Source organism: Glycine soja, chromosome 14 (assembly GCF_004193775.1).
Source record: "Glycine soja cultivar W05 chromosome 14, ASM419377v2, whole genome shotgun sequence".
NCBI classification, from domain to species: Eukaryota; Viridiplantae; Streptophyta; class Magnoliopsida; order Fabales; family Fabaceae; genus Glycine; species Glycine soja.
The window spans coordinates 49,600,421-49,672,509 of record NC_041015.1 but is presented as its reverse complement, the minus strand read 5'-3'; the positions used below and the strand labels follow the sequence as shown (position 1 = coordinate 49,672,509).

Genomic DNA, 72,089 nt, shown 5'->3' with positions numbered 1-72,089 from the left:
ATCCTAGAGCAATCTTCAACCTCATGGAGAAACTAAGAGGTTCTTTTGAATTAGCTGTCATAAAACATTAAGCATATAGTTGAGGCAGACACTATACGTGCATGATACTTTATGATATGATGATAATATAGTACTATTTTACATTGTCAAGTGCATCATAGACTTTTTTTCTCTCATTAAAAATAAATATCCAAGTCTCTTTGTTCTTCGAATTGGAACCAGAAAGAGCAAGAGTAAAACTTATACACGAAAACCAAAATTTGTTGTTTCATGAAACGGTCAATAGAAAAGTGCAATGGACTAATTAGTTAATAGACAAAACAGTAAATTAGAAAATAAGAGCATAAAATATACCAGAAAGGTGATTCCTTAGCGCTCCATTTGGCATATATTCATAAACCAACATCTGCAAACACAGAATCAAAAAAACAAATTTAAAGGAGAAATAGAATAAGGCTAAAATGTGTATGTGATTCTTAATAAATATCTGAATTTTATATTTGTTTTCTAATAATTTTTTTCTTTGTTTGTATTCCATGATAAAACAAATATTTTATTTTTAATCTTTGATAAATTAGTAAATTTTATATTTACTCTCGAATAAAAAAAATTATTGTTATTAATTTCCTTGAAAAAGACTAATCACAAATAAAAAAAATATGATGAAATAAACACAAAATTATCTAATCTTTCATGAACTAAAAAAATGTCAACAACCAAAAACATGATTATTATTTTATTAGAAAATCAATAAAAAAACAATTATCAGGAAATAAATATAAAATTTAAGTATTTATATGAGATTGAAAACATATTTTAACTTAGAATCAAAATATTTTGACACGATAGTAAGCAAAAAAAAATATGAATTTTGATTTACATAACTTCCCTAGTTATATAGTTCAGACAAATTTATTTCTTAACTATATGTCAAAATAACCATTGGCTCAAGATTCATAAAGAACAGACCTAGTTGCATTTACATCCTGTGAATTCCTTCTTTTATTTAAAGTTATTCCCGCCAAGCTGTTTTATGCATTTACATCCTTATTTTAATGAAATATCTTTTACAGAAATGCTAGTAAAATATTTTTTTTTTCAACACAATCTTTATTATTGGCTGAAATTTATCCAATATCACAACTTGTTGGTCCCATTTCTTATTCATATATTCTTAAATTAGTTTTAATCAATATCTACCCTATTTTAGTACAAATCATCTCCTTGTGGAATGAGTCAATCAACACGAGACAGCAAGGTAATGCGACTTGTAGAACATAAATCGTCGAAAAATGAATCACAAATCAAAGATCACTGAAAATTATAACAAAATCTTTTGAGTTTACAGTTTTGAACTTGAAAACAAAAGTTACCTGTTCACCCCCTTGATCACAGTATCCAATCAGAGACAGAAGGTTGCGATGATGTAGCCTTGATAGCAATTCTATTTCTGTAAGGAACTCCCTCTCACCTTGCAGTGAACCCTCCTGTGCACGTTTTATGGCAACAACAGTGCCATCAGGAAGATGACCTTTATAAACCTTCCCATAGCCCCCTTCTCCAATTTGAGCAGACTCGCTAAAATTATTTGAAGCCAAAGCCATTTCGTTGTAATCAAATGATCTCACACCATCAATTTTTACTGAGATCCTAGATGCTGTGAAAAATATAGAAGCCTTACTTAGAGTTCTTCGAGCTCATTCTTGAAACTAGAATTCTATGTCTGTCTTTGAGGATATCTTATCCACACTATAATTTTAATTTCCATCTTTTATTCCTAATAAAGTGTCTTTCTATAAAAAGAAAACAAAGAAGATTCAGCATGCATCATTCAATTCTTTCAGAAATCAATTTGTTATGGCAGCATTCTTGAGAATTTGACAATCCATGCCAACAGGAATAGTCTCAGAAGGTTAATGTGAAAGCATTTTGAATGATGATAAAAGAAAATTAGATTTAGAACACAATTCAGTCAAAATATAAGATTATGTTTAATGACAACTACATTTCGGATTGTGACAGAGCCAGAGCACAGAAGACATGATTTCAACGAGGAAAAAATAATAGGTTAGTTCACTCATTATAAGGTACTCACCATTACGCTGTCTGGAAAGTGCACCATAATCTCTCAAGCGTATTCTCAATATAAGAATGGAAACAATTGCAGATAATGTAATTGCACAGGCAATTGCACCTAAGACTATTCCAACCAGTGCCCCTTTGCTTATCCATGAACTTGGAGAGGGGGAAATCACTGCAACAACAATAGGAAGTATATGAGTACAACTAACCAATCTTAAAATAATATGCAAATATTATATTCCATATATGGATATCTCTAGCAGCTTATTCACTTACTAGTCATAGTGATATTAATCCATTTTTAAATTGGCTTTCTTTAGAGTTGATTTTAACATAAAAGCAACATATAGCATATAATCCAGAACAGACATTGAACCTCAATCTTATAAAAAAAATCAAAATATGCATGAATTTGAAGAGCAATCAGACAGATGTCAACCCATCCTGAATATCCTAAATAGATAAATGTTGACAAAATGGACCTCAACGGAGCTTCAGAGTAGTCACGTATCAAATTGCAATAGAAGCAAAGGAAAAACTTAGTAACAATTTTTATTTGTCAAGCACAAATTATACTTGAGAAAGCTGACTTATTTTAAAGAATCTGGAGACCCACTAGCTCAATGTGCAGAAAACATTATACAAACAATTCACTTAGAGGGTTTCATAATTGCTGGTCCACCACCTGAATGAGATTCAACTTCAGTTTTATTGTTAAGTGTCCAAGTTCCTCTAAACACTCTAGCATATCATAATTTTCAGTAACTTACCATCCCTGTAAGGACCCACAATGAAGTCCAGAAGTTCATAAGGCCCAAACAAGTCACTGCTCAAAATGCCCCAGTCTCTGAACAAGTTTCTGATCCGGATAACCTCACTTGTACTGAAAAAACAATAACTTTTATTGTTGATACATTCAGGAAAAAGCTTTAAGTTCATTCTCAACCGAGGCCCTTCTTCCCATGCAAAACTTTTAATGAATAGCTGATTAATATCTACATTAAGACCATCTGTCAAGAAGCTCTCAAATGTTCTCTCGTATGTACGGAAATCTGAAAATCCGGGACTTTTCAACCGATAATGAACAACCAATGGAGCAACACAGAAACACTCTACAGTGTATTCATAAGGAGAGGGGCATTCTTGACTGGGACAGTTAACACTGTAGTTTCCATTCAAGCCATTGTCAATTTCTGGTCCACAGAACTGAACTAAGGTGTTATTATTTGTGCATACAGGATTTCCCTCAAGCCTGAAAAACATTAATGTGACAAGTTATCTAAGAAAGATGGAATTCGTATGCAACTAGCTTTGACCTTTATCATAAGGGCTTGTATTATTATTTTAAACATGCATGACAAGGAGAAAAAAAATGGAACTCTCTACTGCATTGACTTTACTACATCTGGAAAATAAGTTTAGAAGCATACAAGAGTGTGACGTTTGGAGGAAGATTTGTAGTGCCTGATATGATTGTTAGCTGATTATTTTGCATGTCCCTGCAAGATCACCAACACATGCTGAGCAAATCAAAATAATAAAAATAAGTAGAATCTACGCATAACAAAACACATCTAAGAATAAAGGACGCCTCAGAGAATATACAAACATCTGCATGTTCAGACACACACTGTCAGATAATACAGATGAAAAATAAAGGAAACATATACATTCCCCCAAATGCAAATTAATCTAGTAAGAAAATTTGTGTGACTATCATTTCAAGTCTTACAAGATAAGTCGTTCAGTTCCATTTAAGCTCCTGTCCTGCCAGATGGTAGAAGGAACGTATCCACTCAATGAATTGTTTGCAAATGACCTGTCATAAGAAAAGATGTGTCTTAAAAATATTGTTGATTTTATAGCATATTTTATAAAACTAGAACTTAAAAAATTGAAAATAATATGTATTGATTAAGAAATACAACAAAATATGTTTTGTAAGAAAGGTAAGCTGATACATACATGATGTTATTTGGTTTACACTTATACATTGCAGTTTGATATAGAAGAGGAAATGGTGAAAGCAAAGGCAACTTACAATTTCTGAAGACGTGGAAGACCAGAAAAGCTGGATGGAATTGTTCCAGTAAGCTTGTTGTTTGATAAGTCACTGCACAAATCCCAACAGGTAAAACAATAAGATAACATAGAATCCATGTTATCATATTTTGGAGATTTTCTCCAACCACTTAACCTAAGAGGAAAATATCCACAGTTGAAAACCAAATAGCTGATTGCAAGACCAATAGATTTGTATATTATTTAAGCAATAGAGGTTCTTACATGGTTGTGATATTGTCGGAAAGCTTATTAGTAGGAATTGATTCATTCAACTGATTGAAACTGAGGTCACTGGAATAAAAACAAACAGAAATCAGTAGAGCCTGTTACAGACAGTCTTGACCTATCTTTAAAACATGTAATGGCTAGCTCGTGATTTTTATCAGGTGCAGCAAACTCTGTTAATGTAAAATCGAAAAAAACCAACGCATAAACTGAGTTCAAAGAAAATGAGATAACTGAACTTACAGATAAGCAAGGTGTGGTATCCTGCTGAAATCAGGAATTGGTCCTTGCAAGTTGCAGTTCCTAAGGCTCCTAATAAAACCAGGTAACCAATAACGACATGTAGACTATCAAACTTACAGTCTGATCATTTCTCCTCACAGAACTAAATTGCTTGTTTGAGACAAGAAATTTTATTAAGCAGAATAAAGTGGAAAATATGAGGAGTGACAATGAGGTATCCTTCAAACGATGAAAAAAAAAGAGAGGAAATAATAAAACTTCTCTAAAACAATTTGGACATCAGGCAAATGCATCTGTAACAGTGCATGTTGCCAATGGCTATATGATCATCAAATGTTATGACTTGTGAAATACTCATTTGAACAGAGCAAGCAGAACGTGTTATACTAATTGAATGGAACAAATATGGTGTGTACGGCATTCTTTTATGTTTTACAAAGTGGTGAACTGTTTAAATATCATTTCTGAGAAGCAATATTTATAATTGTACTTAAATGTTTTGACCTTTATTTTTAATCTCCTTGCAATTTTTTTCTCCAATTGAAAGATCTATATACAAGAACGGCATGTAGACTGGTATTTCACACCATACACTAAAATGAAGGCTCAAACACCTAAGCTCCACTACTTGTAATTGGCATCGCACATCCAAACATGGAATCACAAAATGCACTTACAATTTTGACAATTTTGAGATGTTGCCATAAGATTCTGGAATGCTATTTCCACCAAAGTCATTGTTATCAAGTTGACTGCAAGAACAACAAGATCAGAAAAATACTTTAAAAATCTATTTATCAAGAAGGGAATACTTACTGAATACTATTGTAGACACAAAAACATTAAAAAAATAAACAAAGGATCTAAAAGCTTTATGATGATAAAAATAGTAACTTTCCAGTATTATGACACCTCAGGAAAATTAAAGCATCCACTTAGTTTTTAAATTTCAACTTTTTAGAATTTCACTTGCAAAATAATGATTTGGAATGCAAACAATAAATGGCATCAATTCCCGTAGTGGGAAAGGCTTTTGTTTTTGTTCTAGTCTGCCAACCCATAGCTTTACAGATCTCAATTAAATTCCATTTAATTACGTTACTTCAGCTCTATGATTTAGACTTGTATAAATCTATAATTTCCTTTTTCTTCTTGGATCCGAAGGAGATCTAAAACCTGTTGCGGGGAGGCTTTAGGGGGAGAGCAAGCCAAAGTGATGCAAGGTGATCTATGCACAAACTACTCACATATTGAGAGTTTGGAATAGAGTTCAGCAGGGAAATGACCAATGGATTAACGATTTAAAGATGGAAGGGGTGCATCATAACATAAATTTTCCATTTCTAAATAGTACATTTGTTAAAAATTTTCATGGAAAAGCATATCTGAATAACAAATTAAAAAGAAAGTAAATGAATTCTTTTGGTACCTTATAGTTGAAATAAAAATATTTTCAATTTATTATAGAGTCTAACTGGAAAGGTAATTTAGCCACCTAACTAAGAATTAAAAAAAAAACAGAGAGAGAGAAAAGAAAGGAAAAAGAAAAACTAAAAACCAACACATATTTTAATATGTAAAAATAGATGTTCTCATGTCAGTTTTTCACATGATAAGGCAAGTGAACGAAAAACGCTGAATAGGGCTCCATAATTTTTTTATAGGGCCCCAATGGAAGTGGAGTCCTATTAAGGTTCTTTGTGTTTACCACTCTCTTCAAACCCTACCATGTAAAATTCACTTGAGAGGATCATTCTGGTGAAGATCATACGAGTTATAAGAAAGAATGAATTAGCTAATAGAGATTAAAATTTAAAACCGAGGGGAAGAGAAGTGAAATGTCCTGAACCTACATAAAGAATATGTGCTCTATTCATCCAAACTAAATGAGGTTAAAGACATACATACAAGCATATTTAATACAGTTTAATAAACCATACAGTATCCTTAAGCTTGGCATCTCAGAGAACTCAGGGGGGAGATATCCTGTAAAGTTATTGTTGTCAAGAAGACTGCATATCCAAATATACATCTTGTCAACAAGATATAAACATGACAGTGATGGATTAAATAAAACACAGAAGAATATGTCAATGACTGCAATCATATCGTCACTAACTAACTTACAGATGAACAAGGCTTCCTAGTTGAAAAAGCTCAGGTAGGATTTGCCCACTAAGTGAATTGTTGTTCATGTGACTGCTCCATATATTAAAGGAAAGTCAAAGATAGTGAAATAGAAGAATTAAAGTAAAATAGCAAGACTGGCAATTTTTTAAACATTAGTAGTCATCATAGAGAACCTTACATGTGTTCTGTTCTGTTCAGGTTTGCAAATGATAAAGGTATGGATCCTGTAATATTGTTCTCATCAATTTGTATTCTGTTCAGGACTGAAAGTTGGCCAAGCTCTTCTGGCAGATCACCTGTTAGTTTATTTCCATTCAGGAGTCTGCAAAAACTTTACTTGATAAGAAGGAAAGCAGAAAAATGTAGCTCTTGTTAAAATGCCAGCCACTTTTTTATGCATCAATTTTAATTCATTTTTCAATCCTATAGAGACAAGTATTTAACTTCAACTTCCTTAGAAAACATTATTCTGATTGCAATAACGAGTTTGCTGATGTACCAATATGTATAAAATGACTTGGAATATATCAAACCAAGATGAACAAACTACTAAATTATTCAATCATACGGTGCCCAGCATACTGGCCTAGATGGACGATTCAACTTACAAGAGTCTCAAAGTTTTGATATTGCCAATCTCCTTTGGTATACTCCCACTTATGTTATTCCACATAAAGTCCCTTTCAAGAATGCAAATTAAAAGCATAATTAGAGGAAGAAAGTAATAGCAAGCGGCTGCAGGATGGAAATATTCAAATGAATCAAATCTACTATATTCTTGACCAAAAGTAGAATCTAGCAATTGCAAAACTGAAAAGTGTTAATTTGTAACAGGTTTGCATTAGAAATATCAATGCAGCTACAGCCATACAATATTTCCAGATAAGATAAGCGGCCAATCTCTGGTACCAAAGTTCCAGACAAGTTCAATTTCATTAGGTGCCTACAGACGAAAATAAAAGGTTGTCAAACAAGTGTGTCAAAACTCAAAAAAAAGTAGTATAGCAGAGAAGTTTTCCAAAGTGATGTGTAAAAAATAAGCAATACTTGGCATTGGATTATTATGCAATGCATTAAGTAGTATTGATTATAAAAGTAAAAGATAATTGATGAAAAAGGTAGATAGCAAGTTATATAGAGATTACGCTTCAACTTCAAGATATTTGAATTTGTCAATAAATTTGGGCTCACAACAGCCATTGTCAATCTATTTTAACTTTATCAGACCAAAGGGAGAAAAATAAATAAAATTTGGAACAAGAAAATGGAAGCTTATATATGTTAAAATGACTATATATTACAAAAAGAAATGTTAAGTGAAAGATTAAAGTCATACAATTGTCTAACATGTAGATAGTCATCGACTAATGTTGTATTGGAGCACGTAATCCCTTTCCATTCAGATTGAGATGCACATGGGTCTCCATGATCCCAGCTGCTCAAACTCCCATTAATATCAATCAAGCTTCTCTTTATGGCTCTCAATGCATCAACTCCATGTAATTGCAAATGAAATAATCACCATCAACAGAACCAACTAAAACAACATTACACACATTACAAGCATATTATTTTGACAAAAGGGAATCAATTGCTTATACCAATTTCTACTAGTGACAATTGGCAATTGAAGTTAAATATTGATAATTGTTATGGATACGTAATTTGAATTAAATCACATAACAGTTATATAATTTTTTTCTCTTTTAACGCTTCTTTTGAGTTAAAAAGTTATGAATAGTTTCTTCTAAGTTTTTATTCAATGGATGTTAAAGTTAGTAAATCTACGGTGTTTTGATTCTATTTTTTGTAGAAACTCAGAGGTCTAAAAGATGTTAAAAAACTGGAGCAACACACTTAATGCAACAACAACCGCTCAGTCTGAGGATCTAATCTAAAGGTTAGCGGTAACGTGCATGTCCGCTAAGCGAGCATCTGGCAGCTTAGCACGCATTTGGCGGCATAACACGCATCTAACACTTATTTTTAAAATAAATTAAAAAGGATTATATTTAAAAATAAATAGAGTTTTAGGAAAATAATGAGATTTTTGTAATTAAAAAAATAAGGAGAAATAATTTTATTAATTAAAATAATGGTTTTAAGGTAAATAAAATAAACATATGTTCTTAGAAAATAAAAAAGATGTTTTATTTATTCATTTGATGGAGAGTAAAATAAAGTTCTTTTTATAAAATTAAAAAAAATAAAGTAAATAAGTCATTTTTTACATTTACAATATATTTCTACACTCTCTCTTCCTCTCAAATTCATTTTCTCTTCTCCATCTCCCAAAATTCCTTTTTTTCTCATATACACTCAAATTTGTCCCAGTAAAATTATGATCTTGTACTCGTCAACCATTGGATCATCGTTAAATTTGAACACCAGGTTCGAAACTCATTTTCACACATCCCAACCGTTGGAATATGCAAAATAATATATGTGGTGAGAGAAACGTCCCTCGCATGGAGCTTTTTTTTCCAGTATACACCCAAACTTATCTCAATAAAATTATAATCTTGGGATCGTTAACCATAGGATCATCGTGAAATTTAAACACCAGGTTAGAAACTCATTTTTTCACATTCCCACCGTTAGGATTCGGGAAGTAATATCTATAGTGAGGCAAATATCTCTTGGAAACCCTAGCAGAAAATAGAGCTTGCAATCATTCTCCTTCTCTCTAACACGTGAGCCCGCTTAGAGGTAAGTGATGAACATGTGTAGGGATCCTTAGAGAATTAAATTGGGGTTTATTTTGAAATTTTTATTGTATTGTAAGTCTTCCTTTATGATTATAATTATGAAATTATTGTATTTGACGAATCAATTGATGTCCTAATACAAATTGGTTGATAAATTGAGTGTTCTTAGTGTTTTCGTGTTTTTGACCTATGATTTTAACTCATTTGATTTTGATATAATTATGTGAAATTGTTTGAGGGATTTTACTCCCCATGTTATGAGAAACATTTTTGTATAATTTATTTGTATTTTGAACAAGATTTATTATATTAGCGTAATAAATTGTTATATTATGATCATAAAATTGTGATTAAAATTATGTGTAATTAATAAATTGAATATGTGATGAATTGTGAGACGTTAAATTATGGACATGGGATGTGATTGTGAACAAGTATGTGATTAATACGTAATGTGATAATATTTATGTTGTGAGTTGTGAATTATACAATAACCCGACTGGTGTTTACCTTGAGAAAAGTGTTTATGTTAAAAGTGTTAAAAGGAAAGTGTCAGGTTCCAAGTTAGGAACTTGAAGTGTTAAATTGTAGCACAGTGTGTTAAACGTGTTTGAAAGCAAGTGTGAGATTGTGGGTATTGTATAATTCACAAGCACCATCTGCATGCAAAAGTTATTTCAGGGGTTGGACCTAAATTAGGAATGTCAGGTCCTGACGGATTCTTTGGAGTCTAGGCCTTGGAGGTAAAGACACTCAGTTTGAGTGCTCATTTAAGTATATGTTGATCTCATATGGTTGGAGTATTCTCGCAAAATAGAATGACACTGACTAATCACCTTATGATTTTACTTAGTGAGAGTGACTTGATATACCCATTGAGTGGTTCTAATGTGGTTTTTCACTAACATGATACCACATTACATATAGGTCTGAGTCTTAGTATAATTATTGCATAACGTCTGTGAATTGTTTGTTATAAAATTTGTAAGTGTTGTTACGTCTTGTCTTGAGTGTGTGATTCATGTGTAATGTGATTGGTGATTGAAAAATAAACTTTAAATGATAAAGTGGTGAAGTGACGTCGATTGTATTAAGTTGAGTTATGCTATAAATATTTCTATAATTTATTTTACTCATACCTTTGTTTATTTGTATTTTATTTATAAATGTGATAACTCACTTCCTATGTGTTGTTTGTGTTTGGATCCTATGATGATCTCAAACCTTGTGTTCGTGAGAGCAAATGACTAGGTGAATGACTTTAAAGAACCTCATGCTAGGACACAATGCTTTGATAGGATATGACATTGGGTATGGGTTTCTGTTTTAATCGCATAATGTTCCAAACATGTATTTTACTTTATTCTATTTCACTACTTAACTTGAGTTCTTTTTTAAACTTGGATGACCTTGTTTTGAGTCGGAGATATTTTTAATAAGTTTTATTTGGTAACAGTTAAGCGAATGTGACCCTTTTACCCACATGAATTTGTTTAAGTGATTTGAATAAAATTTCATATTTCTATATTTTTTTCTTAATTATATATATGTCAATGTAGAGGGTGTCACAGCACATCTAGCGGCTCGGCACGTATCTAACAATTTAGTGCGGTCACTTAATTCAGTTGAATTTTACATATGCACTCAACATGCACATGCAGACTTAGTGCACAACCATAGTCAAAAAACATGATTGTGCGGCATCTTGAAGATAAAAAAAAGGGAGCCATGCACAAAAAGGGGGGATTCGAACACAAATGAGCTAGGGCACAAGACAAAGAGAGGAAACTCACTCACTTAGGCGCCATTTCCTCCATTTTCATTCATCCCTTTTATTTCTTTTTTGTATCTGTAAGCCTATCATTCATGAGAGGCTAAACCATCCATTGTTGGGAGCTCAACAATCAAATACTCTTAATGTAATGATTCTTACTATCTATTTAGTATTATTTTGATATTATTGTTTCTTTTCTGAGTTTATTGTCATGTTTATGGCCTGATCCTCCATGCACATGTAATGTTATAGGGTTTATGCATTGGGAAGTATTTACATCCTAAGAACTTGAAAATAGCATCTAGGTAATTCATGTCTAGGGATAGAATCATATTATTTAACCTTATTTATGCATCTTTATTCTTAAAGCAAATTATTTGATGTGGCTCTTAAGGGATTAAGAGTGAAATTAGATAATTTGGACTCTTTCACATAAGGGATCATAATTAATTAGAGTAGGTTAATAGGTGAAGGTAATAATTGGAATAATGTTAGATGGTGAAAAATCTTTAATATTGCATCAAGAGTAATTTTGATAAACCAAGCATCCAATGCATCACGAAACTCTACCATCGACACTCAAGTGTTTGTTTTTTCTGTCTCTGTCTCTTGCATGTTCTCTACTCTTTATCTTTATTTATGTTAAACTTTATATCTCCACATCATTACTAGAAAATTATTAAATTTAGTTAATTATTCGCTTAAAATTTGAAATACACAAACTCTGACCTGTGGACCTGAAACTCGAACTATCATTTTAATTACTATTTAAACAAATTATATTGGTCAATTTGCCAAGAAGTTAACAAACATCAATTGCTTAGTACGAACAAACAATATATTATTAGACTAAAACATCCTTATTACAATTGGCGGTTGAAGTTAAACATCTATTAGTGCAGTTATTTCTTGAATGTATTATTGGAAAAAAGTAAATAATATTTCCTTGATATTCTGAAGTGACAAAATTTTCTGTCAAAAAAAGTTACAAATAATTTGAGACAGATAAATATTCCAAAAGTGACAAATAAAAATGAAATGGACGAAGTAATATCTTAATCTTATAAGACATAAATACAATATTTCCATATTTTGCTAATAGCTTTATTGACAATACTTTGCATGATTATATACATAGAAACAAATGAACTGATTGATAAATTCCATTTGGTAATATATGTTATGACTCCTATGAGATCTAACAGAAAGTACTCCCCAATAGAATAGCTACTACTTCCACAATCATAAAAGAAGGGCGTGCAAAGCATGGAATACCAACAAAAAAAGGGGTGGAAAAGAAATAAACCTTCAGTGGGCTCAGTGATCTGACCAGCAGTTAATAGTAAATAGCAGCAGAACCACAAGAACAGAACAACTTCACATCCACAACCCTTTGAAAGATACAACATCCTAGGAACCTGGAATTCACCAAACTTCTTGAATGTCTCTCCTGAACTGAGTAGGGTGGTTGTACTTTTAACCCTGGCAACAACAAAACCAGTTAGAAACATTCATACATTGCTGTACACTCAAAAACCACCCTATATACGATTATAAATCCAAAAACACAGATAGCTATTAAACTGAAGTAGAATACCCTTTTCAGAAACAACTACGTGAATGCATATCCAAGTGCAAAAATTCCCAGAAAGTTATCAAACTATTAGAGAATGGCCTTGTTACTAAAAGTTTTAGGACAAGAAAAAGAACCCCACTTGCCTGAAGAAAACAACTGATCAACCTATCCCAAAATGCATAAAGACCTGCATATATAACTTGCAAGCAAATATTGTAGGAGACAAGTACCACGTGGATTGAAAGATCAGCATTGAAAACTTGGTATGTATAGGAAATGTGATGACAGAGGCTATCACTTTCATCACGGTGGCTAATTCTCAACGTATACGTGAATGAGTAAATATAAACATTAAAAAAATTAAAAAATAACAATAAAAATATTATTATTTTATTAGAAACTTAATAAAAAATATTAAAAAATAAACACAAAATTTATATATATTTTAATCTATAATTCATCACATTTATTTATATGGTTAATCATTGACTTTCCGAAACCAAATAGGAAGGGGCGGGGATAGTAATATGTAATCGATCGTTTGTTTTAAAATAACTTTTTCAAAGGGTATAGTATAAACTACAAAGATATGTAAATTATCCCAGTTTAAATTGTTTTCTTAAGTTTTGAGTTCGGGATACACAGATATCATAAATATATATTTGGATAAAAAGTGTTATTCTCTATAATAACCTATCCAACTTAAATAGAATTATTATGGAAAGGTCAATTTACAATTATCAATAATAACACAATAAGTTATTGAACTGTGAAAGACGAGAGATTAAAATTATAATTTAACAAAAGAAAAATACACTTAATCATCCCATAAGACTACCTTGATGATGATGTCATTGTTACTTGACTTCACAATAGAAACCAAAAGAAATAACGAAAAAAATGGAAAAATTAACATGTCAAAATTTAGATTAAGGATTAAAAGTATAAATCAGAAATATTTTAGAGACAAAAAAAATAATAAAATCAAAATTAAAACAAAAGTGATATTTTTTGTAATTATTTATAATAGAAAATTAAAAATAAATACATTTTCCAAATAAACTTAAACAAACAGTTACATCATTTATGGTAAAAACCAAAACTAGATGTATATTCTGTAACTTGGAGAGTAGTACATTAAAAAACATCCAAAACTCTCATGCAGATCATCATATAGAATCAATCACAAGGATAAAAAGTCGCCGTAAAAATATAAACTGCTAAAAAATTATTGATAAACTGATAAAGACACAACACCTGCCCATTTCAAATTATATTATGTAAATATACTTGCTATATACGATACATTTATACCAGTGCTTTTTTTTTTTTACAGTGGCCTTTATACCAGAGCTTTGCCATTTAATTTAATTCTGGTCTTAAGCAAAAAAATAAATAAAAAATCAGGGCCCGGTTGATAATCGGGATAAAGAAGCTGACATGAAATATTATTTAATTATAGTATATTTTATTTTTAACTTTGTGTAACATATTACATTTTTATTTTATTATTTGATTAGTTTGTTTTTATTTTAACACTCCCATTCATTAGGAGAAAAGGATGGTAACTAATGTAGGGTTAGTTGGAAAGAAATTAAAATCTAATTAATAATTGTGTTAGTGAAGGATCAAATTAGAGTATCACTTAAATAATTCAATCTTAACTTTAACATATTAATCATTTATATTTATTTAGTTAGTTGTTGTTAGGTGAGTTGGCATACCATAAACTTATCCTACTTTTTCATCATATTTATAAATTAAAAATTTATTTTAATATAGTTTGATTAGAAATAAATAGGATAAATAATTATATATCAAAAAACCATGCATTTAAAAAATAAATGATATAATTAATATGTGTTTGGATGAAGAATGATAAAATTAATTTTATTTTAAATTGATTTTAAAGTAATGTAATTTATGTTTAGATATTTTATTATAAAATCAAGTTAAGAAATTCATTAAAAAAATTTAGATTCAATACAAAAATTACTCAATGTTGTTTTAATACTAAATTATTCTCTAGCCTGAAACAAAAAGGAAAAAAAATCAAAATTATAAATTCAAAATCGATTCTTTAACTTAAACCAAACACTCATTAAAATAAATAAATAAATAATCATATAATTACTATTAGCCATCAACACCAGCATGAGGTATATATAATTATTAGATTATTATCATTATTATTACTATCATTATCATTATCACTACATCTTTATAGAATACAAATCATATCTCTGTAAGCCCAAGCATATGCATATCGGCCTTGCCTATTTTATTGGTCATATCTCATTCTCAACTACCCAATTGGCGGTCCAATAAGATGTTATTAAGGAATTTTCAAAACTGGTGACTAATTCTTCCCAAAAGAAAAAATCAAAGGCTAATTATTAAAATTTAATTTGATTATATGTAATTAGAGTGAAACGATGGAAATAGAAAGGTACGGTTTAACAATACAAGCCTAAGTTTCCAAGCTAGTTGGATAAAAGGCCGTGCATCGATTGTCCAACGTACATCATCATTAATCTTTGTCCAACTTAAAGGGCCCATGTTTAGTAGCAAAAGGAAAAATTGTATAATATCACAATCAAGTATTCATTTTATAGTTTAATGGATAATATACGTTAAATTTATGAGAAAGAGTTTGATCCTCACATAAACATGTGAGAAGGAGTAAAGAGATTCAAGTACCAGTAAGTCTTAAATTTAGAATTATTCTTATAATTAATTCAAATTAAAGAATCAAAGTTTATGGAGATATCTCAAGATTCTAATTACAATAATTAAAAAATATATTTTTAACTTATTTTTTTAACATAATTTATTAGTAGTTACAAATTACTAAAAAATATAAAATGATGATTGAGACTCATTAACCAAGGAGTAAGACTCACATGAATTTATGATTTACAAATTTCTATCAACAATTAAGAGATTTTTAGAATGGTGTTATAAAGGGTATATATGTTATTAGTATTTCTCATTCGTGTTTCACACTTTGAAAAGAAATACCTACTCTAGGGTTGGATTAGTGACGAAAAATTCAAGTTATATTTGCATAAGACTTGGGTTTAAACCTCATTATTACTATTAAAATAAACTTAGAAAGAAAAAAGAAACATATCAGCCAAACGCGCGTTGATATATATATAGCAATAGGACAAGAGGAATGACCTAAAGGATAAGTAAATGTGTATGTACAGATGTGCCCATTGTTTAATGACTTAAATTTTTTAACATCACGCCAATAAAATTCCTAAGGTTTGGCAAGTCCTAGGTTTCACATCTGTATTTGTGCTAAAAGAAGGGGAAGCTTGTGTTAGTTATCGGGTAAGTAACTCTATTTAGTACTTGAATAATAATTCAGTTCCTATATTTTTAAAATAAATAATATAATCCAAAATGTGTAAATTTTGCCACAAGTTAACTCAATCATTATGATAATTTGATCGCCAAAGTATTACACTTAATATCAAATTATTATAAAATTATATTATTTATTAACAAATCAGTCCATATACATGACTTATAACAAATTATTTGACTGATTAATCCTAACATTTTTATATTTGTGAATTAAATTCATCTTTTAAAAAATGTATAAACTAAATTATCAACTAATACATAATTCAGGTACTCAATAGACCATTTATCTGGTAGTTATCATTGGCATATAACTTACTACTAAGGAAACCATAATTAAACTAGCCGAAAGAAAGAGTCTTGATTAGTAACTTGTTCCATTTATTTAACCTTTGGGAAATCTAATTGAATTTAGCAAATTGATGAGTAACCCAGAATTCAAGCAAAAGAACTACAAAAATCAAGAATCTCAAATCCTTATAGCCTAAAAACACGTCATTGGTACTTCAAAAGTACTTGGAATGCTCCATCATAAACTACAATATGTCACTGTTACAAAATCGATATATTCAACTAACAAGTCAGTCCTCTATCAATTTATCTTACAAGTAGTACAAAAAGAATAAATGAAAATTATTAAATATGGTTTCACTCTTCAGTTCACAATAATTCTTCAATTTACAGGGTACTACTTAACATTCACAAACATCAATCAACTATATTTTCTAAACCACATATACTTTTCAACTTCTATCTTGGCTTGATGGTTGGTATACTTCCACTAACAAGGTCACTACCTGAAACATCTCCTGAAATAAAAGGAGTTTTTATAACAGAAGATGAAGGTTCTGAACTGAATATTGTACCAGAAGAGTCACTTGTAATGACATAATCATGTCCTTTCGTATCTGACTCAGGTAACATAGAACAGATGTATTCAAGCTCTCTAGCCACTTCTGACATTTTAGGCCTCTCATCTGGGGTATCTTTGCAACACTTTAAGGCTAAAGCCAAAAATTTCTCCGCGCACTCAGTAGGATAAGACTCAATACGTTTATCAACAACCAAAGATATTCCACCAGAATTGTATGCCATATTAACCTGAAAGCAAGAAGAAAAAATGAGAGATTTTTAGGTCCTATTAGGATAATAAAAGAAGATAAGTTAAAATGAATTAAACTTCTATTATAAATTAAAATTAACCTACCCAGAGGTTAAAATCAGATTTTAGAAAAGTTAGATGAGAGAACACTTATAATTATAAAAGAGAGTTATCAAGAAGAAACCAAACCGTACCTGTCTAATAATATTTTCACCATGAAAGATTGGTGGCCTCCCAGTCAGAAGTTCCAGAAGTACAACACCAAGACTATAAACATCACTTTTGTCAGTCAAATTGCGAGTCAAGAAGTACTCTGGATCAAGATAACCCTGCATGTTAAAACAGTGAGCAAACAATGGAGATATTAAATAAATGAAATAATAAAAACAACCTTAACCAATATATAAAAATTAATTTCCACTTAATTGGTTAGATACTTTTTCTATTTTGGTTTTGGGAATCCAAATTTTTTTTTTAAAAAAAATCTCTCTAGAAGTAGAATGCAAATTACAAACAACTGAAAGGTACACGACTGCCAACAGTTATTTTCTACACATAACTGACATAACAGTCCCTGACTATCACTTCCTATCAAGATCACATTCCCAAGTCCCAATGTTTCAAATGTGTTCATAGTAAACTTAAGTGGGGAAACAGGGAAGCATTTGTCAAATATGGATTATGCAGTTAGTATGGGAAATATGAGAGTATCATTTTTTACCTAGTGTGTCACCTCTTTATTACTTGTGATATTGTTAACTGATTGTAAATGAGTTACAACTGTCATATAAATATCAGTTGTAACTAATAGATTAAACTTCAGATTACTATAAATATCAGTTGTAAACTCAAACTCAGTACCTTGAATTCATTTTTCTCACTTTCAATACAGAATGTTTCCCAAATTCTCTCTTTCTCTCTGTTTTGTGTATACTCATTACTCAACAGGAAGTATCCATATTCAGCTAATAAGATTGTTTTCATGTAGTAGACAGCCAAAAATATTTAAAAATCCTTGTCTTTACCCCCCACCCCCCAACCAAAGAAAAGTAACACATAAAAAATGCACAAGTTTGAGTTTGAGAATTTTGTTTAGCAAATGATGGCATCCTAATTTTTTTTTCCTATTTTTTACTATTTAAGGTACAATAGTTTTGTCAGTTCCAGCACTTTCATATATATCAGAGCCCCTTACTTTTCCAAAAGGAACGGGCAAATAATGTCCATGGTTAAGCCATACTTCAATTAAAGTATTGTTCTACATTATCGTTTTTAATGCATTGTTCTAATCTTGTCCCAAAAGCACACATGCTCAATTTTAGTGAAAGTAAATCCAGTTATGAAAACCATACCGGGGTCCCCTTTACCACTGTTGATACATGACCAGGTACATTTCCTTCAGTATCTGGAACTGGGGCAAGTCGTGAAAGTCCAAAATCAGCAACTTTTGCTGTGTACCTAGAGTCCAATAATATATTGCTGGCCTTCACATCTCGGTGGAATATTGGAGGATTAGCTTCTGTGTGTAGATATAAAAGACCTTTGGCTGATCCTAGAGCAATCTTCAACCTCAGAGAAAAACTAAGGGGTTCTTTTGAATAAGCTGTCATCAAACATTAAGAATTGTTAAGACAGACAACATAGAACGGAATTTTCTTATTAAAATAAAAATGTCCAATTAGTATCTTTGTACTTCAAATCCAATTGGAATTGGAAAGAGCAAGGAAAACTTATACAGACAATACAGAAAACAGTATAATGAAATGGAGACTACTTAGTTAATAGACAATACGGAAAATTAGATAATAAGAGCTCAAATATACCAGAAAGGTGATCTCTTAGTGTTCCATTTGGCATATATTCATAAACCAACATCTGCAAGCACAAAGAAACAAACCAGACAGAAAAAATAAACTAGTCACAATAGGAATCAAGATTTAAGCGAGAAATAGAACCAAAATATTTTGAAAGGAGAATAAGCAAAAGAATATGAATTTGGATTTTCCTAACATCCCTAGTTAATTCATAGAAATTTACGTCATAATTATGTATCAAAATAACCATTGCCTCTAGATTCATAAAGAATAGGCCTAGTTGTGCTTTGCTGCTGTGTATTCCTTTATTTATTTAAAGTTATTCAGGAGAAGCTGTTTTATGCGTTTTTAACCTCATTTTAATTAAATATTTTTAGAGAAATGCTGGAAAACACAATTTAGAATACATTGGCTGAAATTTATTGAAAATCACCAAATATTGTGGGATCCATTTGGTATTTAATGTGTTCCATTCATTATTTTGTTGTTTCCAATAAATTTTAACCAATAACAGAGAATGTGTTAGAAGAATGTGCTACTAGCATTCCTTGTAGTTCTAATATCATGAGTTTTAATCAATCCTACTTTAGTACAATCCATAATCTAGTGGAATCAAGTCAATCAACATGAGACAGTATCATAATGGGACTTGTGGAAGATAAAACTTCCAAAAATAAGTCACAAATCAAAGATAACAGAAAATTATACTATAACAAATTCTTGAGTTTACATTTTCGAACTTTAAAAGTTACCTGTTCACCCTCTTCATCACAGTATCCAATCAGAGACACAAGGTTGCGATGGTGTAGCCTAGACAGCAATTCTATTTCTGTAAGGAACTCCCTCTCACCTTGCAGTGAACCGTCCTGTGCACGTTTTATGGCAACAACAGTGCCATCAGGAAGATGACCTTTATAAACCTTCCCATAGCCCCCTTCTCCAATTTGAGCAGACTCGCTAAAATTGTTTGTAGCCAAGGCCATTTCTTTGTAATCAAATGATCTTACACCATCAACTTTTATCATGATCCTAGATTCTGTGAAAAATATAGAAGCCTTTGTTGGAAATTTAATAGAATAGGAAGACAGTAAATTTAATCAAAAGCTAGAAATTTTGAAGTTGTAAAAGAAAAAAGAGGAAAAAGCAAATTTATCAAAAAGTGTAACGTATATCTATGGAGCTTATAAAATATTCGAACTGCAGTGACTTCGTATTATTATTTTTTTAACATTTGAAGACATAAATATAATAACACGACAAATTTTGTCTTTTTTTCTCATCTGTTGGCTATATAACTCATTACAAGGGACTCACCATTACGCCTTCTGGAAAGTGCTCGATAATCTCTCAAGCGTACTCTCAAAATAAGAATGGAAACAATTGCAGATAATGTAACTGCACAAACAATTGCTCCTAAGATTATTCCAACCAGTGCACCTTTGCTTATTCCTGAACTTGAAGAGGGGATAATCACTGCAACATTAATAAGCAGTATAAGTACCAGTGGTCAACCTTGAAACAGTTTGCAAATATCATATTCCATATATATATATATATATGGATGGCTACAGTTTATATTATACAGCAAATTATTCATTTATTAGTCCTAGTGACATTAATCCAGTTTTAACTGGCTTGGTTTAGAGTTCTTGACAGCAACAATAGCATATAATCCGGAACAGACATTGCACCTCAATAGTGCAGTTTTTAATTAATTTTGTCTTGGAATTTCTAAAGAATTAGAATAAACAAATCAAAATATCCTTGAATCTGAGGAGCAATCTGATTGATGTAAACTCATCCAGAATATCATAAATAGATAAATGTTGACAAAATGGACCTGCACCGCAGCTTCATAGCAGTCACATATTAAAATATCAAAGAGTAATGAAAGTAAAGCAAAAATTTAGTAACAGAATTTCAGCAAATTTATTTGACACGTGAAGCATGAATTATACTACAGAAAGCTTATTTATTTTTAGAATATGGAGAACCATTGGCTCAATGTGCAGAAAATGTTACATAAAAACGTTACACAAACAATTCACCTGACAGAGATTCAACTTCAGTTTTATTGTTAATAATGTCCAAGTACTTGTAAACACTACCATATCATAAGAAGTTTCTGTAACTTACCATCCCTGTAAAGATCCAGTAGAATAAAGTCCAGAAGTTCATAAGGCCCGAAAAGTTCATTGTCAGGAATGTCCCATTGTCTGAACAAGTCTCCGATCCGACTAACCTCACTTGTGCTGAACATGTGAAAACTTCCATTGCCAATATATTCAGGAAAAACCTTCAAGTTCATTCTCAACCGCCCTTCTTCCCATGCAAAATGCTCAATGAACAGCTGATTAGTATGTATAGTAAGACCATTTGTGAGGAAGCTCTCAAATTCTCTCACGTATGCATGGAAATCTGAAAATCCTGGACTTTTCAACCGGTAATGAACAACCAATGGGGCAGCACAGAAACAGTCCACATTGTATTCATAAGGCGGGGGGCATCCTTGACTGGGACAGACAACAATGGAGCCTCCATTCTTGTTATTGTCACCTTCAGGTCCACAGAACTGAACTAAGGAGTTATTATTTAAGCATACAGGATTTCCCTCAAGCCTGAAAAACAGTAATTTTCAATACTAATGAAACAAGTTGCAAGTTATCCAAGAAAAATGGAATTCATGTTGCATTTATTGTTCAACAAGATTTGACCTTTACCATAAAGGGTTTGTATTATTATTTTGAACATGCATGACAGAGAAAAAAGATGCAACATACACTGACTTCAGTACATCCGCAAAATAAGTTTAGAAGCTTACAACAGTGTAACATTTGCAGGAAGATTTGTAGTGCCAGATATGCTTGCAAATTGATTATTTTGCATGTCCCTGCAAGATCACCAACACATGTAGAGTAAATTAATACAATAAAATTAAAAAGCGTCTAATCATAACAAAACACAAATACATATACAGGATACCTCAGAGAATATACAGACATCTGCATGTTCTCACACATAATATCACAAAATAAGGAGGAAAAATAAAGGACATATATATGCATGCTCAAAATATACAATCTACGTGAGAAATATTGTGCAATTATCATTTCAAGTCTTACAGGATAATTTGCTCTGTTCCATTTAAAGTCCTGTTCTGCCAAATGGTAGAAGGAACATTGCCACTCAATGAATTTTTTGCAATTGACCTGTCATAGGGAAAGATATGTCTTAAAAAATCGTTGGTTTTATACCATGTTTAATAAAATTAGAACTACAAAAATTATAATATGTGTGTGTGTGTGTGTATACAGACACTTATGTTATTTGTATATGAGGTGATAGACACTTAATGTTTGGTTTACACTTACAGTATACATTACAGTTTAATGTAGAAGAAGAAAGGCTGAAATAAATAACAACTTACAATTTCTGAAGGCGTGGAAGACCAGAAAAGTAGGATGGAATTGTCCCGGTGAGCTTGTTGTTTGATAAGTCACTGCACACATCCCCATAGGTTTTTTTTTTTTTTTTTCCCCATAGGTAAAGCAATAATATCATTTGCAATCCATGTTATCATATTTTGAATATTTTCTTCAACCACTTAATGAAAGAGGAAAATATCCATAATGGGGAATCCAAATAATTGAAAGCAAGACCAATAGATTTGTATATTATTTAAGCATTAGATATTCTTACATGGTTGTGATATTGTCTGACAGCTTATTGGTAGGAATTGATTCATTCAACTGATTGAAACTCAGGTCACTGGAATATACACAAAGAGAAATCAGTAGAAACAGTTACAAACAGTCTTGGACGATCTTTTAAACACGTACATGACATCTAACTCATCATTTTGTCAGGTACAGACACTTCTCTTGATATGGAATCCAAAAAAGTCAATTCATAAACCGAGATAACTAAACTTACAGATAAGTAAGGTGTGATATCCTGCTGAAATCAGGAATTGGTCCTTGCAAGTTGCAGTTCCTAAGGCTCCTGATAAAACCAAGAAACCAATAACAACATATAGACCATCAACCTTGAGTTTGGTATCCTCCAAATAAAGAAAAAGGAAAATGTAAGCAGTGATAGTTTGGTATCCTCCAAAATCCAAATAAAGAAAAAGGAAATAGAGGAAATAATAAAAAATTTCTGAAGCAATTTAGTCATCAGGCAAATGCAACAGTAACAGCTTTTGTTACCAATGACAGTCAGCTCATTGAATGTTATGAAATAGTCATTTGAACAGAGCAAGAAGACCATGTTATACTAATTGAATCAAACAACTATGGGTGTGTATGTCATCGTTTTCATTTATGTTTTACAAAGTGGTGAACTGTCTAAATATCATTTCTGAGAAACAATATTTATAATTTATAATTGTATTTTAAATGTTTTTGTTGGTTTTGTGGAGGAAATTATAAAAAAAAAAAGAGGAGAAAAGATAGATAATAAGTATGCAGAGGAAATAGAATTATTCTATTCTAATTCAAATTGTTCTCAGTAACGATACAATAAATAGCAAAAGATAAACTAATTAGATAAACTTACTCCTAAAATATAAGAAACCAACTTATTTACTAAATCCTATTTTAAAAACTAAAAAAAATAAAATATTATGCAGTTACAAAAATATATCTTGAACAGGTTTGACCTTTACTTTTAAGCTCCTTGCAATACTTTTCTCTAATTGAAAGAACTATATACAAGAAATCACAAAGGTTTTACTATCTTAAATTGGTATTTCACACAATACACTAGAAATAAAGACTCAACCACCTCTATTCCACTCCTTGTAATGGTAATGTACTTGAGAACACGGGATCACAAAATGCACTTACAATTTCAACAATTTTGGCATGTTGCCATAAGATTCTGGAATGCTATTTCCACTGAAGTTATTGTTATCAAGTTGACTGCAAGAACAAGAAGATCCAAATTTTACTTTAAAAATCTATTTATCAAGCAAGGAATTAACTTTATTGATTCAGTATATATTGTAGAAAAAAAATTTAAAAAAATGAAATAAAAGCTTTACAATGACAAAAATAGTAACTTCCCAATATCATGATATATGACACCTTTGGAATAGCATGCACTTCGTAGTTTTTTAATATTCAACTTGAATTTTTCTTCTCACAATGCTGATTTGTACTGGAAACAATAAATGGCATTACTTCATATAGTGGGAAAGGCTTTTGCCTTTTGTTGTTGTTGTAGTCTGCCAACCCATAACTTTGCAGATCTAAATTACATTCCACTTAATTACCTTAATTCAGCTGAAGGAGGTCTAAAAACTGGTATGGGAATGCCAGAGGGGAAGGGCAAGTCAAAGTGGTGGCATGGTGATCTAAGTAGAAACTCAACCCCCCATCTATGTACATTCTTATTCACTCTTCTCTTTTCCCCCAACAAACTAAACATTGGCACTTCCTTAACACTTTTCCAATTTTCCTTCACCATTTTTTCTTCCTTTTATACATCAACAGATCATATTTAATTAATAACACATTGTCAATACTTCTTTAATTTAGCAATCTCTCAGTAAAACAGTTATCCTTGAGTTGAAGTACAGTTCAGTGAAATAACCAATGGCTAAACAGTTTAAAGATGGCAGAGGAGCATCATAACATAAATTTGTCATAAATCTAAAATTTAAAACAAAGGAATGAATTCTAACGGTACCTTTTATTTGAAATATGCATATATGTAATTTATTATAGAGCCTAACATGCTAGCAAGTAAGGTAATTTAATCACATAAGGAAGAATCTCAAATAGGGAAACAAAGGACAGAGGGGAAAAAACACAACAACTCATGTATTTTGATATATAAGAATAGACCCTCATATCAGTTTTTCACATGACAAGTAAAGCGAAGATACATAAAACAGTCCTAAATAGGGCTCCACAAATTTTGATAGTGCCCCAATGGCAGTAGAGTCCTATTAAGGTTATTTGTGATGACCTCTATCTTCACACACCTTATCATGTAAAATTCAAATGAAAATATTATTTTCAGTCAAAATCATACATTTTATAAGAAAGAACAAAACTATCTAGTAGAGATTAAAACGCATAGGAAGAGAAGTGAAATGTCCTGAACATACAAAAAGAATATGTGCTCTATTCATCCAAAAGGAACAAAACAAAATGAAACCTAAATGAGCTTACAGACATGCATAAAAGCATATTTAACACAATAAAAAATCATACAGTATCTTTAAGCTTGGCATCTCAGAGAACTCGGATGGGAGATTTCCTGTTAAGTTATTGTTGTCAAGAAGACTGCATGTCAAAAGATACATCTTGTTAACAAGATAAGAACATGACAATGAAGGATTAAATAAAAGCCAGAAAAACATGTCAATGACTGCAATTATGTCACCAATATGTGATAACTAACTTACAGGTGCATCAGGCTCCCTAATTGGGACAGCTGTGGTGGGATTTGTCCACTAAGTGAATTGTTGTTCATGTGACTGCTCCATTGGGGAGAAAAATGAAGGCAATATTATTTTCTTGGTAGGAAAAGTCAAAGGTAGAGAAATAAAAGAATTCAAGAAAAGTAGCAGGAGTGGTAATTTTTTAGACTTAGTAATCATCATAAAGAACCTTACAAGTGTCTCGTGCTGTTCAGATTTGCAAATGATAATGGTATGGATCCTGTAATATGGTTCTCATCAATTTGTATTCTGTCCAAGACTGGAAGATGGCCAAGCTCTTCTGGCAGATCACCTGTTAGTTCATTTCCATTCAGGAGTCTGCAAAGAAAGCAGAAACAATGAGGCTCTTCATGTCAAAATACCAACCATTTATTTATGCATCCATTTGAATTCAATTTTCAGTCCTATAGAAACAAATAATTAAATTCAATCAACACCATAGAAAACGCTATATGATATGATACAATGATGAGTTTGTTCATGTACTAAAATGTACAAAATGACTCAGAATATATCAAGGTGATAAAACTACTAAAGTGAACCATACAGTGCCCAGCATACTGGCCAAGATAGATATTCAACTTACAAGAGTTTCAAAGTTTTGATGTTTCCAATCTCCTTCGGTATAGTCCCATTTATTTTATTCCACATAAAATCCCTTTCAAGAATACAAATTAAAAGCATTATTAGAGGAAGAATGAAATTGCAAGCTGCTACAGGATGAAATACTCAAATGAATTAAATCTACTATATTTTTTAGCAAAAGTGGAATCTAGCAATTGCAGAATTGAAAAATGTAACAGGTTTGCATTAGAAACATAAATGCAGCTACAGCCTTACAATATTTGGAGATGAGATAAGTTGCCGATTTCGGGTGCCAAATTTCCAGACAAGTTCAAATTCAGTAGTTGCCTACAGACAAAAATAAAAGGACCTCAAACAAATTTGTCGACAGTAGCAGCAATGAAGTTTTCCCAAGGGATGTGTCAAAATGCAATCAAGAAAAGACTCATGAATTCTGAAGCTCACTTGTTTATACTACTTGACATTGGATTATCACGTAATGCATTAAAGTAGTATTGATTTGGTTCTAGAAGTGAAAGATAATTGATGAATAAGATAGAGAGAGCTAGTTAAACAGATTTTGCTTTAACTTCAAGATATCTGAATTTGTCAACATACAATGAAAATATCATCATACAGCATTGTGCTCTTATAGCTAACAGCCCTCGTTGTAGTCAATGGAGTCTACTAATTTTTCTAATCTAATCAACTATCGATTAAGAAAGATTGAACTCACAGCGACCATTTTGAATATATTTGAACCGTAACAGATTAAAGGGAGAAAAATAAATAAAATATGGACCAAGAAAGGGAAGCTTATACATGTTAACATGGCTATTACAAAAAAAGAATGTTAAGTGGAAGATTGAAGTCATACAATCGTAGAACATGTAGATAACCATTGTCCACTGTTGTATTGGAGCACATAACCCCTGTCCAGTCAGATGTACATGGGTCTCCACGATCCCAGTTGCTCAAATTTCCATTAATATCAATCAATTTTCCCTTTATGACTTTCAATGCCTCAACTGCATGTTAATAACGCAAATGAAATAATCACACTATCAATAGAACCAAATGAAAACAACATTATTACATATTATAAGCATATTATTTTAGCAGAAATGAAAACAATTCCTTATACCAATTTCTAAGATAAAATACTATTACTATTTGACTACAATTAATACCCTTAATCCATAAATGGTTGACTACAATGTAGCAGCTAAACATCTACCAGCGCATTCGTTTCTTGAGGGAATTATTGGAAAAAAATAATAAATATTTTCTTGATATTGTAAAGTGATAAATAATTTCAGACAAAGAAATATTCCAAAAGTAACAAATAAAATGAGATGGAGGGAGTATTATTTTAATTACTAGAGACATAAATTCAATATTTTCATATTTTGCTAGCTTTATTGATAATATTTTGCATGATTAAAGCATCGAAACAAACAAATATATTTATAAAAGTCCTCATCAAAGAGGGGGAAAACATTTGGTAATACATGCTATGAGATCTAATAGAATGCACTCCTCAATAGAAAAACTACTACCACTTTCAGAATCATAAAATAAAAATGATGCAGCCAATATACCTACTACCTTTAGAGAGGGGGAGGAATATATATACCTTCAGTGGGGTCAGTGACCTGACCGGCAGCCAATAGGAAATAGCAGCAGAACCACAAACAGAAAACAACTTCACACCTACAACCCTTTGAAAGATGCATCCCAGGAACCCAGAGCTCACCAAACCTCTTAATTTTCTGTCCTGAACTGAACAGTGTTTTACTTTCCTTGCCCTGGTAACAGCAAAACCAGTTAGAAACATTCATTTCTGTGCACTCAAAAACAGCCCCATATATATATGCTACTAAATCCAAAAACACAGATAGCTATACCAAACTAAAGCATGATACCGTTTTCAAAAGCAACTTCAAGTGTGCATATCCAAGATCAAAAAATCCCAGAAAGCTATCAAACACCCTTTTTACTATAAGTTTAGGACAAGAAAAAGAACCCCACTTGCAAGAAGAACACAACAGAACCTATTTCCAAAACGCAAAAAGATTGCATATATAACTTTCAAGCAAATATTAGATGACAGAAGCAACACGTGGGTTATAAATTTATAAGCCGAGTAAAAAAGAAGATCAGTATTGAAAACTGGGTATATATATAAATAGGAAGTGTGGTAAATGTAAAGTTCTGACCAAGTCCCTAACGCTACGTGGAATATTGCAGGTGCAGTTTAGTTGAGATGACGAAGGCCATTACTTTCATCGCTGTAGCTAACTTAATTCTCAACGTAGGTGCATGCGTATTATAGCAACATTATTAAACAAATTAAAAAGGAGAGAAGTTTTCTTCAGTTGAGTTGGTCATTGTAACTTGCGGAATCAAACACAAAAAGATTCATGCTATGTAATTAATCGCATTTGTTTATGTAGTTGGTTGTTTTGACTTTCTGGAATCAAGTAGTAGCTAGGAAAAAGGGTTAATAATATAGAATTGGTCGATCGTTCTTTATTCTAAAATAACTTTTAATTTTCAAGAGGCATTGTATTTGTATATCATAAAGAGCTAGCCGTAATTTAATAAAATTATTTACGAATAAAGATACGTAAATAATTTTATACTTAATTTCAATTCATGATGGTTGAATTATTTCCACAAGAATGAGGCAATCACTGAGGCTACAGAAAAAGAGCCCAGCTTGTAGGAGCAAGGGCCACCTCTTCCTGAGGACGTGAGAGGGGGGGACCCACTTATATATGCTTTAATTCAATGTTCAAACTTCAAAGAATAATTGTGTGCCGGTAATTTTTAAATTATATAAAATTTAAAAAGTAAAAATAAAAAATTAAACATTAGACTTCTTTATTTGATTGAAAATTGTTCATAAGACAAGTTCAATTTGTTAAACATAACCTTTACGTACAACAATAAAGCTAATATGAACGCTATCTATTTGTGGCCACTGGCCAGAATCAACTTTATATGAATTATATTAATTCGTCGCTTAATTTGATTGATTGTGGTGGGCACGCTTATTTAAACTTTGATAAAATTATTTTTCTAAGTTGAATTTTAATACTTTTTAAGAGAATTTTTCAATTATTAGAGATAATATTGTATCACAATATAATTATTTCAGCTTGATAATTACGATTGAGGTTGACTCTATCAAATAATATACCCACCCGGCCCAAGTGAAGTTTGACAAATTAATCCTTAAATTAATGGGTGATTGATTTCAAACATTGAGCTATCCTCCAACTTTATTTTATTTTTCTATAATATTATATATATATATATATATATATATATATGAAGTATTTATTAATTTTATTAATAATTAAAATTTATAAATAAAAAACTTGACAGATTATTTTTTATAAGATATTTCTTCTCAAGGACATTTTATTTTATTATTATGATTTAAATTCAAGACTTTCCTTGATTAAGGACATAAATCTAGATCCACCTAGATCCAAATCTAATCTTTAAATTGAACGAAAAGTTTCTAGCTAAGAGAAAAATTATGTTAGAGTTCCTAGTCATTATTAAGTTGCGTAATTTGAATTATCCGATCGGTGCATTTGAAAAACTATGCTAGACTAGACATGCGTAACTTTTTTTCTATAATATTATATTTTATGAGAATTCCTTTTTTTAGGATAATATGAATTCCTTTTTATGGTGATTTCTAACAATTGGACAATCAGCTGGACGTGTCTTTTGAACATGATATTATGGGCTAGTTTGTTTTAATTTATTTTTAAAATAAGTGTTTTTTAAATAAAATAAGTAGTTTTATAATTTTCTAACGTGTTTGTCTAAATTATTTTTACTTAAAACAAGGAGTTTTTTTGGTTTTTTTATAAACCAATATTATCCACTTCTTTAAAAAATATTTATATAAAAATTATTTATTTTAGAATTAATATTTTTAATTTTAAACAAACTCACCTATAATTATAATAAAGTACCAACTTACAAGTTAAAATATAGGATAATAAGAACTTATTATTTTATTTGATTATTTTATCATGCCCATTGATTAGTCCCAAAACTCATCCTAAAAGAGTTAGATTAAGAATAAACAGGATAGAATAAAGAAAATTGTATTCTTTCACCATCAGCTTATATTTACACAACTACTATTTTATTCAATCACCACACTATAATTGTTGTTTACCATAATGCCACCACCACGTTTATATAAATAAAATCTGTATTAGAAAATATATGTATATGGGCCTTGTTTATCTCGCCGGCCATATCTCAACAGCCCAATTGTCAATCCAAAAGTGATATAATTTAGGAATTTTCAAAATTGGTGACTAATCCATCCCAAAAAATTGTTATACTAAGAAAAATTAGTTTTTAAATATTTGATTTTAATCATTTTTTAAATTAATAAGTACTTGATTACAGGACTTTTTATCTATTAGTTGTGATTATAAAATTGAAAAATAATATGTTTAATTACAATTTTGTTTAAAAATATGTTTAATAAAAGTTCCTTTTATATAAAATCCTTAATCAGACACACTTTGCAAAGCAGTCTCTATTTATATTGGCACGGAACCTACATCTATCGCTGCTTTATGAGATGTAATTCTCCAGAGATTCATTTTCATGTTCCTTTTTATCTCTAGCTGTAATTTTAATGTCGAAGCATATTTTTGGTTCTAGTAAGTTAATGCTTTTTATTTTTGCTATTGTAAGTTCATCTTTTTCAATTTTAGTTTTGTAAATTGGTATTTATTTTTCGATTTTAATCAATGTAATTTTTTGTTTATTTTTAATTCGGTAAGTTTGTATTTTTATAATTTTAGTTCATTTAAGAGTCTAGTTTTTTAATTTATAATTCCATAAGTTTGAGGGATTAAAATTAAAAAAATACAAACTCACAAGAAATAAAATTAAAAAATAACTTATAAGAATAAAAAATAAAAAATACTAATTTATAAAAATCAAAAATATATATAAGTATATTTTAATAGTTAGAATGTCCAAATATATTTGTAACGAAGTCAGATTTTGAACCCTAACCATGCTAAGTAGCCTCATATTAAAGTCATATTTGTTTTATACTTCTATCAGATATAATTTTCATATTTTTTATGAATGGTATGGAAAATATTAAAAAAATGTTTCATTATCTTTGATGGGAAACAAATTTTGAGTGTTTGGTGCAATTGATTGCTACTCTTGAAGCATAGTTTAAAAAATTATAAGAGGATCAGAAAAATATTTTGATTCCAATCAATCAATAATAATATTAAATTTGTTTGACCTCCAATTTATTATCCACGTGTTGTTTTCAGCTTTTTTTGTGACGCACGACTGTACCCATCATTCTTTTTTTTTTACTTTCTCTGTCTTTTCTCATTACTGTACGTTCTTTCTGCCTTAAGAGTCAAAATCTTCATTACTTTTCAATTTCATTCGATCATGTTCTCTCTCTAGCTGTTTATTAAAAGTATTTTTCCTTTGATACATTTTTCAAACTAAGAGCCTCGTTATTTTCTTTTGTTTTACCATTTTAAATGGGAGGAATTATGTACATATACTACACTTGTTTCTATTCTTTTTTCTTCTTCTTCTTCTTTATACACAAAACAAGTGCATTAAAAAGATAGTACAAGATGTATTCTATTTTTTTAACCATGGCAATTAAGATTTGGAATTCCCCAATAGGTCTTCAAACTATCCCACAAGAGATACTCTAGCCCATATACAAAAGAAAAGTCATCAAAATGAAGTGGAGATACACTTATTTCTATTAATTCTTGATCATATCACTGAAAAAATGTATCTCAAAAATACTATTTATACTAATATGATATGAGTAATTACTAGCTAGTTACAACTGTAGTCATGTAGATATAAAAAAAAACCCTAGACATTGCTTTCAATTGAAAATTTTATATTTGTCTTAACTATATAGAGATTTATGGATAGGAATAGGATGACGCTTTTTACGTATAATTAATTTAGGATATTAAATATTAAAATTTGGGTCAACTATATATATTAATTAATCAGGTTTTACTTAATAAACCAAGAATTTCGAGTTTAAATTCTTAAGAAAGAAAGCTTTTTGTGGGAGGTAAATATGTATGTCCAAGATCCCATCCATGTTATCAATTTTAGTAAATAATTATTCTTTATTTTATTATTATATTTATCATTTTATTAAATTGTTAATTTAACAAATTCTTAATTAAAAATAGATATTTGTTACCATGATAAAAATTATGATAATAAGAAATAAGTTATTTATAATTTTAATTTAAATTGATCTTAATCGTAAGTTTACTATGAATATGACATCAATAATTTGGATATATCAATATATATGTAATAGTCGTTATTTGATAAAGATTAATATATCTTTTATTAAATTACATATATATATATATATATATATATATATATATATATATATATGATGTATATGTGGATGTTATTATTTAACTAATTCAATTGAAAAAATTTAACCGTTAATATTACCATGATATGTCAATAAGAAGTTTTCAAGAAAAAATATAATAATTTTCTTTTACATGAGATCATCATAGTAATTAGCAAGTTATTTATTATATTTTAATTTCGGATACCGAATATCTTAAGACACTAGTTGAATAAATATTAAATATAATTAAATACTTATAGAAAAAAGAGTTTACTCTTTAAAGTTTCATTCATGAAGAGTTGATAATAGTGGTCTCGGTATGGATACACATATAATCTTCATATTATTGAAGAAAAATTGTGCTGCTTTAAGAACACTTCCAGTTATACAAATTTTTTTTTCTATTTATTATTGTTGTATACACATCCGGTTATATAAATCTATTTTTTTTAATTTGTTATTGTTGTATATTTTAAATGCAAAATAGATCATCATAATTTTACACGACAAATGTTAGGAACACTTTTATGTAACTATCAATTTTGTCACTCAAATAATCTTATCATATCCTATTAGAATTAGTCAAATGTTTATGTTAAGAGTTGATAACAGTGGTCTCGATATGGATACACATATAATCTTCATATTACTGAAGAAAAATTTTGCTGTTTTAAGAACACTTTCAGTCATACAAATTTTTTTTTCTATTTATTATTGTTATATACACATCTGGTTATATAAATCTATTTTTTTATTTATTGTTGTTGTATATTTTAAATGCAAAATAGATCATAATTTTACACGACAAATGTTAGGAACACTTTTATGTAATTATCAATTTTGTCACTCAAATAATCTTATTATATCCTATTAGAATTAGTCAAATGTCTATGTGAATACTAGTAATTCAAAACAACATATATATTAAAACTTTGGATCAAAGGAGTTATAAAGTTGATGTGATAGTTGAAGGGAGAAGGGAGGAAGAAGTTATGAATTTAAATCTCTTTTACTTATCAAAACTAGCAAATTAACGGCTAACAATAGTCTTTAAAAAAAATTGGGTCAAACTCAAAAAGATAAGGCCAAATGATGTAAATGGAAAGGTTTAGCAATACAGTCCAAATTTTACCTAGTTGGATAAGAGGCACCACAGAGATATCCCTGTCGTCCAACGTGCACTATCAATCTCTGTCCAACTTGCGATAGAAAAATGGTAGAACTTAGAACACAATTTAGTTGCCAAAGGCAACGTTGTATAAGAACAAACGACTATTCGTTGCTTCAAAGGGAAGCAAAAGAGAACAAAGAAAGAAGAAACAATATCAGGCTCCAAACCTTTGATAGTAATAGGACAAGAGGACTGCCCTAAATGCATAAGCAAATATGGCCAAATATGTTCATATTGCTTCATAACTTAATTCAACATCACGTCATTAAAATTCATGAAGGTTTATTATGGGAAGGTTGGGCTAGCTTATCATTCTTATCCATTGCACATACACTTTTCATATATACATTTAGAATATCTTTCAACCAACGATTGAATATTAGTCTTAATTTTTTTTTAAAATACAAAAAATCACCAAAGTGAGTTTTTGCCGCTTTCAACAAAATATTTATCATATTCTATAATACTAATTAGACCTAAACATGCTTAACAGACGATATCCGTAAACGTCATAACTTTATTAAAATTTCTTAGATATAAAATTTTGGGTTCTGCCTCAATTCATGCATTGCATATGTAACTTTCATTGTTTTGCATCTATATCAGTGGCTCAACATGAATGTGGAGTTTATAAGGTTGTCTGATTGCAATAAGAGATTGTTATCCACGAGAATATCCAGTTCAGATGGGTTATGTGTTGGAATTTAAATAAATAAAGAGAGTAGCAGGGACTGATATAGATTAACCTTTCATTCTCTTGGGTACCCACACGATAAATATTGACCACACTTTCACGCCCATGATCTATTATATGAAATTTAAGAGGAAAAAAGTCAACAAATTTAATTAATTTTCCGTAATATCATATATTTATTTTAGTTTATAATTTGATTGAAATTATAATCATTTTTGTTTTCTAAAATATTAATAGTAACATATATATATATATATATATATATATATATATATATATATATATATATATTAAACTCATTATAACATAAAAATTTAATTTCATCAAAGGCAAATTTAAACAAAATACAAATGTAAATTTTAAATGTAATTTCAGTTAACTATCAATCTTACTACTTCTTAAAACAAGTATTATTTAAATATATATATATATATATATATATATATATATATAATTTTCATTTTGTTCGATTTTCTTAAATTTTGGATTAGAGATCAATTGATATAGTCTAATTTTTTTTTCCTCTTTTAAGTGTTCTTTATTTTCCAATTGATTAACTACCTTTTCAATTAATTACTTTTGATTGAACGTGATTACATTGAAAATGTAAATATGACGTACACTTATTTTTCCACTAAATGTAAATATGATGTAAACACATTTTATCACATTTGATTAACTTGGATAAAAAAAAATATGCATTAGTGAAACTATTTTTAAAACTAGAATTTTTTATATGATTATACTTTTATTTTTAGTCTCTAAATTATGATAATATGAATATTGTATTAATATTTATAATTTTATTTAATGACTGTATATTAATATTTCGATTGACAATATAAGTTTAATTTATTATAATCCTTTCGAAAACACAAAAAGAAGACTGTAGCCATGGAAGCATACAAACAGATATTTTCCGGGAGAAATATCTTTGAACTTAAAATATCTACTGAGATTTATTTAGCTGACTTGCATGATGTGATATCGTGGTAGATAACTCTCATATGAATCATCATCCAAATAAATGTTATATTTTTTTTCCTTACCGGTTTGATAGTAATATTTAATTCAATTATGAAGTTAATTAGATCATTTTGCTGGATCGGAAGAAATTATTATTTTTAGCTAATATTCTGATTGAATAAATGACCATTTTTTAATTTTAAAACACTAGTTAGTTTAATCTTGACTAACATTCACTTGTTTTTTGTTTCTTCAATGGCTCGAATGGTAAAACCAAATGAAGTATGCCAATTTTTATCTATAGAATGCTTGGTGTGGTTACCAAGCCTTGAATTCAAGTCATCTACGAGATATGAATCATGTTGATCTTGAGAAAGGGGAGTAACCACACATGCCTTGCTAAGCCACAATCTTTGGGGGCATGGATTGTTGTTTCTTGGACTACCAACCGAGTCCAAGGCGGGTTAGCCTGCGGGTTGCAGGTTAATTACATCGATCCGGGCTAAAAAAAACCTGTTTTCAATTCAATATTCTAAATTAATGTCTAAACCCAATCATATGGATAAGTTTAGTTGACAGAGAATAAAAAAATGAAATGAAGAATAAATATTTAAATTAAAGTAGAGAGAAAAGTGTAAGATCTACCAAAATATTGTAGAATTTTCTCATTTTTCACCAATTTGAACACAACAAAATATGACTTATGCGAGCTACTGACTTTTTAGGTTGGTCAAACTTGTTTTTTTGTTATTTGAAGAAAATGTCTTATATATTGTCAGAGATGAAAACATCCAATATTAGTATTACTATATTGTATATAATTTTATTATATATATATATATAAAAGATGAGAACAATTTGATCTTTTTCCAAAAAAAAAAAAAGCACACTCATTCCACCATTTGACTTTTCTCTTCACTTTTGAGACAGTACTACTTATTTTCCATCTCTCCACTTTATTCAACAAAAAAGCTTGATATACGTAGCATAAATGAGTTATAAAGTCGGAATCATCTCTTCCTAAAATAAAAAAAAAAGTCAGAGTCTGTTGAATAATTTTGAGGTGGAATAATTTGAAAAATAAATTTGGACGTCTAATTTTTTATATTATTTTAATTATAAATATATTACAACATATATGTCTTCACTTTGTTATTTCAAAGAGTTTAATCACTGTGCAATAGCAAAATGTAAAAACTTTTATATGATTAATTAATCAAAATTCGATCATTAATGTAATTTTCAAAATAATTATTATATATAATATTTTGGGATTAAATGATAATTTAAAAATAATTTATTTTCTAAATTTAATTATTATATGCATCAGGAATTAATGCTAGCAATGTTAACATTTTTTGACACTTTATATTTAATATTTTTTTCTGTAGTCGATTAAAATTTATAAAAAATTATCTTGATGGATTTCACTATAACATTAAGAAATAGTCATGAAATTAAATTAGAAGTGTTAGTATTGTCCAATCACAAAAAAAGAGAGATCTCCAAAAATAATATAAGAAAAGGTGTATAAATATCATTAATAATGGATAAGAAAGATGGTGGAGACCCAGGGAGACAAGGTGCAGTGTAAGGATGACGTGGCGGATCTGTATCCTAGTATCAGAGATGCCGTACATATTAAAGCATCAGAATCACTCGTTTGATTGAGTGGCGGAGACACGCTGCCCTAACTCAACAAACAACTTGTTGAATTCACATACATGCATATGCATGTTCCCGTTTCAATTCCTAGCTCCCATTCCATGCACTTTACGTCCCATCGCCATCTTCCACCCAATGCTTCATTATTATTGTTATTTTTCATTGTATTATATATTTTTTTAAATGTTAAATTTACAATTAAATTAATTTAATTTCAATGTTAACCTCTCAAAAAGTTGTTTAAAATTGATTTGAGTTAGTTTTAAAGCTATTGGATACTTAATCAATCACAACTCAGTATTTTTAAGTTTCATTTTATACAGTTTTTATCAAACTAATTTATCATATATAATTAATTTTCTAAATGAAAATTTTCTTATTAAATTAATTTTAATATACATCTTAATAACATACAAAAAAATTTAAAACAATAAAACAAATGGATCCTTAATCAGTTAATCTCACAACTACAACTATTTTTTAAGTTTAATTTTTTTTACGTGTTTTGGTTCTTAACACTTTCACAACTTTTAATTCTATATATACTATATATTTGTAAGTATAGAAAGAGCATACATACATGCATATATATATATATATATATATATATATATATATATATAGTAATTTCACTAATTTGATAAAATTCCCAAAATATTGTGTGATCATTTTTTAAGTAGCTAATAGCCAGAAGTATTGTATTATAGAACTATAACAAATAAGTATATATGATCGACTAAAACTTAAGTTTAAATGAACAATAAGTTTTTCATTTTTTTGTTTATTTTTTTAAAGAATATGTTCTGTATATATATATCCCTTCTAAGTTTCTTTGGTAATTAAGGTTTTTTTTTACACATCTTTGCTAATTAAGCTAGATCCATATACTCCGTTGTTATAGTTTTTAGGTTTGAATTTTATATGTGGTGCTCATGAATTGGTATGCATTTTCTTTTCCTTTTACAGTGGTGCACACATGGTGCCATTAAATTTGAACATATAACATCAAGCTCCACATTGCTGCCCTACATTTAATTGCTTTTGGTATACATATTTTCTTTTTATCACTTTTGATACTTCATCGAGCTAGGATAATTAACGAGAGGAACATTTTGTCACACTCAATGTTTTAAATTGATGATGAGGTGAACATTAACCGACGACATGTGATTAAAGTGAATTCCTGTTTTGTTATTATATATTTGTAACCTCAAAATCATATCAGTTATTATAACTTATTATTGAGGAGGTGAAACAACGAGCATAATATATAACACAGTACTAATGACAAAATCTAACAAGATGGAGATGGTAAAACAAAAAAAGATCATGTTGTCGCAAGGACTTAATGATGCAATGACTCCTCCGAAATATATGTATGCAAGGATTTTATTTTATTTGTTTTTTCTTTTCATCTTTTCTCCCTTGCTTGCTATTCAAAGTGTAAACTTTCACTAAAATGTTAAACCACCGAAGTATTATATAACGAGCTTTTTTTCCCCCTCCTTTGTAAATGTTAAAATGCCAATATATATATTTCTTCAGTGTCTTTTAAAGTCTTATTCTCATGGGGAAAATAAAGGAAGAACTGTCTTTTTTGTATGCCCTAATGTTTTTCTTTCTTTTTGAGGGGCAAATGTGAGGCCTAACTAAGATTAGTAGCCTTTAATGAAACTCATTGACCACCTATATAGACAACCACCAACTTTCAGCAATCAATAGCGTTTCTATTTGAACTTCAACAATGGTATTCTAAATCTTTACTTAGTGTTAATTGTTAAAAAAAACATTCATTTATCTTTTTTGAATCAATAATAACTAGTTAACCAGTCCGTGTGTACTCTGATTAGGCAAGCAGTATAGAACAACAAACTGGATCATTTCCAAGCTCCCATATAAAAATTATGTGAAGAAAAAAATTAAAGGAAAATTAATTCTGCAAGTTTAAAAAGGAAAATTAATGCAGATTGAAGAAAAAGGAAACAGATAAGAAAGTAAGACAATCTCAGTCAAAGAACGAGAATAATAAAATTATCGAATAGCTACCGAAAAAATTGTCGTTGTTAACTGGCAATTTCAAACTTCCCACTTGCATGGAAGCAGCTAACTAGCGGATTAACCGTGTGGTTCGGCTTTGCGGTCAATAGCCTATGAAGTATGAACATTAGTTGAATTCAAAACGCCAAATGGTTACTTCTCACACGCTGAGACCTAGCTAGCATTGGACTTATTGCTGAATAATTTTTCCCTGACTGTGACTGGTAACTAAAATACATACTGAAAAACTATTAGATAATCTTAATTACACTATTTTGTGTTATGATTTTAATCAATTTTTATATCACACATATTCAAGTTATAATTTATAAAAATGAATTAATAATATTTAATTAGAGTTGAATAGAAATTATTTGAAATCATAATAATCTTGAATCACCTTAATTATAGTGTCTCCTAAAATAAGAAAATTAAAGACTTGAATATCATTAGCTTAGAGTAATGATGCAGTATATATAATAAATTTCAATCGAATGTCATTCAAAATATTTTAAATATTAATTTTAATCTTTATAAAAAAATTAATATATTTTTTTCCTTACATTTATCTATAAACATGTTTTTTTTCTCTATGAAAGACTAAAATTACTTTACTTTTAATAAAAATATAGACCTAAAAAATATTAAATTTTTATAAGAACTAAAGCTAACATTCTAAAATATTTTGAGGGATAAAAACTTTTTTTGCTCATTTTTATATTACTTTTATAATTTACTTTTTTTTTCTTATCTTGACAAATTAACTATTTAATCACATATTCACCTTTTTTTAATCTCTTCATATCTATGAACAGTCTTACTGCCTTTTGGAATAAAAAAAATCCATGAACTGTCCTAATTAAAGATTTATGGTATGATAGATACTCTCAGCTCAAAAAGGAATCACTTTAATGAAAGGATAAATAAGATAACAACAACTGAGGAAAAAGGAAACATGACAGACATGGACCACAGTGACAACCTCAACTCATAACAAGATAACAATCATAATAATGAAATGAATCTACGGGGATCAAAAATCCCCTTATAACAACAGCTAAGCACACCATATAATAACATGCTGTTACTCTCAAACCCCTAATCCAATTCAGACCACGAAAAAAAGCAACTACATCAGTCCATGGCAACCCCCAACCCTACCAGATTCTCCCTTGCCATGGAGAGAACCGGGCAATGGTAAACACCCACTCCACTCCTTCATTTTCAATCTCAAAGCTTAATCAATTATTTCTTCTCCATTGCACAATTTCATGAAATCATTTAGTCACATGTGTTTATGTTAGTTAATTATTGTAAGAATCAATTTCATCAATCAATTATTCTTGCAGGGTTTTCTCCCCAGAAATCCCAACCGATGTTATTGTTGCAGTTGGAGAATCCACTTTTTCTCTCCATAAGGTACCAATATATTGTTGTATGTTTTGTTGGTAACATGTTCGTGGTTCGTGATTCGTGATTATTCTCTGTATATATCTATTTCTGTGATTTCGTGTGATGAATTTTAATTAAGTATTGAATTTTTTTTCATTACAGTTTATTCTGGCGGCTAAGAGTAACTACATCAGAAAAGTGATAATGGAATCAGAGGAGAGTGACCTAACAAGAATAGAGATTTCCAACATACCTGGAGGACAAGAAGCTTTTGAGAAAGCCGCGAAATTCTGTTACGGCGTTAACTTCGAGATCACCGTTCACAACGTGGCGGCGCTGCACTGCGCCGCCGTGTTCCTCCAGATGACCGACGAGTATTGCGACGGAAACCTTGCCGGAAGGACGGAGGACTTCCTCTCTCAGGTCGGCCTCTCCACGCTCCATAGCGCCGTCGCGGTTCTCAAGTCCTGCCAAAAGCTCCTCCCCTTCGCCGTCGAGGTCAACATCGTTGACCGATGCGTTGAGTTCATCAGCTCCAAGGCTTGCAGCGAGGCGAATTTCCCAAGCCAGTCGCCGCCGAACTGGTGGACGGAGGAGCTCGCCGTGCTCGACGTGGATTCCTTTGCAAAGGTGATCACCGCGATGAAGCAGCGTGGCGCAAAGTACTTGACCGTCGCCGGAGCGTTGATTACGTACACCGAACGCGCGCTGAGGGAGCTCGTCAGGGATCAGACCGGCGGTGGAAAAGGAATCCGGTCACCGGAATCCGGAGACTCGGATTCGGAGTCGAAAAGAAGCGAACAGCGCGAGCTTCTGCAGGCTATCGTTCCTCTCTTTCCGACGGAGAAAGCGGCGTTTCCGGTCAACTTCCTCTGCTGCCTCCTGCGGTGCGCGATCTACCTCCGCGCGTCGAGCGTGTGCAAGCGCGAGCTCGAGAAGCGCGTGACGGAGATTCTCGAGCACGTAACCGTGGACGACCTTCTGGTGCTCACGTTCTCCTACGACGGCGAGAGGCTCTTGGATCTGGACAGCGTGAGGAGAATTATCTCCGGTTTTGTGGAGAGGGAGAAGAGTACGACGGTGTTCAATGCCGGCGTCAACTTCAACGAGGACTTCTCCGCCGCGATGCAGCGCGTGGTGAAAACCGTCGACACGTATCTCGCCGAGATCGCCGCGTACGGCGAACTCTCCATCTCGAAATTCAACGGCATCGCAATCCTCATTCCCAAAGGCTCGAGAAAATCCGACGACGATCTATACCGCGCCGTCGATATCTACCTCAAGGTACAGAATAACATAATCACGTTCCTAAACTGGATTAACTATAGGAAACGACACCGTTTAGAATGAAACTAACTAACTAATAGTCTATTTGTTTTAATTAGGGTCTTGAATTAATTCAAAGTCCAGAACTTGGACATAATCTAACTCCCAAGGAACTAAGTAGCTTAAATCATTTTAATATATCATTAATTTGGTTCTGTAACTATCACTCCTAAGTCCTATATAATTCTTAAAATAATAAAAATATAAAAATAGTCTTTAGAGTATTGAATATTCATTAGTTTAGTCCTTACACTAATATTTAAAAACTAATTAGAAGGATATTTTTTTATATTGAGAAATTATTTAGCATGATTTTAATATTCATTAGTTTAGTCCTTACATTAATATTTAAAAACTAATTAGAAGGATATTTTTGTATATTGGGAAATTATTTAGCATGGTTTTAATTAGTATTTAAAATTCACTTATATATAATTTGTTTTATACTTTTAAGAACTATTTAAAAGAGCCAGTAATGTTTTAAAAATGAAATCCATGGTTTATTCTAAACTATTTGCCTAGTTCTATAATTTTTTATCTAACTTAAGTTTTAGCATTAAATTTTACTATGAGATGTAAAGTAGGTTGAATGAATAAGAAAGAAGTAAATAAAAGAAAGATTGAGGATTCTATTTAATTTCTCTTTAACAAAATCAAATTTTACTTTAAAACCATATATAAAAATCAAGTTTTGATCTCACCACTATCACCCAAATAAGAATTTAAGGTGATGTAAAATTGTTACAATGATTTTCTATGGGTGATAAATTACTATAAAAAAGCAGTGGAAAAAACTAAAAATTTAAACATGTACTATAAGAACTAGAATTTAACATAACCTAAAAACTAGTCTAGTAACCAACTACTGGCGCGTGTTGTTGCAGGTGCACCCGAACCTGGACGAGATAGAGAAGGAGAAAGTGTGCAGCGTATTGGACCCGTTAAAATTGTCCTACGAGGCGCGTGTGCACGCGTCAAAGAACAAGCGCTTGCCGCTGCAGATCGTGCTTCACGCGCTGTACTACGATCAGCTACATATAAGGAGCGGGACGGCGGAGGAAAAGGTGGCGCTGGCGGTGGCGGAGAAAAAACAGCTGCAAGCTGACGTGTCCTTGGTGAGGGAGAACGAGGAGTTGCGGTCGGAGCTGATGAAGATGAAAATGTTCATTTCCGATATGCAGAAACATGGGCACGGAACGTCGTCGTCTGGAAGGGAGAATATTGGGCTCGCTAAAAAGCCCACGTTCTTCTCGTCCATGTCCAAGAAACTGAGCAAGTTGAACCCGTTCAAAAATGGGTCCAAGGACACGTCACACATTGATGATGCCCCTGTGGACTTGACCAAGCCCAGAAGGAGAAGGTTCTCCATTTCCTAGATCAGTGTTTCTTAGTCAATTCAAATCTCCATGCTTTGTGAAAAGGGTTTTGTTAGTTATTTTTTAAGTAGTTACGTTTTCACTCTTGATCGTTAGTTTTATTTATTTATTTATGAAGGTGTTAATTTGTAATTAAGGAAAAAGTGAGACTTGATTGGATTTCTTATGCTAGATTTTATCGTATCTGTATGTTATAATAAAAAAACATGGAAGATGGATTTGTTCAGGATGATTTGACTTATTTGTTATTTTTTTTTTTTTGAGTTGTCCATTCAAAATGACATTAATTATATTAATATTATATTTAATCGTGACTATCCGTTTTCTTTACATATCAGCCCTTGAATATGTAAAAACACAAATCATAGCACACAAAATGGTATTGTTTGGAAAGGTAGCATAGAGAGACAGCTTATAAAAGCAGAAAAGCCAAGTGGTTGTGAACATTCTAGTTTCAATATGAATTAATGCAGATTATAATAAAATGTTTTGATTCGTACTAACTTTAGGGTATTTTAGTGTGTGTTTGTTTTCTGTTTGTGTACTCTATTTTATTTTTTATTGAGGTGGAAATTTTCTGTTTATTAAACAACTAAACGACGGATGTGTATTCTTCATAGAACATTACATCTGCTTATTTGGTGACTTTCCTTTTCAGTTGAAGTAAATTGCTATTCTCCTCAAAATGTCCGCTAAATCTAAAAGCTACCAATTCCATGCTTTTCCAATAAATAAAAAATGGTTGGAAGCATTTTAAATTTCAACGTGTTTCATTTGTCTTGTTCAGTTTTTTTATATCATTTAATATATGTATATATAGAGAAAGTTTAATACTTATAAAATAGTTTTATAAATATATTTGTGTGCACACATGTTTTCAACAAGATTTGGTAGGCCTAAGTATATTAATAAGTGGAGAAAAAGAAACTAATAATAATTTTCTTAGTAAAAAAGTCTATCACGAAATTGATTGTTTTCTTACATTTGAATTGTAGTTTAAAGAAGCATCCTATATTTACATTATCATTTAATTAAATATCACTATTTAATTACTTTAAAATAATTATTTTAAAAATTAATAAATTTATCATATATAATAAATTTTGATTGGATAATTATATAAAAAAATTCTAACTTCTCATTTTGCATATCCGTTCTGTACATATAATACATGTTCATTTGCCTTTTAAAAAAATATTTCAACATGTATCAGGCAATATTATTTTGCTTACTTTAAGGTATAATAAATCCCGTATAAAATTTGGACATGGTTTGAAACTCTTCTGGTTCCATCCTCCTCTCCACAACTATGGTGTCATAAAGGCAGCATCGACATCGCAACCATGCAACGTGGCATCTAGGGTTTCTTGTTCAAAATGTTTGGCTGATTCCACTACTCTTTTATTTATTTGTTAGTTTTAGTTTTTATTTTATATCTTTTTATAAGATAGAAGTTTGTGGCATAAGTTCGCTAGAGACCATATAATAAGGGGAAAAGCAAAAAAAAAAAAAAACCTTAATGAGTAAATTTTATCAAGCTATGAATTATATTGCAAATTTTTCTATGACAGACACTGTTTAATTAACGAAATGAACTTTTCCAACTTCATAGGTAAATGATTCGATGCATTTGAATTATAGATAGAGACCATATAATAAGGGAAAAAAATTTTAAAAAAAAACTTAATGAGTAAATTGTATCATGCTACGAATTACATTGCAAACTTTTCTATGACAGACACTATTTAATTAACGAAATGAACTTTTCCAACTTCATAGGTAAATGATTCGACGCATTTGAATTTCATTGCACATGCAAAGGTATAGGGTATAAATTAGGCAATATCCTTGGTACAGGTTCTGTTTAGCATGTTTAGATGCCTGTATGACGCGGAGCAATGAAATGTGCACATTTGTCATGTTTTCTATATTAGTTAGTGAGTTCATATCTTTCATTTTTTTTTTTAAAAAAAAAAGTGAGTTCTTATCTTTGTAATTCCATCTAGTCACAGGGATCTACTAGCAAATGATTTTAATTTTTTTATTTTTACTTTAAATTTATGATTTTTTGTATTTGGAAATGAATGATCAAACAATCCCAAAAGGGAACATGCTTCACTCTTTCTTTATCCATTCTTTTTCTTCTTCCATCCACATTAGTTTCTAAAGTGTAAAGTCTCTTGTAACAATGAGAGGTTAAACCCTACTGTTGGGAGCCTAGCAATAAATGTTCATGTAATATAATCTTTTCTTACTATCTATTGAATGCAATGCCAATTTTTATTGTTTTTTTCCTGCGCTTTATTTTCATTATTATAGTTCGATCATCCATGCATCTGTTTAGGAATTAAACATTGGGAAGTGTTTAATTTCTAAATAACTAGGGGATGACATATAAACAAATCATTGCTAGGAATAAAATGATATTGTTTAGCCTATGCATACATCTCTAAACTCATGCAATTGATTGTTTTATCTCTACAAAGAGATTTTGGAGAGAAAATAAATAAATTAGACTCTTCAATGTGAGGGATCAGGGTTGAGTATCTTAGTAGATGTGGGTGAAAATCAAAATATCATTAAATAGAGAAACACATTAACATTACATCAAGGGTGGTTAGGCATGCTAGGCTCTAACATTTAAATTCCGAAGTTATCATTTTCATTTAATCTTGTTTATTTTACTTGTCTTTTATTTTCTAATTCTTTCTTTCTTCTCTCCATTACAATTCCTTATCTATTGCTTACAAATTAGGTATATATCAACTCAAGTACAAACAAAATCCTTGTAGATTTGACATTTAGACTTTCGAGTAAATTTGACTACATACTTGAGACAAAATTGATGTACTTGTCAACGAGTTAACAGTTCCTTATCACAAAAAAAAAAATTAAACTCTAGTCTCTTATCCCGCCTCCTTGTATATGTTTTCGTGGGGTTTGCAAGAAAGACATAGAATAAATAGAGAGAGAGGTTCTCACATTTGTCTAAGATGAAAGACAAATTTGAGGATATATTGTATATTTGATGTATAATTTAGAATATGTCGAGGAAGAAAGACAAGAAATCATAGGTTGCACTTGAGAGAACCAAGGTTGTGACAGGTGTTGTGAAAGGGCTAAGTCGTACACAGGTTGAACAAGCAGCAACCATAAATACCCAAAATGTGACTGCTTATGGGCAAAATGAAGAGGTGTTAATTGATTTTTTTGTATTCACCGGTGAGACTTTTTGGATGAATCCGAAATACCTAGACCCGGAATCAAGGACTAACCACTCTAATTTGATAACTTAATAAGGATGAAATTTAAGAGGTGTTAATTGATTTTTTTGTGTCCATGTCATTGATTGATATAAAAACTATTGTTTAAAATTACACAATTTGATGTTAAATTGAAGAGAAAATATTTTAAAAAGCATTCAGAGTATCTTACCGAGTACATTATAGTGACTAGATTCCATTCTAATCTCCAAGCAGCTTTACTTGAATTTATGCAAACACCTATGATTTCACCTTGAATTGCTGCCAAAATGCATGCTAGCATTGTTCCGGTATACCTTAGTGGAAATACTTTAAGCAATTGGACATGTTTATTAAATTAGAAATAGTCATTTGAGAATGATAATAAATTAATAATCGCAGGAAACCTTATCTTTTGTGTGGCAAAACTAAACAAAATTATTATTAAGAGACTCATGATAGTAAACTGAAAAAACTTAATTGGTCCGTCTTATACTCTTATTAGATGTATGATATGATATTAGTTAACACAATTCATCATGATTTTGTTAATTAGTATTATATAAGTTGATCTGTTAAGATGCTCTTATAAATAAAAATAATAGATAATTCAAGCAAGTTCTAAAACAATAGACTAAAGAAAGAATATGATACATGCTTGAACAAGAAACCAAGCTATGTATGAGAAGCAATTGCAAATCAAAAAGAAAGTGTCCCAAAACATGTGAGTTGCGTGTGGAGACAATAATTTGAACATGATGACTATGATGACCTAGATAAAATTCTTTCCCTTTGTAAATACCGATAGCTAATGCTCCCCCAATACACAAAATTATCCCTCCACACTTAGCTCTACCAGCCCAAGTATGTAGCCCCAATTTTTCCAATCTACATTGATTCATTAACTAGTTTTAGTTATGCAACAATGCTAGGGAAGATTTGGGAGACTTATACATATCAAATGGTATAAATTCTAGATACCTGGATATGATAGAGGTAAAGAAAGTATATATAGGAACCAAGTTGAGAAAGTTGACTGAATAAGTCGCAGAAGTGTCTCTCGGACCATAATAGAATAATTCTTTAGTCAGAGTCATCCTGTATGTGGTGCCATCACATTGTTAGAAAAACATATTAACAAACCATCAATTATTATAAATATCCACTTTATAGCACTTGTAAAAGTTATATGGTTTAATCATTTCAAGGTAAACAATGTCATAATGCCTATGCTGTATTTGTATTGAAATCATAATTCCATGAAGTTCACATTATTTATTAAGTATAGAACACTAATTGATTGTTGAAAGTAAAATAAAGACAAAATACTTAAACTCATATATAGAGTTGTTCTTGTTGTCCGTATTCATTTGTAAGGTGTTTTGGGGAGAGGGTTTAGTTTTTATCTTAGGCATTCAAAGAAAGGGATAATCACAAGTGTTAGACAAATAGATCATGAAATTGTGATCTTTGAAAAATAATTAATATTTTTAAATGATAAATATTTAAAGTGTAATATGAGATAGAAGTAGTAGTTAATTTCTTTCATTTCTTTGATGAAGAGCTACACCTACATGTTTTACCATCAACAAAAAAAAAACACGGTTCTTTTTGCTTGCATGTGCAATGTTACGGCTGAACTGGTTGAACCATAGCCAAACTAATAACATTAAACCACAAGTTTGATGTACGATTGATTGGTTGCAATTGAAGGCTTGAAAATTAGAGGTAGACCAACCTTATTCTCCCACACTTCTTTTGTATATTTAGAAAATGGTACAACTAACTTATAAGCTTGGAAAATAAATGGCATATAGTCAAATGATTTCTCTATTAATGGTTGCTATTCAAGGGGCAATAAAGGAAATTCATTCTAATTTCAATACACTGCAACATATGTAGTCATGCCAAACATAGTCTCAAAAGTCACATTTCAATTCAAGAAAAAGTCACATTTCAAGAAGTTCATTTTACATGGTATTTAAAAAATAATGATATTGTTAGGAAATGTTTTAAGGATACTAGTTTAAAAAAGTTAGCAAATAATTTATTTAAAAAATTACAAATTACAGTTAGAAGTACATAAATCCATTAAAAATGTTAAAGTTTACTCTCTCTCTCCCTCTTTATAATTTTTATTTTTATTTTAGGACACCTAGTATTATATATTTTCTTAAGATCAAAAGTGCACCGGGTCATTTATCAATGAATGCTTTTATATTTGGTTAATCCAATTTTGAAGAACAAAATTAAAGAAAGCTATCCAATCAATGCATTAACAAAGAGCCAAAACCAAACCTTCGGAGTAAAATTCCTCGTGTGGCCTCTGCATTCACAATCCAAATCATTTTGCAAGTGAGAACATCAAGAATCAAAAGAGTAATTAAAAGAATACAATATCATTATTTTATGTGTTAGGATATTAATTTATTTATATTCGTATTTGTGGTTTGTTAACTTGAGTCTTTAGGGTTACTCTTAAGCGATTAAGGAAAAATATTATTAGAAAGGAAGATTTATTAAACTAAATTTGTGTAAATATACGTAATAAATTATATTTTTAATTTTTCAAAATTATCTTCAAAAGTGATGTTAGCAAAAATGTTTTTATTTAATATTATTATAAAGTATTTGAAAAATTAATTAACATGAGAACACAACATCAATAAAGATAATTTGACTCAATTTATTTTAAATTTTCTTCTTTTAAAAAAATTGAATCAAACACATTCTAAAAGGTTTTTAAAACTAAGTAGCTTGTTTTTTAAGCAGAAAAAGTTATTTTATAATAAAATTAGATTAAAAAAAAAGCTTTCAAAAATCTAACCTCGAGACCGTTACTTAGCTTCTTTCTTTTTCTCCTTCTTTTTAAGAGTTCTTATCCTTTTCTCGTTGCTCTCTTTCTAATAATCTCTTATTTGAAAAAACTAAAAATCATAAAAACTTCTATTTTATTTTTAAAATAACTTTTAGATTAAAAAATTATGTCAAACATAATATTAAAAAACATGAGTATTAGATTACACTTATACTAGATTATGTAATTTTGATTCATTACATTCTTTGACATTGAAAGAAATTATGAACAAGAACAATTGAGGCATGATTATTAAATTACATATATATATATTAGATTGTAATTTCAATAAATTTTTTGACATTGAAATAAATTATGAACAAATACCGTCGATGTGATCACAATTATAATCGCATTATGATTGCCTACACTTAAAAAATCCTGCCAATGTGACCAAAATCACAACCACGTGCTAATCATTTCTTAAAAACTTGAGTAAAAGTGAAGCAAGTTTCATAAGGAACAAATAACTAGAATAGAAAATATACCTTTCAAAGTAGAGTGCAAAGGGGGCAATACATATGGTATCAACAATGTGACGATATGCAATGAGAGAAAAAAATGAAGGAGTCATGAACTAATATAACCCTTGATAGCAACTGTAATGCATAAACAAACACTTGGACTAATATCATGCCTAATATAACCTAGGATAATGTCAACCATCCCCTGAAACTTCTCTTAAAAATCATTTTCTACTCATACCATATATTTAGAATGCATAGTGTATCTGCCTCTTGCCACTTTTATAGACATCCCGTAGCCCTTTTGGATCCAAGTTTCTGCCAAACTAGTGTGTTCTATGTTCATAACAGAGGAAAAAAATAATTTCTAAAATATTTTTAAGTATGTCAAAATATTTTACTATAATAATTAAGACAAGTTGATAAAATTTTATATTATTTATTAAATTAGATCAAACTACTTGAAAATTAAGGATAAAGACAAAATTTTAACATGACAATTAATTGATAAACAAATTTTCAATGTAAGAAAACTTCTTTTTTTTCTTGAACTAATGAGTTGTGGTATAGTTTTTATGTGTTAAGATATTAAATTATTTATATTTATATTTGTAGTTCGTTAACTTGAGTCTTTAGAGTTATTTTTAAGCAAGTAAGGAAAAATATTATTAGGAAAGAATATTTATTATATTAAAACAACATAAATATATGTAATAAATTACATTTTTAATTGTTTAAAACCATCTTCAAAACTGATGTTAACAAAAAAAATATTTAATATTATTATAAAATATTAGAAGAATTAACATGAAAACATAACATCAACAAAGATAATTTGACTCAATTTATTTTAAATATTCTTTTTAAGGAAAAAGTGAATCAAACACGTTCTAGGTATGGTCCAACCTAAACAAAAATATAATTTTCCACGCCTAACCTATATTTAGAATGCATACATAGGGTACTTGCATTTGCCATTTTTATATCATCCGAGTTCATTTTCAAGAATATTTACAATTTCAATTTAAGTCATACTCTAGCCCTTTCAATCCCAATTTCTGCCAAGCTAGTGTGCTCTATGTGCATAGCAAAGAAAAAAGTGTTTTAATTTGAAAAGGATTTTTAAGTATGTAGAAATATTTTACTATAATAATAATTAAGACAAGTAGATAAAGGCAAAATTTTAATATGAAAATTAATTGATAAACAAATTTTCAATATAAAAAACTTTTTTTTTTCAAACTAACAAGTTGTGGTACTGTTTTAAAATTTTATCTTTTTTTTTCAAATGAAAAATGTTAAACGATATAAAATGTTTTTTTTTCTGAAAACACTCATATATGGGTAAGTTTTCTTCATCGTCAACCAGCCAAACAGTTGTGTTGTGACAACAACCAAACTAATCTCAAATTAATTATTTTTTTTCCTTTTTTGTAGTATTCATATTTTGGAATTTGAACGTGACACCATATTTCCAAAATAGTCAATCTAATCACATTAAACCACAAGTTTAATGTACAATGGATTGGTTAGAATCTAAGACTTGTGAAAATTAAAAGTAGATCAGTCTTACTTTCTCATACTTCTTTTGCATATTTAATAAATATTACAACATTTATAGCCATGTCAAACATAGTCTCAAAAGTCACGTTTCTATCCTAAAAGAAAGTCACATTTCAAGAGGTTGGTTTTACGTGATATTTAAAAATAACGATATTGTTACGAAATAGTATAAGGATACTAGTTAAAAAAGTTAGCAAATAATTTTAAAAAAAAATTAAAAATCACATTTAGAAGCACATAAACCTATGAAAAATGTCAAATTTTACTCTCCCTCTCTCTCTTTTTCATAAAACCTTTTTATTTTAGGACACTTAGTATTATTATATATTTTCCTAAGATCACAAGTACACTAAGTCAATTATCGGTGAATGCTTGTATATTTGGTGAATCCAAATTTGAGGAACTAAATTAAAGAATGTGTATCCTATAAATGTGTTGACGAAGAGCCAAACCAAACCTTCGGTATAAAATTCTTTGTGTGGCCTCTACATTCACAACCCAAATCTTTTGCAAGTGAGAACGTCGAGAATCAAAAGAGTGATTAAAAAATATAATATTATTTTTTGTGTTAAGATATTAATTTATTTATATTCATATTTGTAGTTTGTTAACTTGAGTCTTTAGAGTTAGTTTTAAGGAAAAAAGAAAAAATATTATTAGAAAAGAAGATTTATTATATTAAAAAAACATAAATATATGTAATAAAGTAAATTTTTAGTTGTTTAAAATCATCTTCAAGTCTGATGTTAGCAAAAAAAATATTTAATATTATTATAAAATATTAGAAGAATTAACATTAGAACATAACAAAAACAAAGATAATTTAGTTCAATTTATTTTGAATAATATTTTTTAAGGAAAAAATGAACCAAACATGTTTTATGCAAAATTCAACTTAAATAAAAATATAATTTTCTACGCCTAACCTATACTTAGAATGCATGCATAGGGTACGTGTCTTTACCATTTTTATACAATCTGAGTTCATTTTCAAAAATATTTATAATTTCCATTTAAGCCATGTGGTGGTCCTTTGAATCTCAATTTCTACCAAATCAATGTGTTTCATGTGCATAGTAAAGAAGAAATGTTTTAATTTTAAAAAGAATTTTAATTATGTAAAAGGACCCCATTTGTGCATTGTTTTATTTATCATCTTCTATTCTTATTTGTAGTTTGTTAGAGTCTTTAGAGTTAGTTTTATGGATTTAAGAAAACATATTAGTAGAAAAGAAGATTTATTATATTAAAACAACATAAATATATGTAATGAAGTACATTTTTAATTGTTTAAAATCATCTTCAAGAATAATGTTAGCAAAAAAAAAATATTTAATATTATTATAAAATATTAGAAGAATTAACATTAGAACATAACATCAACAAAGATAATTTAGCTCAACTTATTTTGATTATTCTTTTTTAAGGAAAAAATGAATCGAACACATTTTGGGCAGAGTTCAACTTAAGAAAAATATAATTTTTTACGCCTAACCTATATTTAGAATGCATGCATAGGGTACTTGTCTTTATCATTTTTATACAATCTGAGTTCATTTTCAAGAATGTTACCAATTTTCGTTTAAGACATGTTGTGGTCCTTTGAATTCCAATGTCTGTCAAATCAACCTATTTCATGTGTATAGTAAAAAAAAATGTTTTAATTTTAAAATGATTTTCAATTATGTGAAAAGACCCCATTTGTGCATTGTTTTATAATAAAACAACATAAATATATGTAATAAAATACAATTTTAATTGTTTAAAATCATGTTCAAGACTCATGTTAGCAAAAAAAGAAAATTTAATATTATTATAAAATATAAGAAGAATTAACATTAGAACATAACATCAATAAAAATAATTTAGCTTAATTTATTTTGAATATTCCTTTTTTAAGGAAAAAATGAATGAAACACGTTTTGGGCAGAGTTCAACTTAAACAAAAATATAATTTTATACGCCTAACCTACATTTAGAATGCATGCATAGGGTACTTGTCTTTCCTATTTTTATACAATCTGAGATCATTTTCAAGAATGTTTACAATTTTCGTTCAAGACATGTTATGGTCTTTTGAATCCCAATTTCTACTAAATTAATGTGTTTCATGTGCATAGTAAAGAAAAATTGTTTTAATTTTAAAAAGATTTTTAAGTATGTAAAAGGACCTCATTTGTGCATTGTTTTATTTATCATCTTCTATTCATACTTGTAAGTCGTTAACTTGAGTCCTTAGAGGTAGTTTTAAGGATGTAAGAAAAAATATTAATAGGAAAAAAAGATTTATTATATTAAAACAACATAAATATATGTAATAAAGTATATTTTTTGTTGTTTAAAATCATCTTCAAGACTGATTTAAGCAAAAAAATATTTAATATTATTATAAAATATTAGAAGAATTAACATTAGAGCATAACATCAACAAATATAATTTAGCTCAATTTATTTTGAATATTCTTTTTTAAGGAAAAAATGAATCAAACACGTTTTGGGCAGAGTTCAACTGAAGCAAAAATATAATTTTTTACTCCTAACCTATATTTAGAATGCATGCATAGGATACGCGTCTTTGCCATTTTTATACAATCTGAGTTCATTTTCAAGAATGTTTATAATTTCCGTTTAAGACATATATGGTGGTCCTTTGAATCCCAATTTCTACCAAATCAATGTGTTTCATGTGCATAGTAAAGAAAAAATGTTTTAATTTTAAAAAGAATTTTAACTATGTGAAAGAATCTCATTTGTGCATTGTTTTATGTATGATCTTCTATTCTTATTTGTAGTTTGCTAGAGTCTTTAGAGTTAGGTTTAAGGATGTATGGAAACATATTAGTACGAAAGAATATTTATTATATTAAAATAACATAAATATATGTAATAAAGTATATTTTCAATTGTTTAAAATTATCTTCAAGACTAATGTTAGCAAAACAAATTATTTAATATTATTATAAATAATAAAAGAATTAACATTAGAACATAACATCAACAAAGATAATTTAGCTTAATTTATTTTGAATATTCTTTTTTTAAGGAAAAAATGAATCCAACACGTTTTGGGTAGAGTTCAACTTAAGCAAAAATATAATTTTCTATGCCTAGCCTATATTTAAAATGCGTGCATAGGGTAGTTATCTTTTCAATTGTTATACAATCTGAGTTCATTTTCAAGAATGTTTACAATTTCCGTTTAAGACATGTGGTCCTTTGAATCCCAATTTTTGCCAAATCAATGTGTTTCATGTGCATAGTAAAGGAAAAATATTTTAATTTTAAAAGGATTTTTAATTATGTGAAAAGACTCCATTTGTGCATTGTTTTATATTAAAACAACATAAATATATGTAAAAAGTACATTTTTTTAATTGTTTAAAATCATCTTCAAGATTGATGTTAACAAAAAAAATTATTTAATATTATTATAAAATATAAGAAGAATTAGCATTAGAACATAACATCAACAAAGATAATTTATCTCAATCTATTTTGAATATTCTTTTTTTAAGGAAAAATTGAATCAAACAAGTTTGGGGCAGAATTCAACTTAAGGAAAAATATAATTTTCTATGCCTAGCCTATAATTAGAATGCATGCATAGGGTACTTGCTTTTGCCATTTTTATATAATCTGAGTTCATTGATGTTTATAATTTTCGTTCAAGACATGTTGTGGTCCTTTGAACGTAAATCTCTTCCAAATTAATGTGTTTCATGTGCATAGTAAAGAAAAAATATTTTAATTTTAAAAAGATTTTTAAGTATGTGAAAGGACCTCATTTGTGCTTGTTTTATTTATTATCTTCTATTCATACTTGTAAGTAGTTAACTTGGGTCTTTAGAAGTAGTTTTAAGGATGTAAGGAAAAATATTAATAGGAAAGAAGATTTATTATATTAAAACAATATAAATATATGTAATAAAGTACATTTTTAGTTGTTTAAAATCTTCTTCAAGATTGATGTTAGCAAAAAAATTATTTAATATTATTATAAAATATTAGAAGAATTAACATTACAACATAACATCAACAAAGATAATTTAGCTCAATTTATTTTGAAATATTCTTTTTTAAAGAAAAAATGAATCAAACACGTTTTGGACAGAGTTCAACTTAAATAAAAATATAATTTTTTACGCCTAACCTATATTTAGAATGCATGCATAGGGTACATGCCTTTGCCATTTTTACACAATCTGAGTTCATTTTTAAGAATGTTTATAATTTCCGTTTAAGACATATGGTGGTCCTTTGAATCCCAATTTCTACCAAATCAATGTGTTTCATGTGCATAGTAAAGAAGAAATGTTTTAATTTTAAAAAAAATTTAATTATGTAAAAGGACCCCATTTGTGCATTGTTTTATTTATCATCTTCTATTCTTATTTTAGTTTATTAACTTGAGTCTTTAGAGTTAGTTTTAAGGATGTAAGGAAACATATTAGTATGAAAGAAGATTGATTATATTAAAACAACATAAATATATGTAATAAACTACATTTTTAATTGTTTAAAATCATCTTCAAGACTAATGTTAGCAAAAATATATTTAATATTATTATAAAATATTAGAAGAATTAACATTAGAACATAACATCAACAAAGATAATTTACCTCAATTTATTTTGAATATTCTTTTTTTTAAGGAAAAAATGAATCGAACACGTTTTCGGCAGAGTTCAACTTAAGCAAAAATATAATTTTGTATGCCTAACCTATATTTAGAATGCATGCATAGGGTACTTGCCTTTGTCATATTTATACAATCTAAGTTCATTTTTAAAAATGTTTATAATTTCCGTTCAAGACATGTTGTGGTCTTTTGAATCCTAATTTCTGCCAAATTAATGTGTTTCATGTGCATAGTAAAGAAAAATTGTTTTAATTTTAAAAAGATTTTTAAGTATGTGAAAGAACCCCATTTGTGCATTGTTTTGTTTATTATCTTCTATTCTTATTTGTAGTTTGTTAACTTGAGTCTTTAGAGTTGATTTTAAGGATGCAAGGAAAAATATTAATAGGAAAGAAGATTTATTATATTAAAACAACATAAATATATGTAATAAAGTATATTTTTAATTGTTTAAAATCATCTTCAAGACTAATGTTAGCAAATAAAAGTATTTAATATTATTATTAAATATTAGAAGAATTAACATTAGAACATAACATCAACAAATATAATTTAGCTCAATTTATTTTGAATATTCTTTTTTAATAAAAAAATGAATCAACCACGTATTGAGTAGAGTTCAACTTAAACAAAAATATAATTTTCTACGCCTAACCTATATATGCATGCATAAGGTTGTTATCTTTTCCATTTTTATACAATCTGAGTTCATTTTTAAGAATGTTTACAATTTCTGTTTAAAACATGTTGTGGTCCTTTGAATCCCAATTTCTACCAAATCAATGTGTTTCATGTACATAGTAAAGAAAAAATATTTTAATTTTAAAAGGATTTTCAATTATGTGAAAAGACCCAATTGTGCATTGTTTTATATTAAAACAACATAAATATATGTAAAAAGTACATTTTTAATTGTTTAAAATCATCTTCAAGATTGATGTTAACAAAAAAAATATTTAATATTATTATAAAATATAAGAAGAATTAACACTAGAACATAACATCAACAAAGATAATTTAGCTCAATTTATTTTGAATATTCTTTTTTTAAGGAAAAAATGAATCAAACACGTTTGGGACAAATTTCATCTTAAACAAAAATATAATTTTCTACACCTGATCTATATTTAGAATGCATGCATAAAGTAGTTATCTTTGTCATTCTTATACAATCTGAGTTCATTTTTAAAAATGTTTACAATTTCCGTTTAAGATATGTTGTGGTCCTTTAAACCCCAATTTCTGTCACATTAATGTATTTTATGTGCATAGTAAAAAAAAATGTTTTAATTTTAAGATCAATTATTTTAATTACACTTTTAGTTTAATTTTTTTTATATTGTGCGTTGTACTGTTAAATGAAAGGACCTAATTAAAGAATAAATATAAATTTAAGGATTCAGTTGAAAAAAAAATCAGAAAATTAATTAAAATATTTTAAAATTGAGTAATTTAACATTTGAAATATTTAAAAAAAATCCTTAAAAGCTAATATAAATAAAAATAAACATCATACCTAACTTGAATTAATTTATTTTGGATCGTTCAAAAAGATATGATTACACTATTTTACAAGATCTGAACTAAATTACATTTATAAAATTAGTTCGATTAATCAAACTCTTTTTTATTTAAGTATTTTTTATTTGAAAAAAATAGTTGAAAAATTAGTTAAAAAACTAATTCAAAATTGATTAAAAACTAATTGAGTTCATAATCAATTTTTTTAAATAAGTTTTTTGAATCGGTTCTAAATCAATTTAAATATTTAGATATAAAATCAAACCAATTCAAACAATTCAAAACCAAATTGAATTTGATTTTTTTTATGAAACTAATCACCTCTAATCTTTAGCATTTGAAATTCATCATCATCGCATCCTATAAGATGTAGAACAGTAAGAAAAAGCATCCAGACATATACCCCCACTCACATTTCCAAGATTTAGGCTGGTAGATTAGAAGACCAAATATTGACATAATTAAATTGATGCAATGATACATAAGCTACGTGGCAATCCAATTTCGATAACGTTTTTTTAAGGATTAATTATGTTATTACTCAATAAAATTTATGAAATGTTTAACGTCTTTTTTGTTATATCAAACTTATGCTTTAATTTATTGTTTTTCACACATGGATATTTCCTCTTTCGTTATAGTGTGATGAAACTTTTAGAAAATTCTCACAACCTTTTGGCTAAAGTTGGGGTTGGGGCATGATGAAAGAGTTGGAGCTTTAAACTCAATAGGTTTCTCTATTATTGACCATGTAGTTCCACTGCTGACTTCATTAAAATTTTAAACAAAGCTAGCACAAATTTTTGGTTGCAACTTGCATGCATCTTCTATCATCATTATTTTTCCGTTTGATAATTGATACCTCCTTTGATGTGTTCAATTGATTGTTTCACTGATCACTTTAGTGTGTTTGGATTAGCATTAAATTTATGTTGAATAGAAGAAATGTGTGTTTCAATGCAAAAATTTATAAGTAATTATGTTTAAGATATCATCTGAAAATTTGTTGTCCTTAAATTCAACTCTTTTTCAAACACGCATTTAATCTTGTTGGTTATAACTATTTTTCCTCTGAGAAATTACAAGGGATTATATATATATATATATATATATATATATATATATATATATATATATATATATCATTATTCATTGCGATAATATCTAGTAGTTGGTTAATTCAACTTTTTTTTTTCTTTTCTTCTGTACCTAATTCGAGTTTTTGTGTCCCCATTTGTGCATTGTTTTATTTATCACTTTATCCATTTCTCAATTATTATTAGTCGTAGAAGTTTATAGTTGATTTTCGTGGTCATAAATAAACATATGAAGATCTAGATCCAAAAAATAGGTCGAAGTGGTTGGCAAAATAAAACAATGAGAGTAGTTGAATGTAGATTTGTTTGTTTTGATCTCTCTCTCTTCTCATCTGTCACCTGTCATATCGTCATGATGAAGCTTGTGCTTGACTTACGTAGCACCACCAACTCCCATATAAAGGTAAATATAACATTGTCTTTTGTTAATATCACGAGGTTACATACATACAAGATATGCTAAAATACATATTTATTATTTAGTGATTTTTTTTTTTCAGTTTCATCGTTTTATTCCTTTAAAATGTTTTAATTCGTCTCTTAGATTAATTTGGTCTTGCTGTTAATTTATCATATTAATTATTTGATCAATTTGATGAGATATCGCAAATTCTGAAAATTGTTGCACTAATTGAATGTTAGTTATGTGAGTTAAAATTAATATTGTTGGTATAAAAACTAATGAAAAGATTACATCGATAAAAACACTTTAAAAGATTAAAGTGATTTTTTTAAATTAAGAAATCAAACTAAAATAAAAAGGAGGGATTATTTTGTCCTCTATGATTTATATGCATGACTGAGTTTCAAGCTCTGATTTTATCGTCTGTCATTCTGTCTTTATATCCAACAAACAAACAAATTATGCGACAAAATTAAAATGGATTTATTTGGAGATGCTAACTGATTTTACTAAAATAATATGTTGACTTTGTTTTCTCTGGAATCAAGGCTTGAATCCAATGCTAGCTAAGGATGAGTTAAAGTTTTTATTTTATTTTATTTTATTTAAAGAGTAACCAATATCGTTCTCATCTCTGTATGTATTATAGTCTACGTGCTCAGTTGGGGACAGAACCATTAATGATTATTGCATAAAAAAACATTTTTGCATTAAATCTTCCATTTCATACTTAAATATACTTTTTAGAAAAAGTACCATTTATTTTTCAAAAATTCTATTAAGAAATTGACAAAAATAATAATTAATTTTCTAAAATAGGTTGAATCAAACATAAACTAATTGAAATTGAGTTTATTACATCCACACAAATTGTAATAATGATAATAATAAAAATCTTAACATCATTTATACAAGTTCACCACATTGAAATTGAAGCTGATTTATCTAAATAACTTTTTGTAGATATTCATGCATTTGATTTTTTTTTTCTACCAATGGATATTAATATACGTTAACAGTGATTATTACTAATTAATTAAAATAATAAGTGTTTCTATTGCCATTTGTATTTTATTTTAATTTGCAATATTAATGACAATAGTGACTTAAACCTCATTTATATTAAGGAATGCCGGTTATAGATTTAAATTACAATATAATTATTATACACATAAAAAATAGTATATTTTTATGTTTAAATATTTTTTTTCCCTTAAATTTAAGGTTTCCCTTTTTTAATTTTCCAAATTCAAATTTACCTTTTTAGTACCCCAATTTCATGAAATACTTTTTTTTAAGTCTCTTTTTCGATAAAAATTGTCATAAGTGCATCCAAATCCAAATCGTCAAAAAATCAGTAAGGAAGGACTAAATATTTAAAAAAAATAAAAATTGAGAGACTATAAAAAGGTAAATTTTAATTTGAGACTAAAAAAATACACCCCTGGATTTGAAAGACTAAAAAATATAAAGCCTAATTTTTATTTAATAAAATCAAATTATTTGGATAAACATTACCCATTTAGTAATACTACTCTTTTAAGAATATCATGTGTACTAGTGTTTTATTAATTGGTAGAAAAGATAAAATAGAGATAATAAAAATAAAGAGAAATTAAGATATTTAAATTAAAGTAAAATGTATAATGTATATTGTATTTGGTTGAGGAGAGAGAGAGAGAAAAATTGAGAAGAAATAATGTGCATTTTATTTGGGTCTCCCATCTCATACTTCTATTTTAATTTAATTTTTTTTATATCCTCACAATCAAACAACATTAAGAAATACAATAAGTCTTGTGTGAGGTTTGAGTAGTTTTAAATTCAATTTTCTTAAAAAAATTTATTAGTCTTCTAGCTAAAAAAAAATATGAATAAAAGAAAATATCTCATTAAAAATAATTGATCAAGTTTTTTGATAAAGACAAAAGTTAATTATCCGTAAAATTAATTAATATTTTACATTAATATCATATTAAAAAAATAATTAAAAATGTAAGATTCACACGATTTCTACTCTATTTTTTCTCCCCTCCATCTATTTTTCTCCTACCAAGCGGAGGCTACGAGTAAAGGCAAACAAAGAACTAAACAAAATTTTAAGGCATTTAAGGATTTTCCATTATATTCCATTGATTTTCTTGAAATATAGGGACCAACTTTGACTATATTTTATGCGCAGTTTAAATTTCAATGGAGAGACAACATTTGACTTCTTTTTTTTTTTTTATCAGTTTTCCATTACGACAAATTAATGAAGAAATAAATACCACGTGGTGGTTTTCTTTGAATAGCCAATCACTAATTCAAAGAGTTTGACGGAGATGCAAACTTAATCTAATCTTAATTAACGGCTTTATAATCATATAATCATGTAGAAACTATTTCACTGTATCATACAAAAAGTGTCACATAATTTTTAAATTAGAAAAATAAGCGGTTTGTAAAATTCTTGAATGATGATGTAAATTTGTCAAAAAGGATGGACCTGGTAAGTTTGGAAGTTGGGTTTTGAAAGGGAAGGACGAAATTTTCATTTTTAATAAATATTCTCTAATTTAATAATCTTTTAAGATAAAAATAAAATGATTGGTTAGTGTGTGTAGACTTAATGTTTTAACTTTTAATCTTTTATAAAAAAATTAAAAATATTATACAACTCTTTTAATTTAAAAATAAAATATTTGTCCTTCCCTCGTTCTGTTTCCAAACCCAATTCTCAATCATGCCTTAATGGATTCATTCACATTAAAATGGGACTATATTTTCATATGAATTAATCTTATTTCAGAAGAGAGATATATAATTATAAAAAAAAGGAGAAGATTGTGTAATATTTTAGGAAAAAGAAGCGTAATTTTTTTTTTGTTATTATAAATTTACAATTTGTTTTATAGGTTCTCTTTTAATTTATCACTTAATTTGCAATAAGCATGCAATGTAAATTTGTTTCATATAAAAAGTGCTTTTTTTATTAATTACCAGACTAAGAGATTAAAGTGTAGAAAAATACTAAGAACAAAAAACTTATGCCCAGTTTAGCAAACTAGCATAAAATGAGAAGAAATTATACGTACTATAAAAGTAAAAAAAAAAAGGAATTAATGCGTTAATGAAAATGACATGCAGTGTAGTGAATGGATAATTCAATTAAATGTGATGGCACTCCATGCATGTGAGGTATCGACAATTTCCAGGGTTCTAATAAAGACATCTACCGGCCTTAGTTTAATTACCATTCAAACAAGACTAAGGAATGAAGGGAACCAATACTTACAATGGAAAGGAAGAGGAAGAAGGAGAAAAAGAAAGCAAAGTTGAACTTTTCCTAATAGATCCTATTTTATTTTTTAATATTTATGACCCACCACTCTAAAGGAATTAACACTATATATAGATGGGTTGAGGCTTGAGATCAGGAATAGAGATGAGAGTCAGGAGAGAAATGCATAAAATTAATTATTTGGATGATGCTAATTAAATTATAGGAGAGAGCGATACATTTTAAGCATGAAGTTTATTATGAAAAAAAAAACATGTTACAAGGAGAAATTTAAGAGTGAAAATAAAAGAATGTGTACTTTTTTCTAATATTGTTTTTTAATTTGAAACTCATGGTATGAAACATTTATTATGAGAGTATAATGATTTTATACATAATTTTTCTTCATTTCTTTATTTATCTTAATAATTAGTGAGAAACAATTTTCAAATTTTTTCTTATTTCAATTCATTTAAAATTGAAAACATATTTTTTCTTATAAGATATTATTACAACCCAAAATGGTTAATTTAAAAAGGGATTTTTGTAACAATGAAAAAGAGTTGTATTAAAGTAACAATATTTTGTACAATAATATACATAATCATTTTCTGTGTGATACCATCTCAATAATAAATTAATAAACAAAACATGGAGAGTGACAGAAGATCATAAAATTATTTTGCTTAAATAAAGTCTTTAATAAATTAATGATTTTTGTTTAAATCAATAATAATTTTTTTGTTACATCAAATCCTTTAATATATTAACACTTGAATCTTTGTTATATGATGTGACCATCTCAATAACAAATATAAATTAGAAATTGACGGTTGAAATAATGCCATATTATGACTTAAAAACTTAAAACTTTGATATATCAACCACAAAATTTTATATTAAGTTACAAAATAAATATGGTCATTTATGAGAATCTCAAGTATATTTAAACCAAATTACTTTCTTTCTCCTATCATGTGCACATGCTGTTTTTTTAGAGTACTTTTGATCTTGGCCGTTTAAGGAGAGTTATCACACAGTATCATGGTCCTAGTAGTACGTGTGCCTTGTTAGCTCACTTCTCTGACTTTTTACTCTCTCTCTGGTTTAAGTCAAGAAGCAAGAAAAGAGGTCACTGTCTATTATGCATTGCTCTGCTGTCCACTCCATTCTTTAATCCTTTGCTACCTTTTTGTTTCCTCTTTGGCTCTTCGCTTTTTTATAATTATATTTATCTCCAACTTTGACAAAAAAAAGAAAAGAAAAAGAGCTCACTTTCCTGAATCTTGATCCTTTCTTACTTCAATTTTGAACTCCTTAATGAAGCATGTATCTTCACTTCTTGTAGCTGCTACTGTAACCTCAACCCCAAAATGCCCTTCAATTTCATGCAAATTCTCTGGGCTGTTGAGCTTGCATGCTCCAATCTAACACTACACAGATTCAGATTCGCCATGCTTTGTTAAGTACTTGAGAATCTGAAGCATAGTACAAGGCAGCAACTTGCTTAGCTTCTTCACTGTGAATGTATCTTGGCCTGTTTTTTAAGCTCTGTGCTGTTCCATGAATCCTTGTGCTTCCTCTTTGCTTCCCTTCAGGTGATTACTCATTGAAAAATCTTACCTTTACTTGCTCCTGTAAGCCAACTTGTGCTAGTAACTTAGCTTGCAGATCTGGGGTGTTTTGTTTCAGTGGTTTTCATGAATGCTTGCTTCTGGGTTTAAAACTCCCAAATGGGTTCCACATTGTGGGTTTGGTTTCAAAAGGGACTTTGGGGTTTCTTTCTGGTGCTAGTGTTTGGTGTTTTTCCTCTTGATGTAAAGTGCTGCTTCTTAATGATTGGAACAATTGTGGGGTTTTGTTTTTTATTTTATGAAAGATGTTTTTAGTTGTTGTTTTGAGGAAAATTTAGTTGTTGAACAACTTTGTCTGGCGGTAGTGGTCTTTTAATTTCCTTCCTAATACATTAAATGTGGTATGTGAACAAAATTTGGGTTCTTAGCTCATTCATTCTTTTCAATGTAGAAATTCTGGTAGTTACTATTTCGTGTAGGAAAAAAGGGCCAGGAAGGAAGCTTACATTGGTTTCTGGTTGGCAAGAAAATGTGTTTATAAGAATTAACTGCAGAAATGTTAGTTCAGGTCATAAAGTCACAAGAAAGCTAAACTACCTACTCCAACGACTTAATTTGACAGTTAATGTTGTTTTGAGTTCTATTGCTTTCCTCTTCAGCTAAAATCTTAGGACTCTTTTTCTTCTGCGGTTCATCTTCTTGGCTTTGTACTTGGACCTTTTATAGAAAAGCTTTTGTGTCTCAAAAATGGTTAATGTTTCAGCCAATTGACTAATAACTTTTGCCGGATTATTAAAGAGGAATTGGTCATTTGATGGACCAAACATTTTCCTTCCCCTTCCTGACCAAGCTGTCTTAGCATAAACTTTTGACAGTCGTCTTCTTTACTCCTTATTTCTCTTTCTAATTGATCTGCAGCCATGATTTAGGTATGGGCATAGTTTGTTTCAACTGTAACCTGAATATTCTCCCTGTTGGTATAGTTGTCATTTGATATATTTTTCCACTTGTTGAAAACTGAAAATGATACAATTGTTTTCATTCAACTTCATGTAATATTCTTTTATTTTTATTTTGTCACATATCCTCTTAGTTTCTCTAAATAAGGATTTTGATTGATGTAAATGTAGATAACATGCTCCAAGAGGCATATTTTCATCAGGTTACTGTTGTTCTGTTGTCAGTAATTGTCACTCTGCAAAGTTGAAGCTACACGAGGCATTTTTTAAATATTAAATATGTTTCTGAATGTTAAGTTTTTTTTAACCACAAAAATTTTATTCCTCCATTATATGTCTGATGGTAATGAAAATCTTACAGTAAGAAAAAAGAGATTGCAAAATTTATTCAGTGCTTGCAACTGCCAATATGTATCTTGGTTGATCAGATGTTTCTTCTAGAATTAACTAGGATTATTCTACAAATACTTTTAGAAATGTTGCTGTTGCAATTTATATAGTGCTTAGAGCTTGCTTCGTCATGCTACTGTATTCTCACTTTGATTTGTGGTCATGGTGCTAATCCAGGAAAATATGAAGGATGACAGAGGTTACTTTGAATTCAAGTGTCAATATCTTATACCATACAGCCAAAAAAATCTCCATGAAGTTCTACTCCTTGCAAGCGCATCGTTTCCTTTTCATCATTGTTATTCTTTGTCCCCTGGTCATTGCTGACTTAAGTTCTGACAAGCAAGCTCTTCTTGATTTTGCTGCTGCTGTCCCTCATCGCCGTAACCTTAAGTGGAACCCAGCTACCCCAATCTGTTCATCTTGGGTAGGCATCACTTGCAATCTAAATGACACTCGTGTTGTTTCTGTGCGGCTCCCGGGAATTGGACTAGTTGGCACCATCCCTGCCAATACACTTGGCAAGATTGACTCACTCAGAAATATCAGCCTCCGCGCCAACTTACTCAGTGGAAGTCTTCCTGCTGATATTACCTCTCTTCCTTCTCTACAGTATCTCTACCTTCAGCATAATAACCTTTCTGGCAACATACCTACCTCATTGTCGACCCGCCTCAATGTACTTGATTTGTCATACAATTCCTTCACTGGTGCTATTCCAAAGACATTACAAAACTTAACACAACTAATCAAGTTGAACCTCCAGAACAACTCCCTATCTGGACTGATACCAAATCTCAATGTAACGAAGCTCAGGCGCTTGAATTTAAGCTACAACCATTTGAATGGTTCTATCCCTGCTGCTCTTCAAATTTTTCCAAATTCTTCCTTTGAGGGTAACTCTCTATGTGGGTTACCTCTAAAGTCATGCCCCGTAGTCCCCTCTACACCTCCTCCATCGTCTACTCCTGCCCCACCATCAACTCCTGCAAGACATAGCTCCAAAAGTAAACTGAGTAAGGCAGCTATCATTGCAATTGCGGTTGGTGGGGGTGTGCTATTGCTTTTAGTAGCTCTCATCATTGTTCTTTGCTGTTTCAAGAAAAAAGATGATGGAAGCCCCAGAGCAACTAAAGGCAAGGGTCCTAGTGGTGGGAGAAGTGAGAAGCCGAAAGAAGAGTTTGGAAGTGGGGTGCAAGAACCTGAGAAAAACAAGTTGGTTTTCTTTGAGGGAAGTTCTTATAATTTTGACCTTGAGGATTTGCTGAGAGCTTCAGCTGAAGTTCTTGGAAAGGGTAGTTATGGTACTGCATATAAGGCTATATTGGAGGAGTCGACAACAGTTGTAGTGAAAAGGTTGAAAGAAGCCGTGGTAGGCAAAAGGGAATTTGAACAGCAGATGGAGATTGTGGGAAGGGTTGGACATCACCCAAATGTTGTGCCCCTTCGTGCTTATTATTATTCTAAGGACGAGAAGCTCTTGGTTTATGACTACATCCCAAGTGGCAATCTATCTACCCTCTTGCATGGTATGCATTTCTTTTTCTCCTAGTTTCAGTTAAGGCTTTACAACTTGTTTTAGTTGTCTGTTATTCTGTATTTGAGATTATTCATGTTTTGCGTGATCTTTTATGTATACATCAATTATTCTGTATTTTGTTGAACATGATGATATTTGATTAAGGCAGGGTATACTATTGTTAAATAAGTGTAACAAAAAAATAATAATGGGGGCATCAATGTCTGACATCTCCAATGAATTTTAACATACTGTGAAAATGCAAAGTTGAAATAAAATGACCCATTGCTTCATTAAGAAATGTTGATACTGTATCTCCTAGTTATTGGATAGAAAAGTCTCTTCTCCTATCAATATCACCCATCTGCAAAAAAGCAGTAATGCAATATAATTAACACTGGTATCTCAATGAAATAACTGGAAAAAATGTACCAAGAAATAAATAATGATGATCATAAAGCAATATGATGCATGAAACTACTTTGGACTATTTAAGTGATATATAAAGAACACTAATTACTCTTTTACCAATTCCTTGCTTTGAAAATTATTTTGAGAAGCAGTTGATTATAATATATAATGATTAGTTAGCTTATGGTTAGACATTGGAGGATGTACACTACAAGCTATACATATTATGTAAATATACTTTTGATCTGTTATATTTAAGATTAAATTAAATTAAATTTATGCTCTCTTCATTGCATTGGGACTCTCCATTTGAAATTATCTGTTTTCAGGAGATGACTGACCTTATGAGTAAAATGTATCAAGTTTTGACTAAATTTAGTCATCATACTAAAATTGGTACATGCATCATTAACCACTAGTTGAGTGATAGACATTAGACACCAATTGATAGAGTAATAAAATACAATACTGAACACAAAAATAGTACATAATATAGCAATACACTTCCATTCCCAGAGATAAAAGTCTCCTACATAGAGCCTCTTCCTAACCCACTTGGGTCTTTGTTCCAATCATTGTGTTGCCTGCAACTGAAACTGCGCAATGTAGTCTGTCATAATCATCATGTATAATTTGTTATCTGCATTGCATCCTTACAATGGATTTCTTGTTACTGCAGTGAAAGCAGTAAAATATGATCATATAAGAAAGAAATGGAATTTGTTATCACATGTTGGGATTACTCTCATGTTTGAAGTCCTTCAGGATAATCTCATTCCTACTGTTTATGTAATTTACTTTCGTATGGGTTTATATGTGCTTGAGTCAGCTAGATCACTTTCACTTTCACCTAAATCAGATCTGAATTTGATGATAGGTAACAGGGCAAGTGGTAGAACTCCATTAGATTGGAACTCCAGAATAAAAATCTCTGTAGGAATTGCCAGAGGAATTGCTCACATACATTCTGTTGGAGGTCCAAAATTTGCGCACGGAAATGTTAAATCCTCGAATGTCCTCCTCAACCAAGATAATGATGGCTGCATTTCTGACTTTGGCCTGACCCCGCTTATGAATGTTCCTTCCACCCCTTCTAGAGCTGCAGGATATCGTGCTCCTGAAGTGATTGAAACGCGTAAGCACACTCACAAGTCAGACGTGTACAGTTTTGGTGTCCTCCTTCTGGAAATGCTGACTGGGAAAGCACCACAACAATCTCCGGGGCGTGATGATATGGTTGATCTCCCTAGGTGGGTCCAATCTGTTGTTAGGGAGGAGTGGACGGCTGAGGTTTTTGATGTGGAGCTAATGAGATACCAAAACATTGAAGAGGAAATGGTGCAAATGTTGCAAATTGCCATGGCCTGTGTGGCAAAGGTTCCAGATATGAGGCCTAGCATGGAGGAAGTAGTGAGAATGATTGAAGAGATCCGGCTATCCGACTCGGAAAACCGGCCATCTTCGGAAGAGAATAGATCCAAGGAGGAATCAACTGCTCAAACTCCATAATTAACACTTGCCTTTTTCTTGTGTTCCAAGCAAATTGATTTCTTGAACCTTTTTTTTTTTTCAGTTAGCAACATTCAGTGGTATATAAGAGTGCATGAAACAATTCTCACAGATGGAATTACTTCTGTTATTTTATTCCTTGGGAAGGTTTATTTTCATTAATTCTTCTGTATTAACGTTGTAATTCAATTGATGATCTTCATTCAAGAACAATCTATCCCCTTTAATTATTGTGCTGCTGGTTGTGTTAGCACTTAGCAATGTGCATTTCTGAATCACCAGATCAGGCATGGCTGGGTAATGATGTGATAAATTATACCCTCTTCTGTCTATTGATCTTTCAATGACAATGTGATGATACGTTAATGTATGCTTTAAAAGGCATCTGATGTATATGGATAACGTGAGATTAAAATTCTTTGTTGATAGTCATGGATGGCCTAAAATTGCACGACATGGTCAAGTAGGTAATCAGCCTACTATTGGTTTGTAGATTGATAATTTTTCACAAAAATTTGTCACGTTCCATATTTTTCACATAAATTTCATATACATCCCCCAAACGGTAATTGTATATGCTCTTGTTGAGGAATTGGTTCATGCTCTTATAATTGGTTCCGTTTGATGTTGAGGGATTGGTTGGTCAAGATTGATATAACTTTAAGTAGATTTTCTGTTAGAATTTATTTTGTACCACTGACTCAATGAAACATAAATCAGATCACTTCAAAATTAATTTTGTTAAATGCTCATTCAAACACATGCTAATTAGGCAAGATCCCATGCAGTTTGAAAAGGTATGGCAGAGGATCTGAATCCCAGGACATCAGAATATGGTTCAAGGCCTTGAAAACCTGCCTCATCTTCTAAGACATCAGAAATTGCTTCAAGGGGCAGAAAATTAGCCTCAACTGTATCATCATCTGCATGTTGTGTACGCATTTCAAGCAGAAAATCAGAAATGGAACGAACGTTAAGAAGCAAGTAGCAGAAGAATGCTGCAAGTGGAGCCAACTTGAAGCTCATCTTCATCAACGTGACCAAGAAGCACCCAAACAAGAAGTTAGACACACCAACTTCGAACCCAAGTTGGAGCTTCGACAAGCTCATTGCCATCAAGGCAAATGCCGCACTAGAAGTAAGGTTCATCATTTTTCCGTGCCCATTGTCATGTTTTCCTTCATTTTCACTACGGTCTTCCAGAAAAGACCATAGTGAGTTAAGTGTTAAGACCACAAAACCTACGTGTGCTTTCAACATGACATTCCTCGCATGTTATCCCCAACAGCATCTTTTAACGAAGAGCATGAAGATGGATGAAAATGAGGATACGACTCCGTATGCGACGATCTTCGGTGTGGTCCAGTGTCCGAACAAGTGATGGAATGAGGAGCTCAGGGCATAACAGATGAATCCAACTATGCTTGAAGCGAAACCAGTGAGTTTCCACAGCAAAGCAAAGGGTGGATTAGGAGTTTTGATATTGAGTTTTGGAGAGCTTGAATATTAATATTGGGTATTGTTATTGTGAGGAAGAAGAATAGTAGGTTTGAATTCAAGACAAGACGAGTTATTAGAGCATGATTAGGAGGAGCGTTTTATAAGAATATGGACTTTGATACTAAATTAATTTTGTTAAGTTGTGGAGCCACCGAATAAGAGAGTGTGGTTAGATAAGTTAGCTTTTTTTAGCTAGGGAGGTGTCATGTTGTTCAAACAAATTAAGTTAGACTAACTTTCAACTTATATTTACTCTAATTTTCTCTATTAGTTTCAATGCCTAACTTGCATATTTTCCGATACTCTCCTTCAAGTCCAACTGTGTTGGGGTATGTATTGGTCAACAGTGACTTGCTTACCGTCTTAGCTTCAAATCATTTTTTTAGTTGTAGTGTTTTTTTTTGGTTGCCTCCCTTATTCTTCATAGGATAAAAATCTTTGGATTCTATGTTATTAGAAACCTTAAAAGTGAACAAAAAAGTGTAGATATGATTTGTTAGAGATAGAGAAAAAGAAAAAGTATCAAATATTGTTTATGATATGAGTGTCTATGTATCAATACTCTTCTTCCTATTTGATTTGTTATTAAGTTATCTCTCAAAAGTCACAAGTGTGTTATTCTTAATTTTTATTAATTTACCTCGGTTTGTGTTTCTTAAGTTTTAGAGACCCAATTTTTTTCTTAATTCACAAGTGTATCAAATAGTGCCATGTTGTCTAAAAAGAAACACTTCCCAAAAATAAACATTAATCCATTCATACTCTTTCCTATTTGGCCTTCATAATTTAACACTTTTTGACCAAAATGTTAAGAATTGTGGGTATCCTAAAACAAAAATTTGTGGGTATGACTATCCCAATCACAGGTCTTATTAAAAACTTTACCATTTGTCAGCAGGAACCTACCTTGTGTTTTCTCTCATTTTTTTGTTTATTTTCTAGGTATTACTAGTGTAAACATAGCCTAATTTTATTTATTACATGTTTGTGTACAAATTTCCAGCACTGGTGTTGTCTGTTAATTGAGAACTAAAATGATTTATATGCCGTTAGCTAGAATTGCATGTTGGCCTAGTTGAGCAAGACTAATCAGAAAGATCAAGTTGTAGCTAGGTTGTTCCTCATTGTCATTGCCTTTACTAATTATCAGCATTACATTTAAAATTAAAGTTCCAAGTGCATAGTGCATCAATAAACAGGAACCCTGCAACCTGTGATTGCTTTATATCAATTTTAATAATGTTAGCACTAAGTGAATAGAAACAAATTAAAATATTAAATAAATGAGTGCAGTCAGCAGTGGTGGCCCGCGGCTAAGAGGAGATCGATCAAGAATGCATTTGGCAAAAGCATATGACGACCTTATCTGTAATGCATGATCATGTGACCTTTGAGTGTTCTAATAATAATATATTAACCAATCAGAAAAGCCACAATCACCATATTCTTGGAAGGTTAGTAGATTATATAATGTCATTTTCACATTTTGTTATACAAAGATTTCAATGACTGCTTTTTTTTTTCCCACTTATGCAATTAAAGACAGTTGAGTGTAACTTTTGGGGTCTGTGCGTGTTTGCATTGCATTACTGATGTATTTTTAAGAAATAAAGTGACCTGGTTTTGGTTCTCTTTTTTTGCCTTTTAGAGTTTGATACACATGACATTGGCTAATTCTATTGTCTTATATGGGGGTGGTGCCTTAGTGGCTCTATGGTTAACCTCAGGGTCTAATTGATTCTATCCCCTGGTGTGTATCAAATATGCATCATGCAAATATTTCAAACCCAAATTAAGCCAACTTTTTCAAATGCTGTTATTTCTTGGTTCATTATTATGCCACAGTTTCTCCAGTTGTTGGAAGTTGTAGGGCTTGCTTGCATGTATAGTTGGTTCATTCAGTCAGTACGTCCAGTTATCTGCTTTTCAAGGTACTCACATAATTAATTTCAGTTATTTTAGCTGATATGTGCATCTTGGCTACCCAGATTAATTAATTGAATTTGTTAACCTG

The 72,089-nt window shown here is 29.9% G+C and overlaps 4 protein-coding genes and 1 pseudogene across 9 annotated transcripts in view; 2 read left to right on the top strand and 3 right to left on the bottom strand.

Moving 5' to 3' along the window:
- The window catches only part of LOC114385003 (probable LRR receptor-like serine/threonine-protein kinase At1g06840), a 15,153-nt gene extending 2,153 nt beyond the window's left edge, over positions 1 to 13,000 (bottom strand). Inside the window, exons 1-19 of one of the 2 annotated variants that reach the window (XM_028344913.1) lie at positions 12,824 to 13,000; positions 12,533 to 12,708; positions 8,081 to 8,237; positions 7,616 to 7,687; positions 7,353 to 7,424; positions 6,923 to 7,066; positions 6,742 to 6,813; positions 6,555 to 6,626; positions 5,292 to 5,366; positions 4,615 to 4,683; positions 4,369 to 4,437; positions 4,124 to 4,195; positions 3,815 to 3,901; positions 3,513 to 3,581; positions 2,853 to 3,334; positions 2,096 to 2,254; positions 1,374 to 1,657; positions 355 to 406; positions 1 to 54 (exon numbers count right to left, since the gene is read on the bottom strand). The exon at positions 1 to 54 is cut by the window's left edge and continues 197 nt beyond it. In XM_028344913.1, the coding sequence (XP_028200714.1) occupies positions 1 to 54; positions 355 to 406; positions 1,374 to 1,657; positions 2,096 to 2,254; positions 2,853 to 3,334; positions 3,513 to 3,581; positions 3,815 to 3,901; positions 4,124 to 4,195; positions 4,369 to 4,437; positions 4,615 to 4,683; positions 5,292 to 5,366; positions 6,555 to 6,626; positions 6,742 to 6,813; positions 6,923 to 7,066; positions 7,353 to 7,424; positions 7,616 to 7,687; positions 8,081 to 8,237; positions 12,533 to 12,635 (2,164 nt within the window). In that variant the 5' untranslated portion in view covers positions 12,636 to 12,708; positions 12,824 to 13,000. Of the gene's footprint in view, positions 55 to 354; positions 407 to 1,373; positions 1,658 to 2,095; positions 2,255 to 2,852; positions 3,335 to 3,512; positions 3,582 to 3,814; positions 3,902 to 4,123; positions 4,196 to 4,368; positions 4,438 to 4,614; positions 4,684 to 5,291; positions 5,367 to 6,554; positions 6,627 to 6,741; positions 6,814 to 6,922; positions 7,067 to 7,352; positions 7,425 to 7,615; positions 7,688 to 8,080; positions 8,282 to 12,532; positions 12,709 to 12,823 lie in introns of those variants that run through there. The other variant, XM_028344914.1, reaches the window with a different exon arrangement.
- A 3,626-nt stretch (positions 13,001 to 16,626) lies between these two features.
- LOC114385002 (probable LRR receptor-like serine/threonine-protein kinase At1g06840) lies at positions 16,627 to 28,408 on the bottom strand. Of its 4 annotated transcripts, none has more exons than XM_028344911.1 (21): positions 28,325 to 28,408; positions 27,742 to 27,913; positions 26,983 to 27,133; positions 26,382 to 26,453; positions 26,128 to 26,199; positions 25,716 to 25,859; positions 25,506 to 25,577; positions 25,312 to 25,383; positions 23,938 to 24,012; positions 23,024 to 23,092; positions 22,790 to 22,858; positions 22,518 to 22,589; positions 22,213 to 22,299; positions 21,912 to 21,980; positions 21,227 to 21,708; positions 20,405 to 20,563; positions 19,843 to 20,126; positions 19,100 to 19,151; positions 18,629 to 18,879; positions 17,471 to 17,605; positions 16,627 to 17,275 (listed from the first exon to the last, which is right to left on the bottom strand). In XM_028344911.1, the coding sequence occupies exons 2-21, from the start codon at positions 27,839 to 27,841 to the stop codon at positions 16,925 to 16,927; spliced, it is 2,838 nt and encodes a 945-aa protein (XP_028200712.1). In that variant the 5' UTR covers positions 27,842 to 27,913; positions 28,325 to 28,408; the 3' UTR covers positions 16,627 to 16,924. The 4 variants fall into 4 exon arrangements, with proteins under 4 accessions (XP_028200712.1, XP_028200711.1, XP_028200710.1 ...); XM_028344910.1 differs by lacking the exon at positions 28,325 to 28,408 and adding an exon at positions 28,013 to 28,232; XM_028344909.1 differs by lacking the exon at positions 28,325 to 28,408 and adding an exon at positions 28,031 to 28,232.
- An 11,662-nt stretch (positions 28,409 to 40,070) lies between these two features.
- LOC114384775 (root phototropism protein 2-like) lies at positions 40,071 to 43,394 on the top strand. The gene is made up of 4 exons (XM_028344562.1): positions 40,071 to 40,268; positions 40,421 to 40,490; positions 40,626 to 41,747; positions 42,674 to 43,394. The coding sequence occupies exons 1-4, from the start codon at positions 40,213 to 40,215 to the stop codon at positions 43,163 to 43,165; spliced, it is 1,740 nt and encodes a 579-aa protein (XP_028200363.1). The 5' UTR covers positions 40,071 to 40,212; the 3' UTR covers positions 43,166 to 43,394.
- A 19,890-nt stretch (positions 43,395 to 63,284) lies between these two features.
- LOC114384915 (probable inactive receptor kinase At5g58300) lies at positions 63,285 to 68,955 on the top strand. 2 transcript variants are annotated; one of them, XM_028344754.1, is made up of 3 exons: positions 63,285 to 63,811; positions 65,314 to 66,665; positions 67,944 to 68,955. In XM_028344754.1, the coding sequence occupies exons 2-3, from the start codon at positions 65,327 to 65,329 to the stop codon at positions 68,573 to 68,575; spliced, it is 1,971 nt and encodes a 656-aa protein (XP_028200555.1). In that variant the 5' UTR covers positions 63,285 to 63,811; positions 65,314 to 65,326; the 3' UTR covers positions 68,576 to 68,955. The 2 variants fall into 2 exon arrangements, with proteins under 2 accessions (XP_028200555.1, XP_028200556.1); XM_028344755.1 differs by lacking the exon at positions 63,285 to 63,811 and adding an exon at positions 64,278 to 64,716.
- Positions 68,956 to 69,343: 388 nt separating this feature from the next.
- Positions 69,344 to 70,173, bottom strand: LOC114384180 (annotated as a pseudogene).
- Between the last annotated feature and the right edge of the window lie 1,916 nt (positions 70,174 to 72,089).

Coding starts and splice junctions, on each gene's coding strand:
- LOC114385002 (XM_028344908.1), bottom strand. CDS start 27,946: ATGAATGTTTCTAACTGGTTTTGCTGTTACCAGGGCAAGGAAAGTAAA. Junction 17,606..18,628: donor CAGTGGTAAAGGGGACCCCG/GTATGGTTTTCA, acceptor TTTAACATGCAG/GGTTATCTTGATCCAGAGTA. Junction 17,276..17,470: donor GTGAAAATATTATTAGACAG/GTACGGTTTGGT, acceptor TCTTGCTTTCAG/GTTAATATGGCATACAATTC.
- LOC114384775 (XM_028344562.1), top strand. CDS start 40,213: ATGGCAACCCCCAACCCTACCAGATTCTCCCTTGCCATGGAGAGAACC. Junction 40,269..40,420: donor ATGGAGAGAACCGGGCAATG/GTAAACACCCAC, acceptor TTATTCTTGCAG/GGTTTTCTCCCCAGAAATCC. Junction 40,491..40,625: donor CCACTTTTTCTCTCCATAAG/GTACCAATATAT, acceptor TTTTCATTACAG/TTTATTCTGGCGGCTAAGAG.
- LOC114384915 (XM_028344754.1), top strand. CDS start 65,327: ATGACAGAGGTTACTTTGAATTCAAGTGTCAATATCTTATACCATACA. Junction 66,666..67,943: donor TCTATCTACCCTCTTGCATG/GTATGCATTTCT, acceptor ATTTGATGATAG/GTAACAGGGCAAGTGGTAGA.